Genomic DNA, 72089 nt, shown 5'->3' with positions numbered 1-72089 from the left:
GCTCGAACCCACAAACTGCAAGATCAGGACCTGAGCTGAAGTCGGATGCTTAACTGACTGAGCAACCCAGGAGCCCCCCGCATACATCAATAGTGTTGCCTCACACCTTTCCCCTTCTCATAGGGAAATGATCTCGTTTTTGTGCTCTCTCCAGAGAGTTAATGGCCCACTCTCACTCCATTTCATTTTGAAAACAGAGAAAAATTCAGATCTTGATTCCATAATATACGACTCTAATTCAGGGGTGCCTGGCTGGTTCAGTTGGAAAAGTATACAACTTGATCTCAGCGTCATGAGTTAAAGCCCCACATTGGGTGTAGAGATTACTTAAAAATAAATAAACTTTAAAAAATTTACTCAAATTCAGAAAATGAAGCCTCATCCATCTCAGAACACATACTACTTCTATACAGAAAATTCCAGCCACCAAATACAGAAACAAAACACAATTTGTCAGACTAATTTCTTATATGATTTCTTCTAGAAAATTATCTTTTCCCTTTTTGTATCTAAAAAATATCACTCAGGAAATATTTTAAAATATTTTTTGTTGTTGCAGTGCCTAGGTGGCTCAGTTGCTTAAGCATCTGACTCTTGATTTCAGTTTGGTCATGATCTCAGGATTCCTGAGTTTGAGCGTCAAGTTGGGCTCTGTGCTGAATGTGGAACCTGCTTGGGGTTCTCTGTCTCTTTCGCTCTCTACCCCTCCCCCACTCACTCTCTCAAATATAAATAAACATTGAAAAAATATATTTTTTGTTGTTATTTCTGTGAAGTGACAAGAAAAGTATTTTAAGTTAAAAAATACTCTACTTTGAAAAAAATAAAAATTAAATAAAAATTGAAAGAAAGAAAGAAAAAATACTCTACTTTGATTAGTATATTGCTAGATGTTAACAAGAAATTGTTAATTTATTTCTAACATGCTTAATTATAATCACAATTTAATAAAGAATGATAATTTACTTAATGTAATATTAGCATAATGTCACTTTATATTCCTAAATGGTATACTGTTTTTGGTTTGGGAACCAAAAGTTTATATAAATTAAAATTGAAATATTTTTAAATGTTATAGCATCAAAAATAGACAACAATTTATATTTTTTGAGTTCTTACACTTTGTATTTAAAGAAAGGACTGCTTTATTTTTATAATTTTGTTGTTCTTTTTCTAAGTCACAACTTAAGAAACAAAGTTTTATTCACCAGCTTTTCTCTCCCACATAATTTACTCTGCATGTGGTCTTCATTCTCATAAAAAGAAAAATTAAAAGTAGACATAATTAATATTCTATATCTTCCTTATAGCATTAGTCTGTCTTTCAAAAAACTTTTAGTATACTGAACAAGAATATGATCAGATGAGGGCAATTTATCAATTTAGTAAAAAAGCATCTTAAGATACATGCATTATTATTATTTTTCATTCTCTTTACTGACATGTTAAATTTTTAACATCTGTGTTTTTGATGCTTCCTGCCTTAAATTAACATTTTATGTGTATAAATTTCTATAAATACATGAATAAGAACAGAAGCAAAATTGTAAAATGATTATAACCACCTTGGAAATTTGTAGTATTTGAACTGAATGATTGCCAACACAAAAACTAGGACTTGAGCATGCCCATCTGATTATTTCTTATCACCAGACATGTTCTTTGAGTGTATGCTAAAATATATTAATTGATTATTCTTTCAGTTAAGTTTTCCTTAGAAAACCTCATAGTTGAAAATGCATGCTTACTGATATGAAAGAAAGAAATGAGAAATGGGCTGAAGCCAAACAAGATTATAAGGATAATTTACAATGTAAGAGCTTAAAGGGAGGCTAAGCAAGATGTGGCCATGATACACTATTACTAATTTTCAGCAAATAAGAATGGAATCTCTTTCAAAATGATCCAACTGGGAGGATGTAGTTTGTTCCAATGATGACATTCATAATGCTATTTTAGGAGCACTGGGGTGGCTCACTCGGTTAAGTGTCAGACTCTTGGTTTCAGCTTAGGTCATGATCTTGAAGTTTCTGACTTCAAGCCCTGCATTAGGCTCTGTGCTGATAGCATAGAGCTTACTTGGGATTCTCTATCTCCCTCTCTCTGTCCCTCCCCCACTTGCTCTCTGTGTCTCTCTCAAAATAAATCACTAAGTAAACATTTTTTAAATGCTGTTTTAAAAATATGCTTAGTAAAGAGACTTCAGCCCCATTTTTTTTTTTTACAAATAGTTTATTGTCAAATTAGTTTCCACATAACACCCAGTGCTCATCCGCACAAGTGCCCTCCTCCATGCCCATCCCCCCTCCCCCCCCATCCATCAGTCCTCAGTTTTTGTCAGCATTCAAGAGTCTCTCATGGTTTGCCTCTCTCCCTTTCCCCCACCATTTCCCCCCTTCTTCTCCCCCTCGTTCCTCCGTTAAGTTCCTCCTAATCCTCCTATACGTGCAAACATATGATATTTGTCCTTCTCTGCCTGACTTATTTCGCTCAGCATTAACACCCTCAAGGTCCATCCATGTTGCTACACATGGCCAGATTTCATTGTTTCTCAATGCCATGTAGTATTCCATGGTATAGATAAACCACATCTTCTTGATCCATTCGTCCGTTGATGGACACTTAGGCTCTTTCCATGTTTTAGCTATTGTTGAGAGTCAGCACCAGTTTTAAGCACAAAAGAAAAGTATATTGTGTTGACTCACAAGTGGCATTTATTAAGTTTAATCAGACATATTAGTCATTTAGAGTTTGAGTTTAGACGGCTTTTATTTATGTCTAATATTTAAATATATCCTTAAAGAATAAAGCTTTGTCACAAAGGAGATTTTAAACGTTGAGTCACAGTGTTAGAAGGCAATTCCTAAGGCTGAGTGTGTGCAATATTGAGAACTCTGAGAGCCTCATTATAACAAGATTTAGTAATGCAAGGGATTCATGTAAATGACAATACCATTCAATTGGTTATACCAACTTTAGTATTTTTAATTAAATCAAACTAATCACTTATGGTCATATATCATACAAGGTAGGGCCATCACTTTTATGTTGCCTCATCCTGTTAGATTCTTTTTTTTTCTTTAAATTTTTTTTTTTTTGAGAGAGAGACAGAGACAGAGTATGAGTGGGGGAGGGTCAGAGAGGGAGGGAGACACAGAATCCAAAGCAGGCTCTAGCCTCTGAGCTGTCAGCACAGAGCCTGATAGGGGGCTCAAACCCAGGAACTGTGAGATCATGACCTGAGCTGAAGTTGGGTGCTCAACCAACTGAGCCACCCAGGTGCCCCTCATCCTGTTAGGTTCTAGGCATCTAGTTCTTGTGGCTAGAAAAGGAACTCAAGCCTTCCTAAATTTGGAAATCACCTTCACACTTGCTGTAATGAAGGCACTATAATTTTTCTAGTTAAGACTGACTCTCTAAAAAATTGTATGGAATCAAAATGTGCCTTCTTTCTTATCTCCCTTTCAGTGCTACTCCCTGTTATACCCAGGTTGTAAAATAATTGGAGTCTCCCTTCTGTCCTGGTTTTCCAAGGAGGTGTGTTGCCCAGATCTGCCGCCAACCCCGGCATAAGTTACGCAGGAGAAAAACTAAAGGATCAAGTTTCAAGTCTTTGCCAACTACATAAAACATTTTCTCTTGCAGCTGGAAAGGAAACCATCTTCAGGCTTCATGGAACATAGACTGATCTATACAGGCTTAGCTCTCTGCATAGTACTGGTTTCAGATCACAAGCTAGCAAGCAAGTAGATATAACGCAAGAAAAATCTCAGATTGCCCAGTTGTTAAAAATGTACCTCATACAGACTATGAATAAAAAGAGTATAGACTACTTTTCAAAGAAGCTATCTAAAGGTCAGAGTGGTACCAGGATGAAGACTGGCCTTTGCAACTAGGTTATCACATTGTTCCTTATATATAAAAACCTGATACAGCATTTGACATGTAGTAAGCAATTAATACATGGTAGCTAATAATTGATAAACTACCTAACTTGCACAAAGATGGATTCCTAAATTGACTAATCATCTACAGTAATAAGTCATCATCTTCTTTCTCTCCCTAATGTTCTCTTCTTTTCTATACACATAAATACACACAGAACAGCAAAGAAAAGGGAGAAAAGGGTAGAGCTCAAGAGATCAGGAATACATAAATATAGGTATGAATGCATGTAAATGGTATAATTTATCCATCCTATCTAACCATAAATTCAGTTTTGAACTTAACAACTCACCTCACAAGGGATTCTCATGATATTTAAAAAGACCAGTCTCTAATATGGCTTTGGTTTCTGTCTTAGCAATAGGTAAAATATAATGAAGATGAGAGGAAATAAATGTAATAAACAAAAAATCAAAGTAGCAAGAACTTTAAAAATGAAAGCATGATGTGTAGGAAGAGCACAGAACTAGATTCCGGAGACATAGGGTATAGTCCAATCGCTGCCATTCACTAGTTATACAACTTTGCATAAGTCATTGAACCTTTCTCTGAGCCCATATTTAAACAAAGAAAAAACTAGTCTTTGTCAAACATACTTCTCTGGATTATGCCGAGGATCAAATGAGATAAGGAATAGGAAAGTGTTTGACCAAATATAAAGCTGTGAAATGAAGGTGATTAATACAATGATGCTTTTTAAAGAGTCCCATAAACATTGTTGACTAACTCTTCATTGATAAGGACATAAAAGGTGAGGAGCAGAAGTTGATGGCTCATGAAATATGACATATATAGTAACATCACGGAGGGGAAATAAGGCTTCATTAACCAGCTTGACTGTAACTACCAACACTACCAAATATATATTTTTTAATCAGTGTTCATGATCCTCTCAGAAACCTCAAAATTTCAGGAGCTTGCAGCTTAGGAACTCAATTCAGTTAATGTTGTATTGGTACACAGCATCTCTGAATTCTCTTCCATGTTCAAGAACTATAACATGCATTAAAAAAAATCTCTATCACCTGTTACTTCAGTAAATATAAAATTCTACTATACCTTTATAGGAGCTGTCGTTTACCTAGCATTGCTTATCTTTGATAAATTAGAACCTGTCCTTAGAAGAGATAGGTTTTTAGTCACAACCTATGTAATGAAAAAAAAAAATTGAGACATACCACAAGACACTGATTGTGTCATGGAAGGGTCACTATTTCTCCCAAGGGTCACAATGAGCTGAGGCATAGCTGTAAAATGCTTGAGAGACCCTGGCTGATCCCATCAGTCAGATGGTAGTTTGTCCCTCAGTTTGTGGTCTCTTGTTTTCTTATGTTTTAACGTGGTGCTTTGTTGATACCATATTGCCACTTTCTTCCCTTTCAGTTCCTTTCACCAATTTCATATGCCATTATCCTCTTTCATGAGAAAGTCCTTTTCTGAGAAGCTGGCCTATAATCACCTCACCATTTCCATCCCTTCTTTCTGACATGTGAAATGCCTACTAATAATTCACCTTCATTCATTTCTGTAGTTTCTCCTTTTTTTGCCTTAGCTGCTTTTTTTTTCTATACCAACTCCCATTCTCATTTATATGAGATTTCCCATTCCCTTTCACTAAATGTTGCCATCACTCATGCCAGTAACCTCAGGAAGCCTTGGTCTTGACACTCATATAACTGTAAGCTCTTTATTTCTTTTTTAATATAAATAATTTTGAAAGCTTAACAGGGGCCCTTTTTTCTTCAGGTTAACTCCTTTAACAGAGGCTGAAGTTTAAAGAGCTCAATATTGCCTGTGTGTTTTGAAAATGGTCATCCCAAATGACACAGGAAAAGGTCCTAGTTCAAAATTAGTTGGATAATGCAAGCTTGAGAAAAAGAAGGAAAAGAGAATTGTTATCACCTTTGGATTCAATACAAAACATACTGACTTTCTAAAGAAATATTGAATATTTTCCAGTTATCCATAATTATAATTTTAGCCATAATATTATTAAATACACTTGGATTTGAGGATGTATTATTTCAAAATGGGTCCTCCAACTGAAGAGGAAGTTAATAATAGCACTATTCACAGCTATAACACAAAACCTTTACTACTTAAATATTTTGTGATTTTACTTCCACTTTTCTGATAATTTTATGTGCTGTTTTCCAAATATCTATATCTCATTTTGATCATACAAAATAAATTTTAGCCACTGGCCCCCTTGGTAAATGTTACATGCTAAATGAAGACCTAAGGGTTACTTTTAAAGAATATTTGTATCATTTACTAAAATGTCTAATAAACTATTGGGCCCCACAAAAATATCCATTGAAGATGATCATCTTCTATTCACAATTTGACCCTCACAGACAGACTGTACTAATACCTTGTGACAGAATTGCTTTTGTTCATATAATGGTTGTTTGAAAAATCATTTCTTACCTCAAAATTAATATATTTTCATGACAAGTACATCTAAATCACATGATAGCATAACTCAGACAAATCCCAACTGATGGATATTTTACAGAATACCTTGCCAGTACTCCTCAAAATTGTCAAGGTCATGAAAGAAAGGAAAGTGTGAGAAACTGTCATAGCCAAGAATAATATAAAGAGACATGACAAGTAAATGTAATATGGTACCCTAAATAAGGTGCTGAAACAGAGAAAGGAAATTAGATAGAAACAAAGAAAGTAGGAATAACGTATGGACATTAGTTAATAATAAAGTATTGATATTGATTCATTAATTGTGATAGATGTGTCATATTAAAAAATGTTAACAATAGGAAATAGTAGATATGGGGTATAGAGGAATTCTCTGTTATCTTTGTAATTTCTCCATAAAGTTAAAAACTATTCTAAAATTTTCAAAAAGTGTTTAATAAAAAATACAATGTCCAGAAAACCATCAAAGATAACTAGACACAAAAGAGACATCACAGCATGAAAGAAAAACAGCACAAACAACAGATAGAAGAGGAAATCTACAAAACTTATATAACATAAGATTTAAGAGGGGGAGTTAAAAGGTAAAGTTTTTTAATTCAATTGAAGTTGTTATTAGCTCAATTGTATGTATAAAATTTTTATGTTTGTAAGCCTCATGGTAACCTGTAATGGATACAAAAAAGATTAAAAGAAGGGAACAAAAGAATCTTCTATGGAAAATCATCAATTCACAAAGAAAGCAAGCAATAAAGTGACAAAAGAACTACAAAATAGCAGAAAACAACTAATAACATGGCATAAGTAAGTCCTTACATATCAATCATTACTTTAAATGTAAACAGAATAAATTCTCCAGTCAGAAAGCATGGCTGAATGGGTTAAGGAAAAACAAACAAACAAAGATCCAACTAAGTGCTGTCTATGAGTGACACACATCAACCTTAAGGACACACATAGACTCCAAATGAAAGGACAGAAAAGATATTCCATGCAAATGGAAACCAAAAGAGAACAAGGATAGCCATTCTTATGAGACAAAAAGACTCTAAGAGAAAAAGGTCATTATATAATGATAAAGATGTCAGTTAATGAAGAGAATATAACAACTGAAAATCTAAATGCACTCATATTGGAGCACCTAAAGATACTAAGAAAATTATTACAGAAATAGACAACAATACAATAATAGTATGGGACTTCAATACCTCATGTACAACACTAGATAGATTATCTAGAAAGACAATCAATTAAACAATATTGGACTAGAAATATACTTTAGACAAAATGAGAATAACAGAACATTCCATAAAACAGCAATAGAATACATATACTTCTCGACTGCACATTGAACATTCTCCAAGATAGAACATATGTTAGTTCACATAACAAGTTTCAGCAAATTTAAGAATCCTGAAATCATACCAAGTATCTCTTCTGTCCACAAGGGTGTGAAACTGGAAATCAGTAACAGGAAGAAAACTGGAAAATTCACAAATAGGTGGAAATTAAACAATGCAGAACTAAACAAGAAATGCGTAAAAGAAGAAATCCAAACAGAAATCAGAAAATATCATGAAATAAACAAAAATGGAAACACAACATACCACAACCTATTGGATGCAGCAAAAAATTCTAAGAGGGAATTTTATTAAGATAAACACCTACATTAAGAAATAAAGAAAGATCTCAAATAAATAACCTAAATACACAATACATGACTAGAAAAGGACAAACTATCCCCAAAATTAGCAGAAGGAGGGAAATAACAAAGATTAGAGTGGAAACAAATAAAATAGAAACCAGAAAAATAATTTAAAAAATTAATGGAACAAAGACCTTGTATTTTTAAAAGATAAAATTAACAAACTTTTAGCTAGACTAATAAACAAAAAGAAAATTCATTAAATAAAATTATTTTTAAAAAGGGAGACATTTCAAGGAAAAGGAAAAGGAAAGGAATGGAAGAAGAAACAAACAGATAGACAAGAAACAAGGGTTGGCAAGGATGTGGAGAAATTAAAAATCTTGCACTCTTGGGGTGCGTGAGGGGCTCAGTTTTTTAAGCATCCGACTTTGGCTCAGGTCATGATCTCATGGTTCATCGGTTCAAGCCCCACAGTGGGCTTTGTGCTGAGAGCTCAGAGGCTGGAGCCTGCTTTGGATTCTGTGTCTCCCGCTCTACCCCTCCCCTGCTTGCATTCTACTCCCCCCCCAAATATAAATGGATATTTAAAAAAACCAAACTCTTGGACTCTTTTGCTGGGAATGCAAAATTGTCCAGCCACTATGGATTAGGGAATTTTCTCAAAATTCTAAAAACAGAACTATAGTATGGTCTGGCAATCCCACATCGGGGTATTTAATTAAGATTAAACTTTATAAAATGTGACCATGTGGATGAACCTTGATATTTATGCTAAATAAAATAATGCAGTCACAAAAAGGTAACCACTGCATGATTCCACTTATATGAAGTGTCTAAAATAGTCAAATTTAGAGAACCGAAGAGTATAATGGTTGCCAGTGAAAGAAGGCAGGGATAAATGGGAAGTTACTAGCCAATGGACATAAAATTTTAGCCAAGCAAGATGAATAATCTCTAGAAATATGCTGTACAAAATTATACTTATAGTCAATATTGATGTATTATACACTTAAATTTCTATGAGGATAAATCTCAAATTAGTTATTCTTACTACAGTAAACTAAGTCAAGGTTGAATGTTATAATTTCTTTTTAAATTTTTTTTATTTTTTTATTTTTTTAATGTTTATTTAGTTTTGAGAGAGAGAGTGTGTGTGAGTGGGAAAGGTGTAGAGAGGGAGGGAGAATCCAAAGCAGGCTCCAGGTTATGAGCTGTCAGCACAGAACCCGATGTGGGGCTTGAACTCACAAGCTGTGAGATCATGACCTGGACCAAAGTAAGATGCTTAACCGACTATGCCACCCAGGTGCCCCTGAATGTTATAATTTCTAGGTTAATAACAAAAGAATATATAAATACCAGCGGGAAAAATAGAATAAAAATCAACCCTAAATATGTTTAAAAATGAAAAGAAAACTGAAAATCGAACAGGAAAAGTAAAACGTACATGGTAAGATAATAGATTTAAATCCCAATATCTCAGTTTTTACATTGATTTGTCAATGAATTCAACATATCAATTAAAAGAAAAAGACTCATAGACTGTATTAATATATATATATACATATGTATATATATGCTATGTATAAGAGCTATATCCAAAACATAAGGATATAGAACTATTCAAAGTAAAATGATTAGAAAATATATAATATTCAAACAATAACTGATAGAGAGTAGATGTAGTTTTATTATCAGCAGACACAATAGATGTTGACCTAAAGAGTACCATTACATAGAGGAACAATAATAAGTAATATAACAAGTCTAAATGTATCACCTAATAATACAGTATTTTTTAAGTTTATTTCTTTTGAGAGAGAGAGAGCACTACTAGCACGGGAGGGGCAGAGAAAGAGAATCCCAAGCAGGCTCCATGCTGTTAGCACAGAGCCCCATGTGGGGCTCAATCTCATCAATGGTGAGATAATGACCAGAGCGAGAATCAAGAGTCAGACACTCAGTCTTTTTTTTTTTAAATGTTTTATTTATTTCTGAGAGAGAGAGAGAGAGAGAGAGAGAGAGAGCGTGAGCAGGAGAGGGTCAGAGGGAGAGGGAGATACAGAATCTGAAACAGGCTCCAGGCTCTGAGCTAGCTGTCAGCACAGAGCCCGACAGGGGGCTCGAGCCCACAAACCGTGAGATCATGGCCTGAGCTGAAGTGGGACACTTAATCGACTGAGTCACCCAGGCGCCCAATACAAAGTAGAAGTGACAGAACTCGAGTAAATCTCACATATGCACAAACACAGAAAAAATCCAAATCACCAATAAATGCTTGAAAAAGTACTCAATTTAAATTGTAATCGGGGCGCCTGGGTGGCTTAGTCGGTTAAGCGTCCGACTTTCGCTTAGGTCATGACCTCGCAGTTCGTGGGTTCGAGCCCCGCATCGGGCTCTGTGCTGACTGCCAGCTCAGAGCCTGGAGCCTGTTTCGGTCTGTGACTCCCTCTCTCTCTGACCCTCCCCTGCTCATGCTGTCTCTCTCTCTCTCTCTCCTAGAAATAAATAAATAAAAAAAAATAAATTGTAATCAAGGAAATTAAAATTAAAATGAAATACTGCCACACACCCACCAGAAGAGCTAATTTTAACAAGCCTGAAAGAAACAAATATTGATGAAGAGGCGAAGCAACAGAAAATATCACATTTATTGGTAATATGTGTAAATTGATACAACTATGTTGAAAAACCATTTGGCATTATCTTAAATTTGAACCTTCAAAATATATCCCATGGTTATGATGTTATAGTTCATCATTCAAACAAAGATATACTGAGAGTGAAATGGGATACTATAATAATAGGACAAGAGTGGATTTTTATCATCATGGCCCTTTTATTGTTGAAATTAAAAAATAAAAGGTTCTTAAATACAGATGAACATACAAAGCAAAACAGAATCATAAAATTTAATGTTGAATTAAGCAGTGGGCTGAATGTGTGAGTCTCCAAATTGACTTGAACCCAAAACTGCTTAAAAATGAGTATGTTCAGGGGCACCTGGGTGGCTCAGTCAGTTAAGTGTCTGACTTCAGCTGAAGCCATGATGTCAGGGTTCACGAGTTCAAGCTCTATGTCCAGCTCTGTGCTGACAGCTCAGAGCCTGGAGCCTGCTTCGGACTCTGTGTCTCCCTCTCCCTCTTCCTCTGCCACTCTCCCACTCACTTCTCTCACTTCTCTCTCTCTCTCTCTCTCTAAAAAATAAACATCAAAAAAAATTTACTGAGTATGTTCACAGTTAATGGCAATTGACTTACAGGTGAGAGAATGGTCAAAGTTATTCCAGTTGAACTTCCAAAGAAATTCTCTACTCACGAATGAATATCCTTTAATTGTTGGTTTCCTTACCAATTGATGCCTGAATAACTTTCCTATCTTTCCCAACAGACCTAGGAATAGAAGTCTGTGATGCGAGAATGGCAGTTAAGACACCTGTCTTAGGTATTAACCAGAATTGAATTAAGCAAACCAGAATATAGTCACCCTACTCATGACCCCACAATTTTCACTCTTAAGTATATGTACAACAGAAATGCATGTACTTATACAACAGAAGCATTATTTATAATAGTTAAAAACAGATGCCCAATTATCTATTTACTGGAGGAAAGTATGGTATGTTCACCAAAAAACAACAAAAAAGAACAAACTATACCAACATACAACATGGATGAACCTCTAAAATATAATATTGAGGGGGTGCCTGGGTGGCTCAGTCGGTCAAGCGTCCCACGTCGGCTCAGGTCATGATCTCACGGTTTGTGGGTTCGAGCCCCGCGTTGGGCTCTGTGCTGACAGCTAGCTCAGAGCCTGGAGCCTGTTTCAGATTCTGTGTCTCCCTCTCTCACAGACCCTCCCCTGCTCATGCTGTCTCTCTCTCAGAAATAAATAAAACCTTAAAAAAATATAACATTGTGAAAAAGTCAGACACTAAAGAATATATAATGTATAATTCCAATTATATAGAGTTCCAAGAAATAGGCAATACTAGAGACGTTAGGAATATAAACTTAGATGGTAAAACTATAAACAAATTAAGGAAGCAATGATCATAAATATTAGGATAATGGTTACCTGTAAGGAGGAAAGAGTACTTGGAAAGGGTATAAAGTGACTTCTGGAGGGTATGATGATCTTCAATCTCTTGGTCTCAACTATGTGGTAGTTCCAAATGAGTGTTTGTGAAAACCCGTGAGCTCTGTATTCTGGGCACTCCTCTGTATGTCTTATATTTTACAACAAAAAGGTTTTTTAAAAAAAATAAAAGGAAGAAAATACCAGGTACTGAGCAAAGAGCTACCAAGTAGTACTATATAGAGGGAGTCACGGATTGATACTGAAATATATAGTCTTCAGTCTCAAGGCAACAAAGAAGGCTTCTTGAACAACAGCAGTATCTTAGCTCTATTTTGCTTTAAAAAGCAATTCTAAAACAAATAGCATTTTTAAGATAAGAGCCCCCACTAGAAAGCTGTACTTTATGAAGCTAATTCAATATTACACTGGAGCGCTCTGAACACCCCTCCAAGGTGTTTGGATAACCCAACAAATATATCAAAGGAAGGAACTTGTTTATAGTATAATCTGGCCCTTCATAATGGACCCCAATAGCCATGCCAGAAATAAGAGAAAGATGTTCTTTGCCCGTTTCTCTGAATAAACAGTTGTAGACTAAATCTTCAATTGGAATATGGCCAAACAAGATAAACCAAAGATATATAAAAAAGGGGTCCTTTCTCTTACACATCCCACATCCATCAGTTAGACTCAGGCAAACCTCTGAAAGTGTTCTAATAAATGTTACTGCCTTACATTTGCTAGGTAAACAAAACAGATTTGATCTCAGTCTTGATTTTATGAGTTTTGTCTGTTTCCAGAAGGTGTAAGATGTGCCAAATTCTTACTTCATTTTCACTCTAAGGTTTAAATATGAATAACCATTCATCTAAGTGTTGGACCACACTGTACAGAACCACTTAAAGCCCAGGAACATGTCACTTGTGCTAATGGCTTCCGCTAGTCTATGAGGAAATGTTACTTGCATCTTGCTGACCACTTTGGATTGATGAAGACAAAGAAAAAAAATATTTCAAAAGAAATTCACCCCTGTCCTTAAAATGCATGCAGTCATCATGGTGAGGAGTTTAGAAACATGTTTCACCAGGGAATCTTAAAAACCTACTAGGGATAAGTTTTCCATTAAAAAATACTTGGGACAAGTTCCCTGTTAAAAACTAAATTTGTACTCTCAAGGAGCCAACCAAGAAATGTTTTCGCTTCAAAGGACATTAATAAGACAACTGGCAACATTTGAATAAAGATTATAGATTAAATAATACTGTATCGCTATTTGCTTTTTTTATTTTGATAACTATACTGTGGTTATAGTAGAGATTGTCCTTGATTTTAATAAACACAAACTGAAGTTTTAGGGGTAAATGGACATCATGTTTGCAACTTAAACAGTTTGGGAAAAAAATCTATATGTATCTGTACAGGAAGAGAGAAAGATTTACAGAAAAAATGCAGGAAAATGTCAACATTTGGGAAATCTGAGTAAAGAGTATTATGGAAATTATTGTACTATTTTTTCAACTTTTCTATAAATCTGAATTTATTTCAAAATAACAAAGATAAAAATAAATGAGCTCATATTCCAAGATCAAGGGATAAGAATTATTATGTGACTCTGATAAAATTAAAATGTACAGGCTCAGGCCAATAACAAACTATATGATTATGGACTTGATTTCCTTGTGTCTCAGTTATAGCACATTTAGTAAAAATGAGCTGATTAGATGGTGTTTGAATTCCATTCCAATTCTAAAATGTCATGGTTCAATATCCTCTTAACTTGCCCTCCATAAACTCCTCCTTTCAAAGTGACTGATTACCTCATGCAAAGAAATAAATAAATAATGTCAAGAACTAACATTTATTAAGAATTCTGTGTCAGGAACCTTTCTAAAATTTTTAACATAAATTCATTTACTCTTCACAACAACCATATATGTAGGTATTATTATCATGCTCATTTTGTAGAGAAAGAAATTGAAGCACAGAAAATGATAAAATATACCTTACATGATGGAATTGTTAAGTGGACAGAGCTGAGACCAGAGGCCATGCTCACATCCCTCAAACCAAGGGTCAGCAAACTTTTTCTGCATGTGGCCAGATGGTAAATATTTTGGCTTTGTGTAGATATAGGCCTCTACCACATATTCTTCTTATTTTGTTTATATAACCCTTGAAGAATATTTTTTAAAAATACTCTTTGATTGTAGGCAGTACAAAAACACATTTAGGGCCAGATTTAGCCCACAAATTGACTGATGTCTTATACCACCCTACATCTTAGAAAGGGACTAAATAGTCATCATATGACACAACTGGAAAGAGACTCAAGAAATCACCTCATCTAATTCCTTCATTTTACAGATGAGGTACTAAGATATCAACTCATTTACCTAAGGCCATCAGATTAAAACCTGGTTGTTTTGGCTTCTCATCTAGTTTAAAGTTTAGATGCATCCTGGGGAAACCCAAAGTATGTTATTAAATTAATAATAACATAACATAACATAACATTCTATATAAATATATTAAATATAAATTATATTTGCATTTATGGCCACTGGTAACCAATAATCAACTTTATTTTTTTTTACTTAGTTTATTGTCAAGTTGGTTTCCATATAACACCCAGTGCTCATCCCAACAAGCCTCTCCTCCATGTCTGTCACCCCCCTTTCCCTCCCCCCCACACCCTTACAGCCTTCAGTTTGTATCAACCTAGAAATCAAGACTTACACAAAAGTTTTCAATAATAACAAATGCTACATAAGAATGTACTTAGCTATTTAAATTACTTCAAATCATTCAATACTTTTGCATCTAGCATTAGAGAACAAAAAGAAGTGGGCTCTGCCTTCAGAAGAAATTCTTGTGGAGAAACTTAAAATGTGAGCAAATGACAAGAAATGAAGATGGGGAGGGATCAATGAGAGTTGTAGCTATCCCAGTAGTTTCCAAGAGAACTAGAACTGTAGACAGAGCTAGAATGAATGAGGTAGGCCCTCTGGGGAAGCCTTCTGCATTGCACTCAATGGACTTCAACGCAACAAATCTCAAACAAGGACAAGTGAAAGCACGTGCTATGGGACACAGTATTCAGAAGGTATTGTCCTTGCCTTCAGGGACTTTATTTATATTTTTAATATTTTCTTCTTTAATGTTTTTTAAAATTTATTTCTGAGAGAGAGAGTGTGAGCAGGTGAGGATCAGAGAAAGGAGATACAGAATCTGAAACAGGCTCCAGGCTCTGAGCTAGCTGTCAGCACAGAGTCCCAGGTTGGGCTTGAACCCACGAACCACAAGATCATGACCTGAGCCGAAGTTGGACGCTTAACCCACTGAGCCACCCAGGCGCCCAAAGGGACTTTCAAATCTCGTGAAGACTGCATTATTTCACTTGGGACATCTCTAGAGATTTAAATATATGCCTCAGAGTAGTTCTCCCAAAAGCTATTAACTTGACATGTAACACAGAAGAAACAGAGAGTTAAAATAGGAATGAAATTTGGTTACATGGAAAATGCTGAGTTCAGATGAGGCTGATAAACTATGCTTTTTTAAAAAAAATTATTCATTTATTTATTTATTTTTACAAATAGTTTATTGCCAAGTTGGTTTCCATATAACACCCAGTGTTCATCCCCACAAGTGCCCTCCTCCATGCCCATCATCCCCCTTCCCCTCTCCCCCATACCCATCAGTCCTGTTTGTTCTCAACATTCAAGAGTCTCTCATGGTTTGCCTTCCTCCCTTTCCCCCCATATTTCCTCCCTTCTTCTCCCCCATGGTCCTCTGTTAAGTGCCTCCTAATCGTCCTATATGTGCAACCCATGCATCAGCACTCCTGTATCCCTTGGGTCAATTCCTAGCAGTGCTATTGCTGGGTCCTAGGGGAGTTCTGTTGTTCATGTTTTGAGGAACCTCCACACTGTTTTCCAGAGGGGCTGCACCAGTTTACATTCCCACCAACAGTGTAGGAGGGAGCCCATTTCTTCACATCCTTGCCAGCATCTAGAGTCCTCGGATTTGCTCATTTTAGCCACTCTGATGGGCATGAGGTGGTATCTCAGTGTGGTTTTCATTTGTATTTCCCTGATGAGGAGGGATGCTGAGCATCGTTTCATGTGTCTGTTGGCCATCTGGATGTCCTCTTTGGAGAAGTGTTGAAATGGACGTTACTGGTCCTTTATTCTGGGAATTAGCAAACTTTGTGAAGAGCCAGATAGCAAATATTTCAGGCTTTAAAGACCACCTTTCTCAAATACTTGTCTTTTTTTTAAATAGCCCTTTAAAAGCCATTCTAATCTTGCAGGTTGTACGAAAAGACAAAAGTTGAACTATGAAACATATTTACAAACTCCTGGTCTAGTCTAACACTCATTTGACAGATGAAGAGATTAAGGTCTAGAGACATCAAATGATTTGTGTATACTCACAAAACTAATAACAGAGTTGGGACTGGTTGTCAGGAAATCCCAGTATAGTGCTCTTTTCTGCCTTTCTAAAATATGACTTACCTTAGACTTTAAAGGCCCTTTAACATAGAATTTGTTAGGTCTTTTCTATACTCATCTCCCTTTTGACACATATCTTCATGACATATGACCTCATGATACTTTCTCACTACCTAAGGCCCCCATATAGTACCATATCCAAACCTTACCTTTTCAAGACAATACCTTTTGAATAAGACTTGTATTACTTATCTCTTACAGTCTATCTAAATTTACTCACGCAGCATATCTTTCCCTCAAGTTCGTATTTTCTACAATAGGATAAATTTAATCTTACCTTTATGGAAATGTGGGTTACTGAAAAAAGTTGTTCCATTTCAGTTGGATCTATCTCTATAGTAATACTGGCAATTTTAACATACTGAACTTTTATCACCACACACCTCAGAATACCTCATATAATACCCGACAAAACCATATTATGTACATACTATTATTATTCTCACTTCACAGCTTAGAAAATAATTTTCGTCAATTGCCTAAAGTTATACAGGTAGTAAATGGTAAAACAATGATTTGAAACTAAGGCTGATTCTGAGATCCTTAAGCAATCAGGTTTGTAGCTTCAGAGCAATTTAGTGACAGAAGGGCAATGCAGTATATGTCACAAAGGATAGGTTCTCCAGAATCCCCAAAGTACATCAGAAGTAGTTCCAGTTTATTTTCCTCAAGAAAACATTAATCATGGGTCTGAAACTTAGGCGTGACCATTTGCCTTGTCACCCATGCTTTCGGTCTGGATTTCTCAATCAATATGGCAGTTCGAACAACACTAAATATCTCTAGTCTAACCCTAAACAGTGATGAATAGTGATAGCCTTTGGAAATGGAGTGCACTAGGTGCCAAGTTAGAATATGCATTTATTAAAACAGGGATTGTAGCCAATACAGCATTTGGTAATTAAAGAAAACCACTGAACAGGTGGTGAGAGGTACTTGATCACTCCCATCTAATGTCTAAATTTAATCATCTCCCCAGCTGGGCCACCCACAGTGGACACAATATAGAAGGTCTTCTTTTTTTGCAAAGAAACACATTGCCCTGTGGTACTGCTTTTCATCAAAGTAGTCAATGCCAGACATTTGTTACCCCCAAAGCCTTCAGGAGTTTGTCCTGAACATCTGTTAGTAAGGAATTCATTTGAATGAATTATTTTTATGTTTAAATAAGCATGTAATACCTAAAGATGCAAGTACTTTTCTCACTTTCATACTATAGTGGAAAATACATTGAGATAGTAGTCAGAAAGCCTCAGTTTTGTCCATAGCTATGCTGTAACCTGGCTGGGTAACCCTTGAGCAAGTTATTTCTCCTCCCTACATCTCAGTTTCTTCTTCCAAAGAAAAAAGGAGGTGGGGTGTTAGGTATAATGTCATCCAAGCTCCATGAGTAGGATTACCCATTATTTCACAAATGCACATCCTTCTCTACTCTAGAATCTTGCTCTCTATGGTTAAAATGCAAACCTGATATCCAAGCTTTTCTGTGATTCAAGATAATCTTATCTGTCCTACTCCATCACCCAGCCTTTCTTAAAAACATATTGTCTGTTTTTACTAAGCAGGCTGTGAGGTGGCCGAGCACCCTCCCTCTGTGCATTGGTGCTACAGCCCACCCTACTTCACACCCAGGCTGGCCAAACACCAAGCCCCCATGCATCACAGCCATGGCCCACTCCACCACAACCAGCAGGCACAAGCAGCCCACTTGTACAGGGGACATCGCTTGAGCACCTGGCTCTGGTGGTCTGAAAGGACTGGGTTTCTAGGTCTCACAGAGCTGAAACAGAGAGAAAAGTCCTCATCAGGTCACAGCCCCCAGGGCACTATAGAAACAGTAGACTGAAAAACACCCACAGTATTCATTTGAAAAAGGCCTATTTGATTATTCTGAGGCTTCAACCTGATGGGAAGACTTCAGGTTTACCATCAATCAGGAGGTTTCAGAGATACCCACAGAGGACAAAGGAAGGAAAACACTATATGAGTGCCTTCCCTTGGCCTTGCAACAACTCATGAATACTCCCTAATAAAAAAGTTTATGCACACATCTGAAGTTACAATTTTTGCAACTGTTGCATAAGAGATACCTCTAGATCTCCTGATCTGGAAGTCAGCAGGATATATGATTGCAATCCCACAACACTATATATATTTACATACCTTGAAAGCTGCTGCCTGAAGATCTGAATTATAATTACCCTAAAACTAGGCACTGACTGAGAACCCTCCCTGTGGAATATTGACAAGTCTTGACACACCCTCAAAAACTGGGACCTATCAAAAATAAATCAGGCTACTTAGACAATCATAAAGGTTTGAGTAGCAACCATAGGCTAAGGAAAGGTTGAATGAAAAAGTTTATGTCCTACACAAGGACACTCCTTAAAGACTAGCAGAGATAGCCCTTTAGCCTATGACATAGAAACAAACACAGAGTCAAGCAAAATGAGGAGACAGAGTAATATGTCTCAAATGAAAGAATAAGATAAAACCTCACAAAAAGACCTTAATGAAACAAAAGTAAATAATCTAACATAAAGAGCTCAAAGTAATGGTCATAAAGAAGTTCACTAAACTTAGGAGAAGAATAGATGAACACAGTAAGCACTTCAACATGAGAAAGAAGGCATAAAAAGGTAGCAATCATAAGTCATAGAGCTGAAAAATATAAGGTAAACAGAAAAATGCACTACAGAGTTTCACCAGTAGACCAGATGATGTAGAACAGATCAATGACCTGAATGACAGAACAGTGGAAACCATACAAAGTAGCAAAAAGAAAAAAAAACCCACCTAAATGAAGATAGCTTAAGAGACCTATCTGACAATATCAAGGAGAATAAAATTGCATCAAAGGGGCACCAGAAGAAGAGAAAGTAGAAAATAAGTAGAAAACTTATTTGAAGAAATAATGGCTGAAAATTTCCCTAACCTTGAAAAAGAAACAGTCATCCAGTTCCAGAAAGCATAGAATAGTCTCAAATAAGTTGAAACCAAAGAGATCTACACCAAGAAACATTACAATTAAAATGCCACACATTAATATAAAAAGAATACTAAACGCAGCAAGAGAAAAATAACTTGTTACATATAAAGGAACTCCCATAAGACTATCAGCTGATTTTTCAGCAGAAACTTTGCAGGCCAAAAGGGAGTAGCATAATATATTCAAAGCACTAAATGGAAAAACTTGCAACCAAGAATACTCCACCTGGTAAGATTATCATTCAGAATAGAAGGAGAGATAAAGAATTTACCACACATGCAAAAACTGAAGTTTACCACCACTAAATCAGCCTTACAAGAAATGTTAAAGGAACTTATTGAAGCTGAAAAGAAAAGGTACTAACTAGTAATAAGGAAACATATGAAAATAAAAACCTCACTTGTAGATGCAAATATATAGGAAAGGTAGTAGATTAACCATTTAGAGAACTAATATGAAAGCTAAAAGACAAAAGAAGTAAAATTAACTCTAACTATAATAAAGAGTTAAAGGATATACAAAATAAAAAGATGTAAAATAGGACATCAAAAACAGAACACATGTTGGGAAGTTAGTAAAAATGTAGGATTTTTAGAATTCACCCAAACTTAAGATTCTATCAACTTCAAATAGACTGTTGTATATATAGGATGTTATATCTGAACCTCATGGGAACCACAAAGCAAAAATCTATGGTAAATACACAAAAGAAAATGAGAAAGAAGTCTAAACATAACAGTAAAATCACCAAACCACAAGGGAATAGAGCAAGAGAAGAGAAAAGAACCACAAAACAGCCAGAACACAATCAACAAAATAGCAATAAGTATATACCTATCAATAGTTACTTTATATGTGAGATGGTGATGTAGGAAGACCTTGAACTCACCCTCTGCACAGAACACACCAAATTGCACTTACTTATAAAACAATACATAGAAATGGGGACTGACTAAACAGATTCTAAACATAAAGATAGAGAAAAGGCACAAGAGAACAGCAGGAGAAACAGAAATGGTAACAAAGAAAACCTCCACTCACGATACTGGGGAAGAATAATACTAAGGGATGGAAGAAATTCCTCTATCCTTGGGTACAGAAAAAAGTCATGATTTCAAAGAGCAACTAGCAGATTAAAAGGCAGCTCTAGAACTCTGCCAAATGTAAAAGGAGCTACAGGAACACTCTCCTGAACAGTAGAACTAAAGACTAACAGGTTTATGTTCTCCCTCCAGCTTAAAAGCTCAGACAAGAGGAGGGTCCAGTTACCACAGCCAGCTTGCCACCTCAGTGAGCCTCTGGCCCACAAGCCCATTGTAGCCCTTATCATGCTGGGCCACAGAAGAAATGCTGCAACTTAAAAGAGAAACTAACATATAAAAGAGCCAACCCTAGAACTCTGCCTTTTGGGGGAGATACTGGAACACTCCAGGTGGAAGGGCTAATGGATCCAATCTATGGTCTCCACCTAACTTGAAAGCATGTATCAGTGAATAGTCCAGTTGCCCTAACAGCCTGCCACTTCAGTGAGCCCTGGGGCCTTAGCCCACACCAGCCCGAGGCATTACCATCAAGGCAGTCACAGGGAAGTGCACACTGGAACACCCTGCTTAGAGCTCACTACACCACCCTTCATGCCAAAATGACACAGGAGCAAAGCACCTTGGAACACTCCAGGCCCCTACCAGTTTGGCTTCAGATGGCTTGCTAGGCCATCCTTGATATACAGTACTGGAACCTCCTGGCTTATGTCTGCTTCAGGTCGAGCAGCCCACCAGAGTGCCCCACCAGGAACTCCCAGCCCATGACTACATCAGTTTCAGTCACCCCAGGATGCCCTAAATAGAATGCCCTGGAACACTCTTACCCACACTGGCCTCAGCTCTACTCACCCTAGAAGTGCACCCCCTGTGCTGAGCACACCTTCAGACACTCTGGCTTGCATCCAACTCAGCTTCAGCTATTCTGTCAGGCCATACTCATTGAGGGGAACTCCGGAAAACCCCAACTTCCAACCACTTCAGCTTTAGCTGCCCTGCCAGGACACCTTTTGCATAAAGAACTCTGGGACAACAACAGCATGTAACTACTTTAAATTTAGCTGTCCTACCAGGTCACCACCGGCACAAAGTACCCCGTGACCTCTCCGCCTGTACCCGATCTTGGCTCCACTGGTTCCTTCAGGGAAACCTCTTTGTAGAGAATCCCATAACACCCCTATTTACATCCACTTTAGCTCCAGCTATCCTACAGAGGTGCCCTCTGTGTGTACAACCACACAGCTTGCACTAACTTCAGTTTCAGAAATCTTGCCAGGGCACCTTCTGAGCAGAGAGCACAGGGACCTCTGACCTACACACTGCCTCAGCTCCATCCACCCCATCAGGGGACCCTCTAATACAAATCGACCCAAAATACCCTATTTTCACTGATTTTAGCTTCACCTGTCCTGCCAGGATGCCCTCAGCATATAGAACACCAAAACACCCTAGCCTGCATTCACTTCAGCTTTAGCTATACTGACAGTGTGCCTGCTATGCAGAGAGCCACAGAATCCCCTGGATTGCACTCACTTCAGCCTTAGCTGTCCCGCCAGGGTGCTCTATGCATTAGGAGCCCAAGGACCTCCTAGCCTGCATATCACCTCAGCTCCAGCAGCCCTGCCAGGGTAGCCAAACCCAGAGCACCCCAGGATCCCCCAACCTTTACTCATTTCAACTTCAGTTGTCCTTCTGGGTTACCCTCAGTGCTTAGAACGTCAGGATCCCCTGACACGAACTTACTTCAGGTTTAACAGTCCTGCCAGGGTGTCCACTGTGTGGAAAATCCCTGGACCTCCCAGCTCATATACCACCTCAGTGTCAACTACCCTGCCAGGGCACCGTCTGTGTGACGAGCCCCAGGACACCCTCAATAAAACCCAGTTAAACTTGAGCTATCCTGACAAAGGGTCTTCTGCATATAGACCCTTGAGATACTTCAGCTTGCACTCACTTTAGCCTTAGCTGTCCTGTCAGGGCACCTGCGTGTGGGTGACCAGGAACCATACCAATATGTGCCCATTTCAGCTTTAGCTGTCCTACCAGGCTTCCCACTGTGTGGAGAGATCCAGGACCCCCAAACAATGACAGTCATAGGTCTAGTCAGCCAGAAATGTCACCAGGTGCATAATCCACATAGGGGATGACCATACACAACACTTCCTTCAAGTTTAGAAGCAGCTTTTCCACCTAATCCATAGAAACAAACACAGAGAGCCCAAAAAAAAGGAAGACAGAGGAATATGCTCCAAAAGAAAGAACAAGTCAAAACCTCAAGAAAGAAACTAAATATAATGGAGATAACCAATATGCCTGATAAAAAAATCTAAAGTAATAATCATAAATATGCTCACTGGGCTAGTGAAAAAAAGTAGAATTCAGTGAGACCTTCAATAAAGAGACAGATAATATAAAAAGAACAGAAACTACTAAAAAAAAAAAAAAACCACTAGAGGGAATCAACAGATTAGCAGATGCTAAAGAATATATCTGATATCTGGATGACAGAGTAATGGAAAGCACCAAAGATGAATGGGGGAAAAAAAACAATTTTAATTAATATACGGTAGGAGATTTCTTGGACAACAATGAGTGAACAAATATTTGCATCATAAAAGGTACAAGAAGAAGAAGAAGAAAAAAAGGGGAAAAGCTTATTTGAAGAAATAATAGCTGAAAGCTTCCCTAACCTACGAAAAGAAATAGACATCCAAGTTTAAGAACTACAGAGAATTTCAAATAAGATGAATCGAAGGAGGACTACAACATGACACATAATTATTAAAATGTCAAATATTAAAGATAAAGAGAAAAATTTAAAAACCACAAGAGAGAGGCAAAATGTTACCTACAAGGGAAACCTAAAAAGCCACCAGCTGATTTTTTAGTAGAAACTTTGCAGACCAAAAAGGGAGTGACATGTTATACTAAAAATGCTGAAAAGAAAGAACCTTCTATCAAGCAAAGTTATCATTCAGAGTTGGAAGAGAGATAAAGAGTTTCCAACATAAAAGATGAAGAAGTTCATTACCACCAAACCAGCCTTACAACAAATGTCAAAGGGACTTCAAGTGGAAAATAAATGGCCATAATTAGACATACAAAATTAGGAATAAAAATATATAAAATATGACAGCATATACATAAAAGATGGTGGAGAAAGAAAAAGAAAGAAAAGCTTTTCTTTTAGAATGTGTTTGAACTTAAATGACCATCAACTTAATATAGACTGCTATGTACTCATGATATTATATATAAAGCTCATGGTAATCATGAACCTGAAATTTATAATAGATATACAAAAAATAAAAGAAAGCTAAACATAACATTAAAGAAACTTATCAATCACAAAGAGAACAAGATATTAAGAAAGGAAAAGAGAACTACAAAAACAACCAGACAACAAACAACAAAATGGCAATAAGTATATACCTACCCATAATTACTTGAAATGTAAATGGCCTAAATGCTCCAATCAAAAGACATAGCATAGTAGAATGAATTAAAAAAAAAAAAGACCCATCTATATGCTGCCTACAGGAGACTCACCTCAGACCCAAAGACACATACTGAAAGCCAAGGGATGGAAACACATTTACCATGCAAATGGAAGTGGGAGAAAAAAAACAGGGTAGGAATACTTACAGCAGACAAAATAGATTTTATTAAAAAGTTTATTTATTTATTTATTTATTTATTTATTTATTTACTTATTTATTTATTTAGAGAGAGCACACATGCAAAGCAAGGGAGGGGCAGAGGAAGAGAGAAAAATCCCAAGCAGGCTCCATGCTGGCAGTGCAAAGCCTGACAAAGGGCTCGATCCCAAGAACTGTGAGATCATGACCTGAGTCAAAACCAAGAGTCTGACACATAACCAACTGAGCCACCCAGGTGTTCCAACAGAAGATTTTTAAGCAAACACTATAACAAGAGACAAAGAAGGGCATTGCATAATGATAAAGGTATGAAACAAACAAGTATATGAAACAAACAAGTGGATATAATACTTTTAAATATTTATGCACCCAACACTGTAACACCTAAATACATAAAGGAAATATTAACAGGCATAAAGAAGGAAATTGATGGTAATACAATAATAGTACGGGATGTGAACACCCCACTTACATCAGTGGAAGATCATCCAAGCAGAAAATCAATTAAGAATATAGTGTCTTTGAATGACATATAAGACCAGATGGACATAACAAACATATATAGAATATATCATCTAAGAAACAACAAAATACACATTCATTTCTTTTTTTTTTTTAATGTTTTATTTATTTCTAGGAGAGAGAGAGACAGCGTGAGCAGGGGAGGGTCAGAGAGAGAGGGAGTCACAGACTGAAACAGGCTCCAGGCTCTGAGCTGGCAGTCAGCACAGAGCCCGACGCAGGGCACGAACCCACGAACCGCGAGATCATGACCTGAGCGAAAGTCGGACGCTTAACCGACTAAGCCACCCAGGCGCCCCAAAATACACATTCATTTCAAGTGCACATGAAACATTCTCCACAAGAGATCACACATTAGGCCACCAAAAAAAGCCTCAAGGTATTTAAGAAGATTGAAATCAACCTATGCATCCTTTCTGAACACAATGGCATAGAACTAAAAATAAATCACAGGAAGAAAACTAAAAAAAAAAATCTCAAACATATGGAGGCTAAACAACAGGACACTAAACAATCAGTCAATGAAGCAATAAAAAAATGAAATAAAAACAATACATAGACAATGCAAGTGAGAAAACAATAGTTCACAATCTTAGGTAGTTCTATGAGGAAAATATAGAGCAATACAGGCCCACCTCAGAAAATAAGAAAAAACTCAAATAAATATCTTACACCAAAAGAAACTAGAACAAGAAGAATAAACAAAGCCAACAATGAGTTTAAAAAGGAAATAATAAGAATGAAAGCAGAAATAAATGACACAGACATTAAAGAAGCAATAGAAAAAAATCAGTGAATCCAAGAGCTGGTTCTTTGAAAGGATAAACAAAATTGATAAACCCTTACCAGACTTATCAAGAGAAAGGAGCCAGATAAATAAAATCAGAAATTAGAGAGAAGTAGCAACTGACACCATAGAAATATAAAGATGAAAAGAGAACAGTATGAAACATTATATACTAACAAATTGGACAACCTACAAGAAATGGATAATTCCAAGAAATATGCAATCTTCTAAAACTGAATTAGGAAGAAACAGAAAATCTGAACATACCAATTACTAGTAATGAAATTGAATCAGTAATCATAAAACTTCTATGAAATAAAAGTCCACAACCAGATGGATTCACAGATGAATTCTACCAAACATTCAAAAAAGAATACTTATTCTTCTCAAACTATTACAAAAAGTAGAGGATGAAGGAAAGCTTTCAAATACATTCTACAAGCCAGCATTACCCTGATACCAAAACTAGACAATGACACAAAAAAAAAAAAAAAAAAAAAAAAAAAAAAAAAAAAAAAAAAAGAAAGAAAGAAAGAAAAGAAAAGAAAAGAAAAGAAAAGAAAAGAAAAGAAAAGAAAAGAAAAGAAAAGAAAAGAAAAGAAAGCTAGAGGCCAATATTCCTGATGAACACAGACACAAAAATGTTCAACAAAATATAAACAACTGGTATTCAACAATACATTAAAATGATCATTCACCATTGATCATGTGGTATTTATTCCAGAGATGCAAGGGCAATTAAATATTCACAAATCAATGTGATACAGCAGATCAACAAAATGAGAGATAAGAATCATATGATCATCTCAACAAATGTAGAAAAAACATTTGACAAAATTCAACACCACTCATGATAGAAAATCTCAACATATTGAGTTTAGAGGGAACATACCTCAACATAATAAAGACCATATATCAAAAACCCACAGGGAACATACTTAATAGTAAAAAACTGAGAGCTTTTCTTCTAAGATCAGGAACAAGACAAGGATGTCCACTCTCACCAGTTTTATTCAACATAGTGCTGGAAGTGTTAGGCACAACAATCACACAAGAAAAATGAATAAGAAGCATCTGTATTGATAAAGAAGAAAACTGTTACTATTTGTAGATATCATGATACTATGCATAGATTATCCTAGACTCTACCAATAAACTATTAGAAGTAACAAATGAATTCAGTAAAGTTGAAAGATACAAAATGAATAACCAGAAAATAGTAGCATTTCTATTCACTAATAATGAAGCAGCAAAAAGAGAAAGTAAGAAAAAACTCCGTTTACAACTGTACCACAAAGAATAAAATACCTATGAATAAACTTAAAGAGGTGAAAGACCTATACTCTGAAAACTATAAAACACTGATGAAAGAAACTGAAAATAATACAAACAACTGGAAAGATATTCAATGTTCATGGATTAAAAGAATTAATATTGTTAAAATGTCCATGCTACCCAAAGGAATCTACAGATTCAATGCAATCTCTATCAAAACACCATAGCATTTTTCACAAAACTGTAACAAATAATACTGAAATTTGTATGGCGCCACAGAAAACCCTAGAGCCAAAGCAATCTGGAGAAAGAAAAACAAATCCAGAGCTATCACAGTTCTAAATTTAGAGTTATACTAAAAGGCTGTAGTAATCAAAACAGTATGGTACTGGCACAATAATGGGGACATCAATCAATAGAACAGAATAGAGAGCCTAGAAATAAACTCACACTTAGATGGTCGATTAATCTATGACAAATGAGGCAAGAATATAAAATGGGCGAAAAAACAGTGTCTTCAATAAACGGTACTGGGAAAACTGGACAGCTATATGGAAAAGAATGAAACTGGACCACTCTACCATCACACACAAAAATAAACTCAAAATGGATTAAGGACCTAAATGTGAGACCGACAACCATAAAAATCCTTAAAGAGAACACAGACAGTAATTTCTCTGAAACTGGCTATGGCAACATTTTTCTCGATATGTCTCCTAAGGCAAGGGAAACAAAAGCAAAAATAAACTATTGGCATTACATCAAAATAAAAACCTCTTGTACAGTGAAGGAAATAATCAACAAAACAAAAAAGCAACCTACAGAATGGGAGAAGATATTTTCAAATGACAGATCCCATAAGGGGTTGATCCAAAATGCATAAAGAACTCATACAAGTCAAGACCAAAACCACAAACAATCCAATAAAATATGGGCAGAGGAACTGAAGTGAAGTTTTGCCAAATAAGACCTACAGAGAATTTTAATATCCCCAGTTACATCATTGGATAGATCATCCAGATTAAAAAAATCAGTAAGGAAACACTGACCTTAAAAGACATACCAGATGTACACACACACACACACACACACACAAACAGTCCATCCAAAAGCAGCAGAATACATATCCTTCTCAAGTACACATGGAACGTTCTCAGGGATAGGTCATATGTTAGGCCACAAAACAAATCTCAATTAATAAAAAAAATGAAATCATATCAAACATCTTTTCTAACCACAATGGTATGAAACTAGAAATCAACTACAAGAAGAAAACTGGAAAATTCACAAATCAGTGGAGATTAAATATACTGCTGAAAGACCAGCAGGTTAATAAAGAAACCAAAAAAAAAAAAAAATTAAAAAGAATACCCACAGACAAATGAAAATGGAAATACAATAGTCCAAAATTTATGGGATGTAGCAAAAGCAGCTTTAACAGGGTAGTGTATAGCTGTGCAGGCTTATACCAAGAAACAAGAAAAATCTCAAACAATCTAACTCTCCACCTAAATGAACTATGAATAAAAGAAGCCCAAAATTAGTAAAGAAAGGAAATAATAAGGCCAGAGTAAAATTAATGAAACAGAGACAGAAAAAATAGAAAAGATTAATGAAATTAAGAGCTGGTACTTCATTTTGAAAAGATAAAATTAATAAATATTTCACTAGACTCACCAAGAAAAAAGAGAGAGAGGGCTCAAATAAACAAAATCAGACATAAAAGAAGTTACAACTGATACCAGAGAAATACAAAGAATTGTAAGGTGCTACTACACACAATTATCTCCCAACAAATCAGACAACTAGGAGAAATGGATAAATTTCTAGAAACATATAAGCTTCTAAGACTGAATCATAAAGAAATAGAAATTTTGAATAGACTGAGTATTAACACAGAGATTAAATCAGTCATCAAAAACCTTCCAGCAAATAAAAGTACAGGACCAGACAGATTCACTGGTGAATTTTACCAAATATTCAAAGAACATTTAATACCTATCTTCAAATTTCTTCAAAAATTGAACAAGTAATACTTTCAGATTCGTTTTACTAGGCCAGCATTATGCTGATACCAAATACAGATAAAGATACCCACCCCCCACGCACACACACATCAGGCCATGATGGAGCTAGAGAGTATAATGCTAAGTGAAATAAGTCAGTGAAAGACAAATACCATATTGTTTCACTCATATCTGGCATTTAAGAAACAAATCAATCAAAGGCAAAAGAGAGAGCTATACCAAAAAATAGACTCTTAACTATAGAGAATGAACTGATAGTTACCAGAGGGGAGACCTGGGTAGAGGGATGAGTGAAATAGGTGATGGAAATTAAGGAGTGAACTTGTGATGAGCACTGAGTGATGTATGGAATTATTGAATCACTATATTGTACACTTGAAACTAATACTATACCTTATGTTAAGTAACTGGAACTTAAATAAAAACTTTCAAAAAATTACAGGCCAGGGGTGCCTGGGTGGCTCAGTCGGTTAAGCGTCCGACTTAGGCTCAGGTCATGATCTCACGGTTCACACAAGCCCCTCATCGGGCTCTGTGCTGACAGCCAGCTCAGAGTCTGGAGCCTGTTTCCGATTCTGTGTCTCCCTCTCTCTCTGACCCTCCCCTGCTCATGCTGTCTCTCTCTCTCTCTCTCAGAAATAGATGAAACATTAAAATTATAATTGATTAATTAATTAAAAATTACAGGCCAACATCCTTAAGGAATATAAATGCAAATATCCTCAACAAAGTATTAGCAAACCAAATTCAGCAATATGTTAAAAGGATCATATACGATGATCAAGTGGGATTTATTCCAGGGATGTGAGCATAGCTCATTATCCACACAGCAATCAAAATAAAATACCACATTAACAAGGTGAAAGATAAGAAATCATATGATCATCTCAATAGATGCAGAAAAAACACTGGACAAAATTCAGCAGCCATTTATGATAAAACCCCTCAGCAAAGTGGGCACAGAAGGAATGTATTTCAATGTAATAAATGCCATATATGACAAACTCACAACTAGCATGATACTCAATGCTGACTTATTGTGGTATACACAAATATTACAATGTTATACACCTGAAATTTATATAATGTTATATACCAATTTTTCCTCAAAAAAAAATTTTGTTAAGACATCCAAACCTTAAAAAAAAAAAATCCAGCTGGTCTGCTTCTTTGACATACATCCTATGTTCTTTCCCATGTCTATGCCTTAATTCAGGCTCTTCCCCCCTCCTAAAATATCTGCCATGATCCAAAGCCTGTCCCCCTTTCAAGGACAAGCTCATTCTCATGCTCTCAAGAGGCCTTTCCTTCAGGAAAGAGGAAAGCTCTACTAAAGAGTTTATTCAAAATATTATAGCCCCATATTGTGATAGCCATAATTCAACTTTGAGAGCCCAAAGTTACCAAAAGTAAACAAATCCTAACTGTGGACACATTCTACTGTGTCTAGTATATCAGTGGTGATACCCTGATTTCACAAATGCTTTCCACAGACAAAATGGCATACCTTTTAAAATATGAAATAACTAACCTTGAAATCCCTTTGAATTTCATAAATCTATAAGAATACTAGATTGCATATATTTAGTATTCTTAAATCTCAGACATCATAAAATATCTGAGTTCAAAGCATTCCTAGAGGTCATTATGTTAACATTCCCACCTAATGGAGGATCTCCTTGATAAATGATCATCATACCTCTACTTGACCTCTACTTAAAAACCTACAGGGATGGGAAACTCATTACTTTACATGATAGCCCATAAACACCTGTAAATTATTAGATTTCCATCCTACTTGTAAGGAAATAAAGAACTTGTAAGTAAATAAATACATAAATAGGATAATCCCAGACTGAAATATGCACATAAGTAAAAAATGGATTATGACATAAATAATAATTAATGAAAAGTAGGAGATATATGGGTTAATATTAAATTGGTTGGTCAGGAAAGACCTTCCTTAAGAGATGACATTTGAGATAAGACTTGAATACAAGGAGCTAACTACACAACTATTTCAAGGAAGAGTGCTCCATAGAAGAAGAGGGAATAGTAAGTAAAAAGGCCCTGAGGTAAGATTGTGCCTGGTGTGCACAAGGAATACCAATGAGACCAGTGTGGCTGCACTGCAGTGAACAAGGGGGGATCATAAGCAATGAGGCAAGAGAAATAGGCATGTAGGGCCTTGTAGGTCAAAGAACTTGGTATTTATTCTAAAGGCAATGGGCTGTTTTACCTTCCAAGACAACATACATCAATGTTATTCCTCTTCTATACAAAAGCACTTTACATATTTGAAGACAGTGCTTATATCCCTGCTATGTCCTCTCCTGCAAGCCAAAACTCACTAAATTTCTTCAACCATTTCTCCCAGGTTGTTTTTAGATTTCTCACTATTTTCATTGCCCTCTTATGGTTATGCTCTAGTTTGCTAATGTCCTTCCTAAACTATATAATGGCACATACTAGGTGAGAAATAAATGTTATCTGAAGGAATGAACAAATGACATACCATGTTCAATGCAAAGTACAATAGGAGAATTTCTTTCAATTGTACTGGACATTACAGTTCTATGATAGCCCAAGTAGCATTCATTTCTAAAATAACATACTTCATTTCTCAGTGTATCAGCAGTCGGTTTCATGTGTATCAAAGATACACTGATATACAGACCAACAACTACATTCATGAACCATCATTAATTTTGCTGCCACCTATCAGTGGATCCAGACACTTTCCTATGGGACTTTGCAGTATTTGCACACTCTGGGTGTGTGCCCATCCCTTCATTTTGGGCTTGGGCATGTAAATTCCTTCTCATAATGAATGATAGATAATATGACACAAGCAGAATCTTTGCATGTTATGCTTTCTCAGACTCCTCCCATCATCATACAAACATGCCATAATATCCTGCTAGAAAGATACAAGATAATGTGAAGAGCCAAGTCATCCAAGCTGAGACCATCCTAAACAAGCCAGCTCCTAGGTTCCTCACAGATGATTGCAAATTGACAAGTGAGACCAGACAAGACCGAAAACCTATTCCACTAACTCACTGACTCAAAACCATTAATACATGATTGTTGTTTAAAGCCACAAATTTGGAAAGTGGGAGTTTTTAGTCTATAGTGTTCAGTCATAAATTGTCCTCCTCCAACACATGTATGCATATACATACATGTTCCAGCAGAAGAGTTCAAACTATGGTGCATTGGTTATAGAAGGGTTTGGACTTTGGATCTAAGACATCACAAGTATAATGGTGTTTTGTGTCTGTGTAATATACACCATATTCCTTTATCCACCTAAATATCACCACTTAATTTGGACTCAACTGAACCCTCACTCTGCATAGCACAGTGCCTTGCATAGTATGAAAAATGCTAAATCAATCAAACCCAAAACAAATGTCACATACACAAGGCCTACACCTGCTTAAAATGTTTTATTTTACTCTATTTTCCCTCAGATCTATATAAAATTATAGACCAACTGCAGAGCAAAAATGATTTCTTGGAACAGCCGGGTTTCCTAGTGTGTCTAATGTAATAGAAAGGATATTACTGTTCTGCTAAATCTTCTTGCAGTTGACTTCCTGTGAATTGCTACAGTAAAAGAAAATCATTATTAGAGTTTAAAACATAAGTTGTTTTAAATAAAGTTTACATTAATTTGCAGACATGCCAAACCAAAAAACTCATTTACAATTCCCAATAATTGGTCAGGGCTTGTTAGATGTTTGTATTTTTTTTATTTATACAGTTTAATTTTTTTTTCTTTTCATTGGTTATTTCATTGGAAAAGAAATTTAAGACAAATTCAATCTTTCTGCCAGTGATGTGTCTGTACTGCAAAAATGGACTTTTTAAAAACTACATGTTACAAGAAAACAAAATAAAATAGCTCCATCTTGAATATGCTTTCTGGCTATAAAAACGTAGACTCTGCCATAGACAAGTAAGAACATGTGTTCTCAAACTTTGTTGGTAAAAAGTACATATATTTTATTCTCTAGATCCTTAGGATCACATAGAAGGTCAAAAGTATGATGCTGAGAGAGGCGCTTGAAAAGGAGTTAAAAGTAGAGAAATCGTTGCTTAAAGACATGGAATGTGTAAAAGAATACCTAGGCTCATTCTACTGCTCTCCTACCTCAGATTGGTGAATCCTAGGAAAACTTCAGACAAGAGGATGCAGTAAAATGGGGACACAATTCTACCAGACATGATTATCCTGGTTTCCTAGGCCATGCTCTACTACTCCTGTAACTCAGTTCTGGGACCCAAGTTATTCCTAATCAAGAAGAATTTATAAATTCTAGTCTAGTATTCAAGCAGCCCACCATTGAACCACCTTACTACTAGTCATGTTCTGATCATATGTCCCCATTCTAGTAACTAAATTTATTAAAATTCTCTGTGATTCAGCTTTTCTCATCAAAAAATGAATGATGTGAGATTTAAGCAAGATAATGCATTTACCAGGCACATAGTAGGAATTCAATGAATTTGACACCATACCTGATATGGAGCAACTAATGTGAAGCCACTGATTGTGTACTTATACAGAGAAGTACACACAGTCAGCTCCCATGAGATAGTATGAGCCAGCCCCACTACACCAATGCATGACCAAGACTCTATCTTACAACCCACTTCAAGTAATCACCTCTATTATTTCCCACTATATCTTAACCCTGATAATCCTAAAATTTGGCCCTATCTTGTTATCAAACTACAGTCCCATTCCTATACCCCAATAGTGATCTCAGCACATGTTATCTACTAGTGCTCTCTCAGAAGACAATCTTCCTGATCTGGGTCTTTGGCATACCTCTTGCTCCCAGGGTTTCTTTCATCATGTCACAATGCCTGTCAAGTCGTTCTGTCCCTGAGGAACCTCTCTAATTATATTCATCTGCATGAACTCCCACTGTCTCCTAGTTATGGCTGTGGTTAGAGCTCTGTCTAGGGCCAAGGAGAGCCTACTGAAATAGGAATAGGAGTGCAGTTTATGACTAGGAACCAAAGAGTTCACTCATCCACAGAAATAAAATATATTCTCTTCTCCTAATTAGCATTTTATTTTCATTATCTGTATACCAAGCAGTACTTCTAGATACTAGTAGTCTAGTAAGCCACCATAAACATACCAGGAGTTTGGAGGTGCTATAGGCACAGCCCATTTATAAACAGAAAAGAAGGAACACCCATTTAATGAATAACTCACAACATATAATTACACCCCAACTATGAACTCTGAAGGTGGTCCATCATATACAGTAAATCAATGCCAATAATTTATTCAGACTCTAATATGACTATTGGGTACATTACTTGGTAGCTAGCAAAACTGCAGTCATATTGATGCAATTATCTGTGCAGGTGAGTAAGCAATCCAATTGTGTATATAATTATGGCACAGCATTAATGCTGATAATGATGGGAAAGGTGATCCTATAATGACTAATCCAGAAAGAGAAAAAGGGTAATTTGATTTGGTAAACAGGAAGCCACTGAGAGCATCTGTAGGCAACTGATAGCTCTTAGATATTCACATGACAGGGGTCACAGTGCAGAGGAAAGGACTTATCCATTGAAATTTATATTTCAGCAAATAGAAAGGGAAGTAGCACCTTACATAGATTAAAAAATGACAAATATTTAGGACACATTGAAATTTATGCAGCAGAGAATCTGAATCTGATTATACACAATCTTGTTTTAACATATCAAAAGATCTCAGCATCATCATACACCTATGAGTTTCCCTTGAACTATAACTGTGCAGAAATGCTGAGTGATTAAAGGGTTCCTGGATTTCTATTCCTCATGGTAATATCTGCATTTCACTAGCCTGGGCCATCTCTTAAGACCCTATACTCAGTGAGATGAAGCTCACTGAAGTCTGCGTAAAAAGAAGACTTCTACAGAAACACAACAGCTAAGTCTCACCCAAAAAATATCCAGCTCCTCCTATTTATACTACAATTTACTGTTTCCACAATGGCCAATCTCCCTCTTCATTTATCTGACTATCCATCTTAGCCCTGAGGCTGGATCACTTGCTTGCTTGCTGATTCCTACATCTATGTTATTGCTTAAGAAATAATCATTATTGAACACATACTATGTGGTAGACACTAACATGTCTGAGATTAATTACATACATACACACTTACACACCAAGGTCTATGTCCTCCAAACACACACAAATCTAGTGCAAGAGACAGACTGCTAAACAGCCAACCACAAAAGAATGTGAGGAGTTTGATCTTTGTGTTATCATGGGGCAAAAGGGTGGCCCAAAATAAAAACATTAATCAAGACTAGGAAAGTCAGAAAAGATTTTCTGAAAGAAACAACATCTGAGACAAAGGACAAGTAAGTAGGAAGTAGCTACACAGCAATAGAGCAGTGGACAAAGCAAAAACTTACCTCCATGGATTTTCCAAATGGGGAAAGACAAATAATAAAAATCATATGTATACATCAGTGTGTAGTGTGAAGAGAAATAGAGCAGAATCTAAAGACAGGATTATAGGGGCGCCTGGGTGGCTTAGTCGGTTAAGCATCCGACTTTCGCTTAGGTCATGATCTCACGGTTCGTGGGTTCGAGCCCCGCGTCGGGCTCTGTGCTGACTGCCGGCTCAGAGCCTGGAGCCTGTTTCAGAGTCTGTGACTCCCTCTCTCTCTGACCCTCCCCTGCTCATGCTGTCTCTCTCTCTCCTAGAAATAAGTAAAACATTAAAAAAAAATTTAAAAAAAAAAAATAAATAAAGACAGGATTATAGGGGTGCACTTCAGACAGATGTTCAAAGAAGGCCTTGCTGAGATACTTGAGTAGACTTGAATGACATGAGGGAGCAAGACAAGTGGTTATCTAAGGGAGAAGTGTTCTAGGCCCTGAGGCAACAGCATGTTTAAAAAGTTCAAGGACCAAGAGAAAAAGTAATGTAGCTGAAGCTGAATACACAAGGATAAGAGAGATAGGAAATTAAATCAGAAGGGAAGCCAAAAGCCAGATCACATATGATTTTGTGATAAATCACACAGGATTTATTGTTCTGGATTTTTCTTGAACCTCAGGTGTACAGAACTGAATTAATCATAATTCTTGGTTCGGGTTATACTATTATTGCTTCATGAATTATTCTTTTCATTTATCTTAGTGTCCTAATAAACATCCATGAACCCACTGCCCAACCCCCAAACTAGAATATTACTCATATTTCTCTACTGACTCCCCATGCCTTCTTGAAAGTAACCACTATCCCGAATTTTATGTTTATTATCCCCTTCCCTTTTGTTTTTAACTTTATCAAGTATATCTGTATTCCATAAGAAATGTTTTGTTACTTGTTTATTCACTTTACAAAAAGAGTGTCATATTCTATGCTGGTTTTTTTCACTCATATCATATTAGTAAGGTTTACTCATGTTTACAGCTATAGTTCATTCATTTTCACTAAGATCCCATTATGTGAACATTCCACAAATTATTTATTCATTTTCCTATTCATGGCCATTTGGGTGATTACCCAAATTTTCTATTACAAACAATGTCACCACAAACGATCTCCTTGGGTACATATGGGCTAAAATTTCTCTTGGAATATAGTATTGATGGTAGGTCATAGGTTGTAGCAAATGTTCAACTCTACAAAATAATGCCAAATTGTTTTCCAAAGCAGTTGTATCACATTATATTCCCACCAGCAATGTAAAAGAGAGCTCACACACACATCCTCTCCAACACTTGGTATTTTCAGGTTACCTAAATTTCATCAATCAAATGGATGTAAAATCGTACCCCATTGTGGGCCGATTCTATACTTCCCTCAGCATAACTGAAGTTGTATATCTCTTTATATTTATTGGCCATATATATTTATTTTTATGAAATGCCTAGTCCTATATTTTTCCCTATATCTTTCTATTGGGACATTAGTCCCTGCCCTATTTGTAGGATTTCTTTATATAATCTCGGTACTAACACTTTTTTCATTATATGTATTATAAATACGTAATTTTCTTCCAAGTGTGTAACTTGTCTTTCAATGTTGTCTGTAGTATTTATTGATGATCAAAAGATATTTAATTTATCAATCCTTTATTTTATGGATTAGGCACTTCATGTTTTATTTTCTTACTCCAAGTTCAGAAAATTAATCACTTCTTTTTAAGTCTTAAAATTTTTGTTTTGGCAGTCAAGTTCTTGATCTTCCTAATGTTGATTTTTTTAATACGGTATAAGGTAGGAATAAAATTTCATTTTTCCCATATGTACAGATTTTTTCAGTTTCATTTGTTGAATAATTCCTCTTTTTCCTTCTAATTTGCCACATCACCTCTGCTATATGTCAAAGTTCATTACATACATAGATCTATCACTGAAATCTCTCTTCTATTCCACTGTCAACATGTCTGTCCCTGTCCTGATTCCATACTGTCTTCCTAACTCTCATTTGAGATCATTCCTTCTTGTCCAACAATCACTCAAATCAGCTACTATTAGCAATCTTTTGTTTGGCAAGTCCTAGAACCTACCTCTATTTATATACTTCCTTATAAAGTGAATACTTTATATACCTCACTAGCAGTACCTGGATAAGTCATGGCAAGACTCCAATGACAAGTTCATATAGCACATGTGTAATGGTAGAAACATATGTGATTTTCCCATGCTCTGTAACTGAAATCTTGGTAAATTCCCCTTTGTCTTTCCCTTCCCTGTCTGTCTTTAGCAAGACATCCTGAACAAAGATAGAGACAAACTACAGGTAGAGTTATATATTCTGTGTTCTTGAAGAATTTTATTTAAGTCAAAGTTTGGCAAATCAAACCTTTTTTGAAATACACTCAGAGAGCTCTCTACCTAAGGGAATCCTATTGTGAACGCTTTTACAAGGATCAATCTTTCATGTACCACTTGCCTCAGTGACTCCCTTTGTTATCTGAATTTTCATATAACATAGTGTTTTTTTATAGTGAACTACCCTGTAGGAAAAACAACAGTTGCTCTCATTTTGAATAAATTATTTACTTTGTTTGGTTTGCTTTGGTGAGGCTCAGGGAGGGAATATGGGGAGCAAGGGAGGTTTAGTCAGACCTAATTTTAGTCTTCCAAAGCTATACACAGCTTTGGTGATTACCAAGGCAAACATCATATATCACTCTGAACTCTTGGAATAGGAGATAAATAATATGTAAAGAATCATCATTTCAGAAGGATTATCCCAAGGAAAGGTAATCTCAAAATGACTAAACCTTAGAAGACATTCACAATCAAGTCATGGAGAAAATAAACCTTTCCAAGTGCTACCTATTTTGAATCTGAAAATTGCCTACTCCTGAATTTCCCATGTACTGACAAGTCCTACCTTATCACCTGTGGCTAGAACTTCTGATACCAATTGTTCACCTGAATGCTAGAGTATTACCTGTCATTATACTTTCCAGATACCATACTTGCCACACATCTGACAATTCTGTCCTCTGGATACTTGCCACACACCAATGGCATATTCCATTTTCTAGACCATCTGTTCTCCCCCATTTGCTGTTGACCCTTATGTACCCTACAGTACCACATCAATAAGATCCTTTTTTGAAATTTTATTACATTTGCCTCTTTTACTTTTTTTCAGACAAAATAATCCTGCTTATTCTATATGGGAAGAAAAATCTATCTGCCATAAAATGATTAACCATTTATTTACTTTAGGGAGCAAATGTGAATACACTGTCCTTTGTTATATTCAAGAGCACCACATACAGTTACGTCATGAACAACATATCCATCTATAGAGGCTTTGAATCACCTACCAATACACTTGTGTGTTAATGTCCAATGGAACCAGCAAACCTCAGAGAGATCATTGTGAAGATAGTTAGCTCTAATTAGGCAAGCAATTCCAAGGGACCACAAGCCATGAAAATTCAAGATGACTGTGGCCCCCTGGTGCTTCAGTGAATGACATGTTTAAATATAAAGTATCAAAATGGTTGGTCACAGTAGGAAATTCCCTAAGTCTAATTAATTATATTTTGATAAGATTCTTTTTTTAAAACTTATTTCTGAGAGAGAGAGAGAGAGAGAGTGAGAGCGAGAGCGCGAGAGCGAGAGCAAGCATGAGCAGGGGAGGGTCAGAGAGAGAGGGAGACACAGAATCTGAAACAGGCTCCAGGTTTTGAGCTGGCTGTCAGCACAGAGCCCGATGTGGGGCTTGAACCCACAAACCATGAGATCATGACCTGGGCCGAAGTCGGATGCTCAACTGACTGAGCCACCCAGGCGCCCCAATTTTGATAAGATTCTTAAAGGAATTACTTAACTCTAAGAGGACCCCAAAATACAACCAAATTGCAATTCCATTTGTTAACTATGTGTGTGTGGGACCCAGATGGTTTAGGACATAAGTGATATGAAATTTTGAAAGCACAATTTATGCAATACCCTTAAGAACCTCTTATCAAAATCTCTCTCCAGAAGGTGATCAAAAGGAACAAACTTCTAGTTCTAAGAAAAATAAATCCAAGGGATCTAATGTATAACATGATAACTACAGTTAACACTGTTGTATGATATATAGGAAAGTTATTAAGAATAAATTCTATGAGTTTAATTTTTATTTTATCTATGTGAAATGATGAATTTTAGCTGAATCCATTGTGGTAATTGCTTCACAATATATGTAAATCAAACCATCATGCTGTATACCTTAAACTTATACAGTGATGGATGTCAATTATTTTTCAATAAAACTGGAACAAAATCCCCTCCAAAAGTGTCTTTCTTCCACCCTCCCTCATAGCTCACATGGCTTTTACTTTCCCCTAATCCTATCTCTCTCCAAGTCCTTTATCATATAGCTTGGTTTAACCTCACTTGATAATGTATTCCCTTCCTCCTCTGGACTTTCTCATATCACTCTTTCTTCTCTGCCCACTCTGTGATTGTACCTCATAAAGGTTTAGAAATAATTCTACCAAAAAGAATCTCCAGGAGGGTAGGGGGATAAGAGAAAGTATATAACTTGTTTCTTCATCACACCTGAAGTAAATTTAATGCATTTCTTAGAGAATAACTTGTGCACTGTGTCTTCAAGTACCTGCTGGACAAGCCTGGACCTAATTAGGTTAGTTTTGGTGGCATCAGTTAAAATAACCATCCCTTGAACCAAAGACAGTCTAAGATTTTATGTATTTCAAGTTTGTTTGCTCCACAATAACTTTTAAAGAAGTTCAATGATTTTGAATAAATTTTTGCACAATTAAAAACAATTTAGTTATAAAATAAGGAGGTATTATTACCTCCTTATTGGTATTAAACACAACCAAATGTTTGAGGGGAAAATGTTGGAAATTAAACATACTTCCAGATTCACTACTATGAGAAGTTAGGATGACTTTTTATCTGGATAAATAATTCCAAGTTTTCCATATAACACCCAGTGCTCATCCCCACAAGTGCCCTCCTCCATGCACTGGGTTTTATATGGAAACAAACTTGACAATAAACTATTTTTAAAAAAATAAATAAAAACAAATTATATGAAAGAAAAAAAATTCAAGTTTTGATTTTTTTCATTACAGACCATGAACTTTGCCATCCTTAGTCCTATGGCAGAGACTAATAGTTCCCCAATATCCATTTCTCCTTCTTCATTTAATACCTTTATGGTTTTGTTGGGTACATGGTGATCCAGAATTAAAATTACATTCTTCAGACTCCCTTCCTGTCAAATATGGTCATGCAACTGCATTCTGGCCAAAGCATCTAAGTAAAAGTAATATAAAACTTTCAATAAGTGCTCTTAAAGGAAGAATATTTCTTTCTTTCCCTGTTGTCTACTTCCTGTAGCCTAGAACAAGAATGTGTTTTCTAGAACTAAGGCAGCCACCCATAAATATGGAATGGCCTTGGGAAAAATACTGCACACAATACTGTAAGTTAGAAGAATACTGGGTTTTGAGATTGTGAAGCATCCTAATAGCTCTGTAATATCTATCTATAATGTCTTACATGAGTGAGAAATGAGCTGTCTTTTTCAAGTCCCGTAGTTTGTATTTTCTGCCACTAACAGCCAGACCTAATCCTAAATAAAGCAACTTCTATTAACTAAAACTTATGCACCTTACTTCAATCATGAATACAAAATCTCTGCAATACAGGCACTTGCTAGATAGCTCAAGCTTAAATCAATAGCTATCCAGTTCCTGCCAAAAGCCAAGTTAAAGCAACTAATAGTCAATAACTGAATAAAAGTCACGCTATTCATTGATTCTTCAAGGTTTTCTAGGCTATCTACATTCACTTAAGTCAACAGAAAGCAGAACAATTTAGCTGCAACTTCAGTTCTCTTACAAAATGTTTTAACTGAAGTATGAGTTAATGATATGGACTCATCTGGAGGAGCAGGGATAAAAAAGAACTGTGTATAAAGCCTCATTACAAAGCAGGAGAGTTAGTGGAGTTCCCTGTAGATTTTTTTTCTATGTTGGCTGGATCAGGATTACCTATAGAGCTGACATGTAGGGTAAACACAATGGATTTTCCAAATCAGGACATTTTTAGGGGTGAAAAGTTACTATTAATACATACATCAAAGAGCACCTAGGAGACTCAGTCGAACATCAGAGTTTTGATTTCTTCTCAGGTCATGATCCCAGGGTTGTGGGATCAAGCCCCCTGTTGGGCTCCATCCTAAGCACAGAGCCTGCTTTAGATTCTCTTTCTTTTTCCCTGTGCCCTTCTCCACAACTCACACACTTTCTCTACAACAAAAATTAAGGAGGAGGGGCCATGATGACAGAGCAGCATGGAAGTTTTCTGCTTCTCTCATCTCTGAAAAGCAACTAGATCAACACCAAACCATCTTGCACACCTAGAAAATTGATCTGAGGAATAACACAACAATCTGCATAACTTGAGCCATAGCACTCAGCAGGTATGCAGTGCAGAGTGGTGAACTGGAGGAGAGAGAAGCTGTGGAGGATCGGAGCTGTTTTTGCTTGTGGAGAGATGAAGGAGGCAGTGGGGAGAGTACAGGAAAAGCACTCCCCTCAAAAGCAACTGGAGAAAAAGAGAAAGAGTGGAAACACCCATAAGGGACTAAACAAGACAGGGAGAAAGGAGAAAGGAAAGAGTTTCAATAACATTGGGACTCTATAAACAGGGGAGCACAGAGTCTGAATCTCTGCAGTTCAAGACCTACAGAGCTCTGGTGGGAAGGACAAATCCCCACAGCAGATAGCAAGGTTCGAGGGGTCCTCAGGACACAGAGGGAGAGGTAGTTCCCCTGCTGGGAGGACATTTGGTAAAGGCTGTGTGGTCTCCTCACAGGCAAAGGTCCCAGTGGACCTTAGAGAACAACCATGTTCACTGGTGTAACAACAAGGACGTTAAGGGTGAAGTCTGGAACCAGATGTGTGTTGTGATTTACCATAATCCCTGAAACACTGCTGATACATGATCACACAAACTTTTTCTGGGGTGGGCTGGCAACTGGCCATAGTTTCTGGGTATCTGCAGTAGCGTGGTCGCACGAACATTCTTGGGCATGGGCTGGCACCTGGCCATTGCTTGGGGGAAATCCTGCCACTGAGGCTTGGAGCAGGTCAAAGCCTCAGGGCCCTCAGAAGTGAGGGGTTTGGAAATAGACCTCCATCGTAGATAAAATTTGGGAGGGAGGTGCCACCTGGCATGCTGACAGCTTGGTCATGGACACCATAAAAGCAGGGAGTGGATGGAAGATGGAGACAAAGGAGGGGTACTTGACTGCCCTTTGGCAAGAGCACAGAGTTCTGATCCTAGAGACTGGGTAGCTGGGTGATGACATTTTCACTTCTACCGAGCATGGACATACACATGTACACATGCCACAACAATCCTCCCCAGTAAGCTAAACAGCTCCTTCTAGTGGAGAATGGACCACTACACCAAGACCCGTCCAACTGCACCAACCATGCTATAGAGGAACACCCCAAGTCTTGCCACCTGCTTAGTTACAAACTATAAAGTGATTCATAGTATGACTTCTAGAGGAAACTGGATGTAATTTCAATCGTATTTCATTCTTTTCGCTGGTCCACCTGGTCAATGTTTTTCTTTATTCTTGAATACAGAGAGAGAAAAAACATTTATTTTACGTTTTTATAAAAAAGCATTTTCTTTAATTTTTCTACTATATTTTTATTTTTTTTAATTTTTTCATTCTACTTTACTTTCAACATTCCATTTTATTCTATTCTATTGTATTCATTTTTTAAATTTTCAAACGTTTTCCTACATTTTTTCTTTTTTCTTCTTTTCATGTTTTTCCCTTTCTTCTCTATTCTTCCAAGCTTCTTTCAGCAACCAGACAAAAATACACCTAGAATCAAACACCCCTTATTGTATTTTATGTGTGTTGTTGTTAACTTTTTAATTTTTATTTTATTGATTATTTTTCTTCCTCCAAAATGACCAAGTGGACAAATTCACCTCAAAAGAAACAACAGGAAGAAATGACAGCCAGGGATATATTCAACACAGATAAAAGATGTTTGAACCAGAATTTAGAATCACGATAATAATAATACTAGCTGGGGTCAAAAATAGTTTAGAATTCTTTTCTGCAGAGATAAAAGAAGTAACAGCTTGGCAGGATGAAATTAAAAAATGATATACTGAGCTACAATCTCGAATAGATGCCACGGCAGGAAGGATGGATGAGACAGATCAGTAAGTCAGTGATACAGAGAACAAACTTATGGAGAATAATGAAGCAGAAAAAAAGAAGGAGACTAAGGCAAAAGAGTATAATTTAAGAATTAGAGAAATCAGTGACTCACTAAAAAGAAATAACATCAGAATCATAGGGGTCCTAGAAGATGAAGAGAGAGAAAAAAGGGTAGAAGGATTTGTAAGCAAATCATGGAAGAAAACTTTCCTAATGTGGGGAAAGAGACAGACATCAAAATTGAGGAAACAGAGGACTCCCATTAGATTCAACAAAAACCGACCATGAACAAGGCATTTCACAGTTAAAATCACAAAACACTCAGGCAAAGAAAGAATCATGAAAGGAGCAAGGGAAAAAGTCCTTAACCTACAAGGGAAGACAGATCAGGGTTGCAGCAGACTTATCCACAGAAACTTGGAGGAGCAGAAAAGAGTGGCAGGATATATTCAATGTGCTGAATCGGAAGAATAAGCAGCCAAGAATTCTTTATCCAGCAAGGCTTTCATTCAAAATAGAAAGAGAGATAAAAAGATTCCCAGACAAGCAAAAATGAAAGGAGTTTGAGACCACTAAACCAGCCCTGCAAGGGATACTCTCTGAGGCATGAAAGGAAAAACAAAACAAAACAAAAAAACAACAAAAGCAACAAGAACTAGAAAGGACCAGAGACCACCACCAGAAACTCCACTTCTACAGGCAACACATTGTCAATAAATTCATATCTTTCAGTACTCACTCTAAATGTCAATGGACTAAATGCTCCAATCAAAATATAGGATAACAGAATGGATAAGAAAAAAAGATCCATCTATATGCTGTTTACAAGAGACCCATTTTATTTTATTTTATTTTATTTTAATAGTTTATTGTCAAGTTGGTTTCCATATAACACCCAGTGCTCATCCCCACAAGTACCCTCCTCCATGCCCATCACCCCCCTTCCCCTCTCCACCACCCCCATTTTAGACATAAAGACACCTTCAGATTTAAAGTAAAGGGATGGAGAACCCTCCATCATGTTAACGTCGCCAAAAGAAAGCCAAAGTAGCCATACTTATGTCAGACAATCTATATTTTAAAATAAAGACTGAGATGAAGAAGTGTATTATATCATAATTAAGGGGGCTATCCACCAAGAAGACCTAAGAATTATAAATATTTATGCCCCCTACATGGATGACCCAAATATATAAATCAATTAATCACAAACATAAAGAACCTCATTGACAATAATACCATAACAGTAGGGGACTTCAACACCTCACTTAAAACAATGGACAGATCATCTAAGCAGAAAATCAACAAAGAAACAATTCAGAACATTTCATCCTAAAGCAGCAGAGTTCACATTCTTCTTGAGTCCACATGGAACATTCTCAAAACTAGATCACATACAGGGACACAAATAAGCCCTCAACAAGTACAAAAAGATCAGCATCATACCGTGCAAATTTTTCAGACCACAATGCTATGAAACCTGAAGTCAACCACAAGAAAGAAACTGGAAAGACAACAAATACTGGGAGACTAAAGAATATCCTACTAAAGAATGAATGGGTTAACCAAGAAGTTAACGAAGAAATTAAAAAGTACATGCAAGCCAATGAAAATGATAACACCAAAACCTCTGGGACACAACAAAGGTGGTCATAAGAAGGGAGTATATCGCAATCCGGGCCTTCCGAAAGAACAAAGAAAGGTATCAAACATGCAGCCTAATCTTATACCTTAAAGAGTTAGAAAAAGAACAGCAAATAAAACCCAAAACCAGCAGAAGATGAGAAATAATAAAGATTGGAGCAGAAATCAATGTTATAAAAAAAAAAAGTAAAACAAACAGCAGAAGAGATCAATGAAACCAGGAGGTGGTTCTTTGAAAGAATTAACAAAATTGATAAACCAACCCCTAGCCAGTTTGATCAAAAAAAAAAAAAAAAAAAGGAAAGGACCCAAATAAATAAAATCACAAATGAAAGAGGAGAGATTACAACCAACAGAGCAGAAATAAAGTCAATAATAAGAGAATATTATGAGCAATTGTATGCCAATACATTGAGCAATCTGGGAGAAATCAAAAATTCCTAAAAACATATAAACTACCAAAACTGAAACAAGATGAAGTAGAAAATTTGAACAGACCCATAACCAGTAAAGAATTGGAATTAGTAACAAAAAATCTCCCCAAAACCTAGAGTCCAGGACCAGATGGCTTTCCAGGGGAATGTTACCAACAGTTTAAAGAAGAGTTGATACCTATTCTTTTGAAGCTGTTCCAAAAAATAGAAATGGAAGGAAAACTTCCAAAATCTTACCATGAAGCCAGCCTTACCTTGATTCTAAAACCAGACAAAGACCCCACTAAAAAGGAGAACTATATCATTTCCCTAATGAACATGGATGCAAAACTCCTCAACAAGATACTAGGCAACCAGATTCAACAATACACTAAAAGAATTATTCAGCACGACCAAATGGGATTTCTTTCTGGGATGCAGGGCTAGTTCAATATCCACAAAACTATCAAAGTGATACATCACATAAATAAAAGAAAGGACAAAAACCACAAGATCCTCTCAATAGATGCAGAGAAAGCATTTGACAAAATACAGCATCCTTTCTTGATACAAACGATACAAACCATCAAGAAAGTAGGGATAGAAGGATCATACCTCAAGATCATAAAAGCCACATATGAAAGACCCAACGCTAATATCCTCAATGGGGAAGAAATGAGAGCTTTCCCCCTAAGGTCGGGAACAAGACAGGGATGGCCACTCTCGCCACTGTTATTCAACATAGTATTGGAAATCTTAGCCTCAGCAATCAGACAACACAAAGAAATAAAAGGCATCCAACTCGGCCAGGAGGAGGTCAAACTTTTCACTCTTCACAGATGCCATGATACTCTATATGGAAAACCCAAAAGATTATATGAAAAATCTGCTAGAACTGATTCAGGAATTGAGAAAAGTGGCAAAATATAAAATCAATGCACAGAAATTGATTCCATACCTATACACCAACAATGAGGCAACAGACAGAGAAATAAAGGAATCGATCCCATTTACAATTGCACCAAAACCCATAAAATACCTAGGAATAAATCTAATCAAAGAGGTGAAAAATCTATACACTGATAACTATAGAATGTTTATGAAAGAATTTGAAGACAGCTCTTGGCAGCTACACATGTTTATGAAACAGTCATTTCTCCCTTCCTCTTCCCCTTTTTCATTCTGCTCTTTTTTCTTCCTCCTTTTTCATTCTGCAGACATGTCCAGTTTCAACTTTTTAAAAATGTTATCTAGTATTAATCTGGTTATGACCACTTACTACCTCTGTTTTCACAGAATAAATACAGGCTTATCAAATATGCTAGATGGGTAATCTGACTTTGGATTTATGCCCCAGTCGGCTGGTGTCCAACACTATTTTCCTCTTATCCTCCAGTAGAAGCTCACTGATAGACACTGATGTGCATCTTTCTTCTGATGAACCCATCAACAAGAGTAGTTTTGTTGATTCTCATTCCCTATTATCAGCAACCTTTTTTTCTGACCCATACATCTTGGTAACCATACTCTCTAACATACACATACACATACCTCCTAAGTGTTCTGTGTGCACAATGTTTTTAATTAATTGACTCTATATTTAAAATGGTCTTTACATAGCGGCCTAAAAAACATACTAAGGTGAAATCACAATTCAAAGCACCAGTAGTGTATTTCGGCAATACTGATCCTAAGTACTTACCCATTTGAAAGCTTATAATTCATTATTTGGAAATAGAGGCCTTTAAAGAGCTCAGATTCCAGGCCTTCAGCAAAAGAATTTAATGGGAAGTGTTTTCTAATGCTTTAACTTTAAAATGTTCTCCCTTCAACCCTAGCCTGTCAAGCTGTTAATGATCATAAACAAATGCTTGAATGCACTCAAAAGATTGCTATTTAAAGCGAAATTACAGTCAATCTTCTGGTAGAGCAAAAATTTTCCTTGAAATGGTAATAATCATCCCCTAATTCATATGTTTTGAAAAAGTTTTATACATACAGTTTCTCAAATTTTCACCCTTCCTTCAATTCAGGTCACTGCATATTTACAGTACTTAGAAAAATCATTCCTGCCTTTCTCATGTAACTGGGCAAAGGAAATTTATCCACCTTAGGTCAGGGGCCAATCCCTCAATCAATCCCCTATGTCCAAGAAGTGGGATCACACTGTACTAATGTGGTGATGCCTGTGGAAACTGTGTAGATATGAGAAGGGCAAGGAGACGAACAGAACTTGGAAAAGGGGGGAGGGATCTGGGCATAAAATGATAGGTGTCCACTACAGCATAACATATAAAAGAAGCTGAAAGCACAATGCTTACCTTTAAGAAGCTTACAATTTCCTTTTCCCATTCCAAATATTTCACAATTTAAAAATCAACATAAAGTCAGGAATCTTGACCAAGGAGAACCAAGTTTAGGCCCTTCTACTACTGAACAAGGTGGCTACTTTCTCAGGGCTTCAGTTCCTCCTCTATTGAAGCAAGGAAGTTAGACTACATTCTTAAAAATCTGTCATATTTCCTACCTATGGAAATTCACTCCCATCTACCCAATTCCTCACCCAGAAATTAGGAGTCACTCTAAATTCTTCCTTTGTTCTCACCCTCCAAATCTAATAGACTTCTCCACCGAAACTACTGCTCCTATTCTCCCACATCTCAATATATAGCAATTCTAGTTCCTTCCAGCTGTTCAGACTGTAGAATCATCTGTGACTCCTTTCTTTGTCTTACAACTCAATGTAATTAATCAATATATTCTATCAACCTTACCTTCAAAATGAATACAGAACCCATCTACTTCACAATACCTTCACTAGTGCGACCTAAATCCAAGCCATCATCTCTAGCCTAGATTACTGAAATATCCTCCTAAATAATCTCTATGTACCATTATTTGACTCTTTTGCTCAAAATCCTCCAAGGGCTTCCCATCTTACAATTTTAAAAACCAAGTTTTTTACAATGGCCCAACATGACCTTTCTACAACCATTCTAATATCATTTTTGTAACACTCTCCCCCTCACACATTCTACTCTAGACACACTATATTCTCCACTGTTCCTTAAACTCCCAAGTGAATTCTTGATTTCTGATATTGTATTTACCCAGAATACTTTCCTCGATAATCACATAGGTTGCTCTCTTATTTTCTTCAAGTATCTGTTCAAATGTGACCTTTATAGAGAGCTTTTTTCTAACCATTCCTTATAAAACAAGAACCCCAAACTCATCCCAGTATTCCTTTTATGGCTTGTCCTGCTTTAGTTCAGTCCATTACTTTTATCACCATCAGGCATATTATATATTACTTGTTTATTTATTGTATGTATCTTCTCATTAGACTAGAGGCCCCATGAAGGCAGAAACTATATTTGGTCACTGTTCTAACCTCAGTACATACAAAAATGCTTGCCACAGAGAAAGTACTCAAATATTTGTTGGATGAATGCCAAATTCAGTTGATCAACAATTATTGTCAATTCTCCATCTCTAAAATATATGCCCAATTGGTTTCTTTCCCTCCATCCCACTATTACTACCTAAGCTTAAGCTCATATCATTCTCATCTGGACCTATTTAGTAGTCCTCTACCTGATCTTCCTACCTCCATTCTCAGCTCCACTCCCTACATTTTTCAGAGTAATCTTCTAACAATGTATGTCAGGTCACATTCTCTCATACATAAAACTCTCCAATGGCCTACCATTGTTTACAGGATCAACTTCAAACTCCAAAGTTTGAAGATTTGATCTAGTTTCTTCCAAACTTTCCAAATTCATTCGATATCATCTTTTCAACATTTAAATGTTTCCATTCCTAGAAATAGCTATCTCAATCCTTTGCATGTACTGTTTGTTCTTCCAGGATATCTTCTCTTTTGACCTCTCTTCTTTCAGTTTGTCATCTCCTCATGAAGTATCTTCATTTCCTACATAAGTAAGACTCTTCATCATTGTCTCACAAAAAATCTTCCTCTTCTTCTCAGAATGTATTAAAGTTCGTAATAATATTGGTATTTTTACTTAATGCCGGCCTCCCCAGCTTCTATAAGCTCTGGGAGGTCTTTGTTTGGACCTTATTTGTTTTGTTCTCTACTACATATCTAATGTTTAGCAAAGTGTTTAGAATTTATTGAAAAAAATAAGCATGAAATGGTTTTGTCTAAACCATTGAAATTTAAGTCTATGTTATTTGCTAACATACATAACTAAGTTTCTCATTAAGTTTCCAGTTTGGAGGGGTACCTGAGTGGCTCAGTTGGTTAAGCATCCAACTTTGGCTCAGGTCATGATCTAATGGATTGTGGGTTCGAGCCTCATGTAAGGCTCTATGCTGACAGATCAGAACCTGAAGCCTGATTTGGATCCCAAGTCTCCCTCTCTCTCTGCCTCTCCTGCACTTGTGTTCTCATTCTCTCTCTCTCTCTCTCTCTGTCAAAAATAAATATTTTAAAAAATGTTTCCAGTTTTGAGGTTAAACTCCAAATAATATCTTATAATTCTAAAGGAACTATAACTTTCCTATTCAACCCTGCTCTTTTCAGGTAAAGGCACGTCTGGGAAATAAAGAGCAGTATTGGGGATAACAAGCAAACTCTTAACTCTTCAGACAGGGCCACTCTCGAGGTGGGAAAAAGTAGGAGAAAGTCCTTATGGGCCGCCTGTCTACATAAACGTTTGGTTTACAAATGGATTATAAACTATTGGGACTTCATAAAAGTTAAAAGCTTCTGTACAGCAAAGGAAACAATCAAGAAAACTAAAAGGAAATCTATGGAATGGGAAAAGATAGTTGTAAATGACATATCTGATAAAAGCTTAGTATCCAAAATATATAAAGAACTTACAAAACTCAACACCAAAAAAAAAAGGAATAATCCAGTTAAACAATGGGCAAAAGACACAAATAGATAGTTTTCCAAAGAAGAGGAACAGATGGCCAACAGACACGTGAAAAAATGCTCAGCATCACTTACCATCAGGGAAATACAAATCAAAACTACAATGAGATATCACTTCACATCTGGCATAATGGCTAAATTTAACAACACAGGATACAATAGGTGTTGGCAAGGATATGGAGAAAGGGGAAACTTCTTGGAATGTTGGTGGGAATGCAAACTGGTGCAGACACTCTGGAAAACAGTATAGAGGAGCCTCAAAATGTTAAAAATAGAACTACCTTATGATCTAGTGTTGCACTACCAGGTATTTACCCAAAGGATACAAAAATACTGATTTGAATGGATACATGCACCCTAATGTTAATAGCAGCATTATCAACAATAGCCAAATTATAGAAAATGCCCAAATGTCCATCAACTGATGAAGGGACAAAAAAAAAAAATGAAGTATATGGGGCGCCCGGGTGGCGTAGTCGGTTAAGCGTCCGACTTTCGCTCGGGTCATGATCTCGCGGTTCGTGGGTTCGAGCCCCGCGTCGGGCTCTGTGCTGACTGCCAGCTCAGAGCCTGGAGCCTGTTTCAGTCTGTGACTCCCTCTCTCTCTGACCCTCCCCTGCTCACGCTGTCTCTCTCTCTCTCTCCTAGAAATAAATAAAAAAAAAACATTAAAAAAAATGAAGTATATATATACAATGGAATATTACTCAACATCAAAAGAATGAAATTCTTCCATTTGCAACCACATGAATATCATACTAAACAAAATTAAGTCAGTCATAGAAAGACAAAGACAATATGATTTCACTCATATGTGGAATTTAAGAAACTAAACAAATGAGCAAAGGAGGAGGGAAGAGAAGAAAACCAAGAAACAGACTCTTAACTATATAGAACAAACTGATGGTTGCTAGAGGGGGAAGTAGTGGAGGGTTGGTCGGTGGGTGAGTTAAACAGATGATAGGTATTAAGGAGGGCACCTGTGATAAGCAGTGGATTTTGTATGTAAGTGATAAATCACTAAATTTTATTCCTGAAACTAATATTACACTGTATGTCAACTAACTGGAATTAAAATAAAAACCTGAAAAAAAGGATTATAAAATTAATAGGCCCATGTACAATATAAGGACTTATCGATAAAGATTTCGAATGATATGTAGAAAATATGTACTTGTATATTTATTTCTTGTCTAATTTATGCACATGAAGATTATTTTTAGTGTTTGGGCTGCATTTCTTCATGTACTTTATTGTCCAATATGCCATTCTTGGCTAACTTCATTTTGGCTACCATTAGAAAAACATAGCAATACTGTTATTATTCACAGTGCCATGGCTCTTCGGAATTTCCTAGTATAGAAATGATGTAGATCTTCTTGCCTCTGTAGTTCCTTAACACCATCTAGTAAATGGTCATTACATCACTGTTCATGGTGTGGCTTCATCCATGGCCCACTTCCCATTACTCTTTCAGGAACTGTTATAGTATTTTATTCATAAAGACCACAAATGGAAACTTTTCCCAGGGTATAGAGTAATATGTGAATGATGATTTATTTCCTGGTTATGTTAAAATGTTACCATTTGAGATTAGGGGCAAGATGGTGGAGAAGTAGGGAGCTCCATACATTTCATTTACCCCCAACTCGCAAAAGGAGAAGGCCTGAAGCCATAGGAACCCTTACAGAATCCAGGAGTTTCGGAGGAAAAGGAGACAGAGTCTACTTAGAAAACCTTATAGCGTGAGTGTGATCTGGGGAAGATAATAACGGGCCTGGACCAGAGACACAGAGGGAGGGGAGGGATCCCCCTTTGCGGAGAAATGTGGTGAGTCTAGGGAAAAAAAGAGAGTGGTCAAAACTGCTCAAGACACTGTCTCTGTCACTGGAGAAGAGAAAAACCTCGGCTCAGAACACAGCGGGATCCGGTTTCATGCTATCCAGCTGACCCCAGGCTGGATGCACTCATCCCAGGTGACCCTAGGAGAAACTGCCCTTCACTCACCAGCTCGAACTGGAGGGGAAGCTGAGGCACCTGAAGCCCCGCCTTTGTGCTTCAGGCTTGGCTCAATCCCCATGGGGGAGGCGAGAGGCTTGAAACTGCTCTGAGGGATTCTGGAAATAACAATTGGGCCCGTGGACTAAGATCTGGAAACAAGGCCAGGGTTGGGTTATAGATATAAAGCATGACCCACCTTGGCTAGACCCACGGCCCAAGGAAATGAGACACAAAAGAGTGAGTTGCAAGGCTTGGTTCGAGAAGGGACTGAGGTGCCACCACTTTTCTCCCCACAATCACCAAGGCAGGACCCCCACAGGACACACTGGAGACTAAAACCTACCTACACCAAACCACACCCATCCCCACTAGAGAGATGCCTTTTTTTTTTTTTTTTTTTTTTTAACCTGAGTCCTGGGCAAGACCAACATGGATGCACTGCCCTGATTAACTCTGGTCACTGCCTTGCTGAAACACTCACATTTAATCCATTCTCTAGATATATATTCTACACGTCCACCACTACCTTTTCATCTCTCTCTCTCTGTAGTAATCGGACTATAGGGTTTCTCTGACTACCATTAACGTCATTTCTTTCACCTTGCCTCTAACCATATTCCCCTCTTTTTCTCTCTGAATTAAGCCTCTTAGACTCTTGAATGCTGAGAACAAAGTGAGGACTCATGGGTGTGTGTCGGGGGGTGAGATCGGCATGGAGGAGGGCACTTGTGGGGATGAGCACCGGGTGTTATATGGAAACCAACTTGACAATAAACTATTTATAAATAAATAAATAAATAATATAAATTTAAAAAAATGAATTAAGCCTCTTAGTGTTTCTGCTGGCCCATTTCATTTCCAATTTCACTTCTTCCCCACCCTGACATTTCTCTCTTTCTATATGCTCTTCCATCAGCACTGTATACACCCAGCTATTTGTAGCTGGGAATTCTGGTTCTATGCTTTAGACTGTCCTTTGTCTATTGGGTTTTTTCTTTGTTCTTTGCTTTTTTCTTTTTTATGTATTGTTATTTTTATTATTCGTCTTCCCTCCTTCCTCTTTGTGTCTGTGTGTGTGTGCGTGCGTGTGTCCCTTCCATTTTTTTCTTTTTCTTTTTCTCTTCCGGATTGCATGTTTCTTGGCTTTATCTGTGCATTTGTGTGCCTTTGTTCCCTGTGTGTTTGTCTCTCTGTTTTCTCTTCCAGGGCTACCGCAAGAAACAAGACAAAGTACACATGGTGGAGAGACCCAAACACCACTACAAGTAGGGAAATAAAATAACCAAGGTCTCAACAAGAGAGACAAGATACACCATTCTAAGAACACTTTCTGAAGAGACAGGCCCTGGACGGTCAATTAGTCTTCTTTGGTACAACAGCACACGCAGGTGCAGAGTGCATAACAAGCTGTTAAAACTAACAAGAGATAGAAAGCTAACCAAAATGACAAAACAGAAGAACTCTCCTCCAAAGAAATTCCAGGAAGAAATGACAGCTAAAGAACTGCTCAAAAAAGATATAAGCAATGAAGAGGCAGAAAGGAGAATAAGTGATTTAAAAGACACAATTATAGAAAAAGAGGAAGCTGAGGAAAAGAGAGATAAACTGATCCAGGAACATGAAAGGAGAGTTCCAGAATTGAGTGATACAATCAAATGGAACAATATCCCTATCAGAGGAAATGCAGAAGAAGGAGAGAAAGAAAGCTGCTGAAGGAATCCATGCACAAATTATAGCAGGGAACTTCCCCACTCTGGGGAAGGAAACACACATAGAAATCCAAGAGGCACAGAGAAGTCCCTTCAGACACAACTTGAATCGATCTTCTGCATGACATATCATAGTGAAACTGGCAAAATATAAGGACAAAGAGAGAATTCTGAAAGCAGCTAGGGAGAAAAGGACCCTAACATACGAAGGGAAACCTGTCAGAGCGGTGAAAGACTTATTTACTGAAATTTGGCAGGCCAGAAAGAAATGGCAGGACATCTTCAATGTGATGAAAGGAAAAATATGCAGCCAAGAATCCTCTATCCAGCAAGCCTGTCATTCAGAATAGAAGGAGAGATAAAAATCTTCCCAAATAAACAAAAATTGAATTTGTCACCACTAAACCAGCACTACAAGAAATCATGAGGGGGACTCTCTGAGGGAAATGTTGCAAGGAACGCAAGATACCAGAGACACCACCACAAGCGTGAGTCCCACAAAGTACACGATGACACTAAAACCATATTTTTCAGTAATAGCACTGAATGTAAATGGGCTGAATTCTCCAATCAAAAGACATAGGGTAGCAGAATGGATAAAACAACAAAATCCAACTATTTGCTGTCTACAAGAAATGCATTTTAGAACTGAGGACACCTTCAGATTGAAAGTAAGGTGATGGAGAAATATCTATCATGCTACTGGACATCAAAAGAAGGCTGGAGTAGCTATACTTATATCAGACAAGCTGGACTCTAAAGTAATGGTAGTAACAAGAGATGAAGAAGGGCATTATATAATCATTACAAGGTCTATCCCTCAGGAAGAACTAACAATTATAAATGTCTACACACCAAATATGGGAGCACCTAAATATTTAAAACAATTAATCGCAAATAGAAACAATCTTATAGATAAGAATGTGCTAATAGTAGGGGACTTTAATACTCCACTTACAGCAATGGATAGATCAACCAGACAAAATCACTAAAGAAATAATGAACTTCAATGACACCTTGGACCAGATGGATTTGACAGATATATTTAGAACTCTACATCATGAGGCCATGGAATTCACTTTCTTCTCAAGTGTGCATGGCACATTCTCCAAGAAAGATCACATACTGAGACATAAATTAGCCCTTAATAAATATAAAAGAATTGAGATCATACCATGCACACTTTCAGATCACAATGCTATGAAACTTGAACTCAATCACATGAAGAAGTCTGGAATACCTCCAAAAACATGGAGGTTAAAGAACACCCTACTAAAGAATGAATGGGCCATTCAGGCAATTAGAGAAGAAATTTGAAAACATATGGAAACAAATGAAAATGAGAATACAACATTCCAAACTCTATGGGATGTGGCGAAAGCAGTCCTAAGAGGAAAGTACATTGCACTCCAGGCCTATTTCAAGAAATTAGAAAAAGCGCAAGTGCAAAATCTAACAGCACACCTAAAGGAAAAGCAACAAAAGCATCCCAAACCCAGTAGGAGAAGAGAAATAATAAAAATCAGGGCAGAAATAAACAATATAGAAACCAAAGAAACATTTGAACAGATCAATGAAACCAAGAGTTGGTTTTTTGAAAAAATAAACAAAATTGACAAACCTCTAGCCAGGCTTCTCAAAAAGGAAAGACAGAGCACTCAAATAGACAAAATCATGAATGGAAATGGACTTATTACATCCAACCCCTCAGAAATACAACCAATTATCAGGGAATACTATGAAAAATTATATGCCAACAAATAGGATAACTTAGAAGAAATGGACAAATTCCTAAACATACACACACTACCAAAGTTCACATCAGAAGAGATAGAAAACCTGAATAGACCCATAACTAGTGAGAAAATGAAATAAGTTCTCAAAAATCTCCCAACAAATTAGAGCCCTAGGACAGATGGCTTCCCTGGGAATTCTACCAGACATTTAAAACAGAATCAATATCCATTTTTCTTAAACTATTACAAAAAATGGAAATTGAAGGAAAACTTTGGGACTCATTTTTATGATGCCAGCATCACTTTGATTGCCAAGCAAGACAGAGACCCAGCAAAAAAGAAAGAAAGAAAGAAAGAAAGAAAGAAAGAAAGAAAGAAAGAAAGAAAGAAAGAAAGAACGAACGAACGAACTACTGGCTAATATCCTTGATGAATACATATTCAAAAATCCTCAACAAGATACTTGAAAATCGAATCTAACAGCACATAAAAAGAATTAACCACCATGATCAAGTGGGATTCATTCCTGGGTTAGAGGACTGTCTCAATATTCACAAATTAAACAATGTGATACATCACATTAACAAAAGAAAAGATAAAAACCATATGATCCTGTCAATAGATACAGAAAACTCATTTGACAAAATACAGCATCCCTTCTTAATAAAGACCCTTGAGAAAGTCGGGATAGAAGGAACTTAGTTAAACATCAGAAAAGCCATCTATTGAGAAGCCCTCAGCTAACATCATCCTCAAAGGGGAAAAACTGAGAGTTTTCCCACTGAGATCAGGAACACGACAGGGCTGTCCACTCTCACCACAGTTGTTTAACATAGTGCTGGAAGTCCTAGCATCAGCAGTCAGACAACAAAAGGAAATAAAAGGCATCAGAATTGGCAAAGAAGTCAAACTCTTACTTTTCGCAGACGACATGATCCTCCACATAGAAAACCCGACAGACTCTACCAGCAGCCTACTAGAACTGATCCATGAATTCAGCAAAGTTGCAGGGTACAAAGTCAACCCACAGAAATTGGTTGCATTTTTATACACTAACAATGAAGCAACAGAAAGAGAAATCAAGAATCTGATCCCATTCACAACTGCACAAAAAACATGAAATACCTAGGAAAAAAATCTAACCAAAGATATAAGAGATCTGTATGATGGAAACTATAGAAAACTTATGAAGGAAATTGAGGAAGACACAAAGAAATGGAAAAACAATCCAGGCTCATGGATTGGAAAAATAAATATAGTTAAGATGTCATTACGACCCAAAACAATCTACACATTCAATGCAATTCCAATCAAAATTGCACCAGCATTCTTCTCAAAAATAGAACAAACTATCCTAAAATTTGTATGGAACCACAAAAGACTCCGAATAGCCAAAGTAATATTGAAGAAGAAAACCAAAACGGGAGGCATCACCATCCCAGACTTTAGCCTCTATAACAAAGCTGTCATCATCAAGACAGTATGGTATTGGCACAAAAACAGACCCATAGACCAATGGAATAGAATTGAGAACTCAGAATTGGACCCACAAATATATGGCCAACTAATCTTTCACAAAGCGGGAAAGAGTATCCAATGGAAAAAAAACAGCCTCTTTGACAGATGGTGCTGGGAGAACAAGACAGCAACATGCAGAAAAATGAAACTAGATTATTTTCTCACACTATACACAAAAATAAACTCAAAATGGATAAAGGACCTGAATGTAAGACAGGAAACCATCAAAACTCTAGAGGAGACAGCAGGAAACAACCTCCTTGACCTCAACCACAGCAATTTCTTACTTAACACATCCCCAAAAGCAAGGGAATCAAGAGCAAAAATGAACTATTGGGACCTCATCAAGATTAAAAGCTTCTGCATGGCAAAGAAGCAATCCATAAAACTAATAGGCAACCGACAGAATGGGAAAGATAGTTGTAAATGACATATCAGATAAAGCGCTAATATCCAAAATGTATAATGAACTCACCAAACTTCACACCCGAAAAACAAACAATCCAGTGAAGAAATGGGCAGAGAAATGAATAGACACTTCTCCAAAGAGGACATCCAGATGGCCAACAGACACGTGAAATGATGCTCAGCATCCATCCTCATCAGGGAAATACAAATCAAAACCACACTGAGATACCACCTCACACTGGTAAGAGTGGCTAAAATGAGCAAATCAGCAGACTCTAGATGCTGGCGAGGATGTGGAGAAATGGGCACCCTCCTACACTGTTGGTGGGAATGTAAACTTGTACAGCCACTCTGGAAAACTGTGTGGAGGTTCCTCAAAAAGTTAACAATAGAACTCTCCTAGGACACAGCAATAGCACTGCTGGGAATTTACACAAGAGATACAGGAGTGCTGATGCATAGGGGCACATGTACCCCAATGTTCATAATAGCATTTTCAACAATAGCGAAAACATGCAAAAAGCCTTAGTGTCCTTTAACTGATGAATGGATTCAGAAGATGTGGTTTATCTATACAATGGAATACTACATAGCAATGAGAAAGAATGATCTGGCCATGTGTAGCAACATGGATGGAACTTGAGGGTGTTATCCTGAGCTAAATAAGTCAGGGAGAGGACAGATATCATATGTTTGCACGTATAGGTGGATTAGGAGGAACTTAACAGAGGACAATGGGGGAGGAAAAGGGGAAAAATAGTTGGGGAGAAGGAGGGAGGCAAACCATGAGAGACTCTTGAATGCTGAGAAGAAATAGAGGGCTGATGGGGGTTGGGGTGGAGGGGAAGGGGGGTCATGTGCATGGAGGAAGACATGTGGGGAGGAGCACTGGGTGTTATATGGAAACCAACTTGACTAACTATTTTAAAAATGTTACCATTTGAGGTTTTATAGCACAAATATAGAACAACATATCTTCCAACCATATCTTCTTTTGAATACCTTAGGGTACCATTGGATTAACAGAATATGATTGCTCTCATATTTAATGCACCCCTGATTTTCATGTACCTCCACCAGCTGAGAGGATAAGCACAGGACCAATAGGAAGAGTGAGAAGAGTGGTTCCATTCATACAAGGAATGTCTGCTGCTCTTTTGACATAGCTTAAGATCAGCCTCAGAATACATGACATCACCATATCAATCAGAGCCAAGAGAAGACCCCATTAGGAAGAACTTTTTGCAGTGCACAGCAATGGTCTCAGAAGTCTTGAGAGCAAATAGGTGTGACCATCTACAGAGGACTGTGTAACACATGACACAGAGCATGTGGAAAGAGATTGGGTGACTCTCTTGGGTACCAGCAGTGATGAAAGGGGTCAAAAGATTCCTGCAGATACTCTCACTGCCCTTTGGTAATATAGGCAGAAAGCTGATTCATGGTTAAAATGTAGATGATAGAGAACCAATGCTTATATCATTGGTGCTCTAAATTCATCCTATAGTCAATGTATGTGAGAGCTGCCTCAAATCAACATCGCACAACAGGTATGGCAGCCCAATCTTGCACAATCCTGTGAAAGAAATACTTCACCAGGTAGAGGGAGCTATTCACTTCCAGGCCTTGGGGCATGTGGTTTACCCTATGCCCCAGAACAGGAGTAGATAATCCCCTAAAGTAGAGAAATGGGAACTGAGATCCACACAGGTACCAACCCACCCTTGGGAAACCTTTTCTGGACAGCACTAGAAGAGCCATAAAAGATGTTAAGGAAGGGACTCAAAGCACAGGATTCCCCAAAATGTAGGCCACAATAAAGGCCTACTTGCCTAGGTCTAAGGGGATACCATGTTCAACACATACACATGCATGTAATAGCTTTATTTTCTCTATTCTTTGCTTCTGCCTATTTCCCAAGGGCAGGGTAGCCAATTTCTTTTAGGTAGTCCTTTGACTAGCGTCCTGAAGCAAAACTCAAACATTTTCACTGTCCCAGTTAATCAGTAAATAACAGCAACTTCCTGACTTTGTATGCCTTATGTACTATGCCCAAGAGACACTAACTAGTTTAGGGTTATTATACATACATATTACAGACTTTTTATATTGTCTTTTAGAAAACATGCCAAAGGTGTTCATGAACTAACTGGCAATTACCAATATTTTCTTCATTTCTAATTTCCATGGCTTCTTTTCAGCTCTCAATAGTTGGACTAGCAAAGCAGACTCTGCTCAAAAAGGGCTTAAGGACATGGGGATGGTTTGGTGAAAGACATCTACTCCAATTGAAAAAAAGTACAAAAATAAAGCAAACAAATTGAAAATCTTGGGTATCCCAATTAGATTGCTTTCTATCAAAGATCATCGCCTTCATGGTAAACTTATTTTTATAAAATGTTAAGATTAGCAGAAAATCAAGCTGTCCCTTTGAGTGCATTTCCCCCTCTTGTCTAAAGCCTGTGAATTAAAGCCACTATTTTTGGTAGATTTGAAAATAGGATGTGGGTATTAGAAACGATGCCATGGTTTTTCTTCTTGAACCATTTGAAAGGAAGTGCTGAGGAAGGCATCATTTTTAGTGTGCTCTTTAAGCGACTTGGGAAGAATTCGAATGCTTTACTGCTTGTGAACACATAGGCCCCAGGGCCCTATATTCTTAGGGTAAAATGAGCTTAGGGACATGAAGAGCCTCCAAAGAGGCCTCTTTTATTGCTTACAAACTTCCTCTGTGATTAAGATCCATCCCAGACGTCAGCAGTTAGGTAGCACAGACCCCCACATCTACATTTCTGCTGGCCAATTTCCTCTCTGCTTAGGGGTTCTGAGACAAGTGCTAGAATTGGATGGTTTTATTCCTTTCAGAAATGAATCTTAAGGCTGGCATCCAGAATCTATTTTAATAAACACCTTAGGTCTGCTACACAGTGGTCCTTTGCAAAGTGGTTTCTCTTTTAGGCAAAGGCAGTTGTGGCTTTAGAAAATTTTTTCCCCTTCTGTATATATTCTTTAATATACTATGAGGAGAGAAGAAAACTAGAAATCTTTCAATACAAATGAAGGAAGGGTAGCAGGGTAGTGGGGAAGTAAGATGGAGTCTATACTCTTATACAAGCATCTGGATGCTGTGAAAATCGTACATGGTCAAGCAAAGAAGGGAATTTTGCATTCCACATGAGTTTCTATGCCTCACATGTGAGACAAAGATAATAAGAGGTAACTTAGCTTTCCTTGGGAAGGCAAATATAGCAGCAAATTTCTATAAAGGACTACTCAGAGATGAAAATGCTAACTGCATTTCATTAAAGGAAAGAATTCACTTATCCATGATAAAACTTTAACAAGGATTACATAAGGGTTTCTGATTTGATTGAATAATAAATTGAAAAGATCAACTCTCCTCCCTCAAACTCATTTTTTTCTAAAAAGTGTCTACACAGCTACTGCATCACTATTTGTAAGAGTCATCAAAATAAGCCACAGACCTTATCACTGACTGTGATTCATTTGCACTATAAAAGCAGTAGAGCATTTAGTTGTATATGTATACAAGACCCAAGTCTTATTCCTTCCTCCAAACTAATGGTAATCTCATCCTGTTTGCCTACTATAGAGCAGGATGCATAGAAATGTCAAGGCTACTTCTTAATCCAAGCAATGTGGCTTTTGTCCTTACCTCTCCAATAAAACAGCTCTGGTAAAGGTTCTCAGTGTCCTAATTTCCAACTCAGCTGGACGTCTCAAGTGCATTTGAGATGATTTCCTACTACTTCCCCCTCAAAACTCTCATTCCTTAGCTCTGGTAACACCCACCTCTAGTTTTTTTACTTCATGCCTTTGACTATTCTTATCAAGTTTTCTTACTTGTTTCTCTTCCTCTGCCTGCCCTTTAAATATGTCGGTGTCCTCCAAACTCTATTCTCAGTCCTTTTTCTTATAGTTTCACATGTTCTTTTTAGCTAACCTCATCTAATACTATTTCATCCACTATATTTTCATCAACCACCACCTATTTCCATCTGCTTCCTAAATCAATGTCTAAATAGAGATAGAGATATATCATAAAAACATACAAACTTGACTAAACTTGCCAAACCAGACTCAGCACCCCCACACATACCACCACCACCACCACCACCACCACCACCACCACCACCACCACACACTCTGGTAATCCACATTTCAGTTAAAGATATCATCATTCCCTCTAACTACTCAGAATCATCTATGATTCCATTTTTTACCATAATTGTCTGTTCCAAACCCCTGTGAATCAAGAAATAAGAAGACAATCCTCCAAATTCCACTAAACTCCATTCCCTCCAACCTTCCGCATTTCCTTGTTACAGCAAAGATGATTCTGATACTTATCAATATAGTAAGGGAGACTTTATTCAAAACTACTGCAACAGGCATATTATAATAGGAGAGAAAGATAGGTTTCAACTCTAAATACGGTAATGGCAGCTGGGAGGGTTATATGTATGATCAGAGTGAGGGTGTCAATTGATGAAAATTACTAAGAAGAGACATCAAGGGTGGGGGAAATTCTTGCTCAAGGCAGGCCAGGTCAACCAAATATCAAAGGTGAGGGAGTCTCTAAACTGACTTAGCAGAATTCCTGCTAAAACCATATTCAGCAAGGATAGACATGGAAGCCCAAGGCTCAAAGCCTACTCAAGAATAGGGCTCAGAGGAATCTAACTAACGTTTGGTCAAGGAGATAGTTTTTGTCACTCTGCTCCAATTTTACCCAGGCTCTTGTGATCTCTTTCCTTGTTGCACCTGTCTCCTGACTATGCACCCTTCTCTAGTGTCTAACCCCTAAAATCTCTACTCCTCTCTCTAGTCAGAGTTTTATTTGTAAAATACATATCTGATCAAGTCACTCTCCTTGTTAAGAATACAAGTTCAACAGGTCCCCACTGCCAATATATACACTTCAATTTCCTTTACATGAGAGCAATAGTTACAACTTATTGAGCCTTACTATGTCTCAGGTCTTGGACCAAGCACTGGACAATCATACTTAAAATTAATCCTTGCTATAATCTCATAAAGTTGATACAATTATTATTCCTATTTTACAGGTGAGGAACCCAAGATAGAGATTAAATAACTTGCCCAAGGTCACATAGGTAGTAAGTGGCAGAGCCCAAATTTGAACCTGTTCTATATGATCCAGAATGACATGGCTATACAGCTGCTATCCTTCACCACCTCCCCTAATGTGTCTTTCCAACCTCATTGTCATGATGTTCTCCTACATATTCTCAGCACTTCCAGAAACCCAAACTGTTCACCATTTTTCAAGGACATAATATATCCATCTTTCATGTTTCTCTGTCTTTACACCTGATTTTTTTTTTTTCATTTCATGGACTTGATGAATTTCTACTCATCCTCTCAGATCTAGCTCTAAAGCCATAACCACTGTATAGCCCTGTTTGACCTTCCTAGTTAAGTCATTCACTCCTATGTTAGAACATACTGCCTTGTATATATAAGAAAATGTAAGTTCAGTGAGGACAGAAACTGCCTCCTTTATTCACTGCTATTTCTCTGGTATCTAGCACAGTGCCTGACATATGGTAGGCAGTCAATAACTGTTGAATGAACTAATTAAAAGTACCTTTCCCATAACACTTATAGTACATTAAAATTAATTTACATACCCATCTCTCATACTGCACTATAAGCTTCTAGAGGAGCCACATTTTATTATTGTCACATGCATTTATTTCTAATTCAGTGTCTGGCTCATAGTAGACATGTATTAAATATTTATTAAAAGAATGAATGTCTAAAATTCATACCATAAAGAGTCAATCCTTTGAATACAGTTATGTGCTTTCAAAAAAAATTTCCTTTTCAAATGCAAAATGCCTAAGAGAAAGGACAAAAGCCATACTTTGGCAATTAGCAGGTATTAGAACTTCAGCAGAAATTAATTTGCTAGATTGAGTTCCAACATGACAGCTACCAGCATATGGGTACTTGGATAGGACAGAATACCATGCAGTACAACAGATCCATAACAAGGGACATAGTAGTGGTCCCTGAGCTGTGTAAGGGTTGCCTAAAGGCACTCAGTGTCTTAAAGAAGAAGAAAGGCCAGTGTGCTTGTAAATGACTCTAGAATAAGGTGCCTGAAAGTGGAGAGTGAAGCAGATGGTCAAATTAGTTGCTGGTTGGATGAGAAAAAAAAGTTACTCTGGGAAATTCATAGATGGAAAAATTTTTCCTAAGATTTTATCATTCTGAACAGCCAAGTCCTACATAGAAACACATAGACAGCACACACTGAATAACAGATATTAAGTAGATATTCTAGATAGACAGCAAAGTATCTCCAATTTGCTTATCTGGCTCTGGAGAGGGCTTTGGGCCATTTTAGGCTCTGCAGATGGTGAGTACTCAGGCCTGTGATTTTTGGCAAGGGCCCCAGACACTGCCTGAAGCCAACAGGACCATTGACACATTCCCTACTCCCTAGAAAGTGAAAATTAAGAAAGTCTACACTGACATTTACATTTCTTAGTGAGCACCTGAAGTTCTTTGGCTGGAGGAAAGAAACTGGATGAAAAACTCAGGTTTCAACCTGTGCAAGAATTAGATTTATCTGATTATACAGTTTTTCATGCAGAGTTAAAACCACTTAATGGGTCTATTTTCAAAGTTTCTTTTCATTGATTTTAGGGAGAAGTCCCTTTCTAAAGCTTTTTGCAAGACTTAGCTTATTTATGCCTCAAGCGGGCTAGAGTATATAATGTTTCTAAGGAAGAGAAAAAATAACCACACAATTCACAGAGGCCTAAATAGATGGTCCAGAGAGTAAAAATTGAAGTTTCAAGTTGGTGTACCAAGAAATTTTGGGTGCCTTATTTCTAGGCCACGGAGAATAGGGCTGATTCCAAGTACTCTGGAAAACAGAATCAAGCCCGCACCTCAGTGAAACCAGCAGCAATTGTATGACATTTGAAATCCAAAAAGCCTTTCCTTACCTTCCTTCCTTCCTCTACTCTAGAGCTTCCAACCCCAACATTATAGTCAGTTTTTGTTTTTGTTCCTTTGGAGTAATTGAAATGGAAAAATCCCTGGGAGCATGAAGTCGTTAACTTATTAGATTTAACTACCTTAGCATGATTCACTTAATAGCTACTAGGGGAACACCCTGGGAAGAAGTAAGGCCTTGAAGGCAAAGAATCAGTGCTGGAATATAAAGAAAGGGAAAAGTTTAGAGCAGAGCCTGGCCAGAGTTTGAATCAGAGCTGGTTACTATAATCTGCCTTTATTAAACAGGAAGTGGTGCAAGGGCCCTAAGCATCTTGTGGTCAGGCAGCAATGAGGCCACCTAGAGGTACCACAGGGAAATAGCAAGTACTGTGAACAATACCCCAATGTTACCATTTTCCAAGGCTGGCTCAGGGAAACCTGACAAAATGAACTTGGCTCCTTCGCATCACTCCTATAACCCCCAGTACTTCTAAAAATACTCTTTTTATTTATGTTTAGACAAAGGCACTGGGAGGCACTGCCAATCCACAGGAATAGGGAATCCATCACTAGAAATTGTATTGGGAGGACACTTTGCTCTTCTCCTTGAACAAAGGTCTTTGATGTAGAATGTCACAACTTAAAAAGTTCCACTGTCATCATTAGTCAGGAGCCAAGCTTAGCAGATCAATGTAGTTCTAAACTCCAGCATAGCCCTCAGTCTCTCCAAGATCTCATGGGACTTCTAGCTAGCTCCTGTCAATCACACCAGTTTCTTTTCTCCTTGGGCAGGAACTGTCTACCCCTCAACTGTGTCCCAGTTTGAAGCTTTGGTGATTTGTGTCTTTCATTGCCATTACCATCAGTCTTGCTCACAGAATAAAACTGTCAAACCTAGTTTTGCTTACTTTATTTCTAGCTATCTCCAACCTAGTCCATCCCCTTTTGTGTCACATTTCTGTGCTTTCTACAGTTCCTCTAGTCTTTCACTGTACCCTCTGGAGCTTTTTCTACTATCAATAGCATTTATTATTTTTCAACTTTCTCCCCAGGGCATTCCCTCTGCCCTGTGGTTTACCTACTGCCTGCTGGCTTCCTCCTGAGATCTCCATTTCTCTAGTGACCATTCCAAGAGGATATCCCTCTTCCTTGTCTTCTCAGGGCCAAGACTGCAGTTCTGCCTTCTCCTTGCTCATCTCAGCTGCCTGCCTTGCATTGTTCCATCACCTTCCTTCATCTGCCATTTTTTGAAGCTCATGCTGTATTCCAAGTACACCTTCAACTCCTCATCTTCCACATTAAAATCGCCCACCCCAGGTCCCTCCTCCACTCTGTGTTTCTAATATTTCCTTTCACACAGACTTCTGTCCAGGGTGGCATTCTCAATTTCTGTACACAGTCACACCCTGGCCTAACAACCCCTTAATTCATTCCACTCTGAAGACATTCATTTCCACTTTTTTCAAACCTCACTCTCTTTTGACCAAAATTTGTAATAGCATCAACTGAAATTCAAACTAAGAACCCAAACTCTCTCTTCTAGGCACAATCTACTTTGCTCCCTCACTCCTGCTAAGTCAATCCTTACCCTGATCATGACCCCCACTTTCAACTTATCCTCATTTTTCCAGTCTGTGAGGGCCCTTCTGCTTTCATTTTTCTCCCTTACCAATCTTATCCTTTAACCTTCCTGCTCCCAGATAGCACAAATCAATGAAACATCGTAAGGCAAATCCATGTTAACCTTCCTCAGGGGGGCCCTCAATGCTTCTGGTAATATTACTGTATTTCTTTTACTGACTATCCCAACCCTCCCAGCTCATGTCCTACACTTCTCAGGCTCCTAGTTTCATCTCTTCATCACACTTACAAACAAAATACCAATTTGTTAAGAAACCTTATTTGGACACTGCATTCTTCTCAACTAATTCCCCATTTCTCATTCCTGTTATTGACAAAAACTGATGAGTAGATTTTGTTTTCTCCATCTCTTCCCCACATACTCCCTTGTTAACTCGTACTACTATACTCAAATTGTTCACCTGTAACTAATTATCTCCTAATTGTCAAAATCATCAGCCTCTTCTGTTTCATCCTACTGAATCAATAGCATTTGATAGTTTATCACACCCTATTTGTTAAAAAAGAAAAAACAACTCTTCATATTGCCTCCTATTCTTCACTTCTCTTCCCTCTTTCCCACTAGAAAAATCCTTTGACATCATTAAGACAACAAGGACTTCAGTTTCTCCTACCACTCCCAGTTATTCTGCCCTTCTTTTGCAGGCCACACCCCTTCATCAACTACATCAACATAACACCCACTAGATCTTCAATTATTTTACCTCCTCTGCTTCTGTGTTTGCCTTGCCAAAATCCAAGCTTGGACAAAAAAACTCTCCATTTTCTTTGTTATTTGTAGCTTCAGGCTACAAAGCATCGCTGGTAGAAGGCATGCCATAGCACTAAAAACCTCCATTACACATGTGTTTTATAAAACAGCACTTAGGTTCTGAATGTATTCCCCCAACTCTTTGATTTATCTCAAGTCAACCCTCTATATCAGCATTCCCCAAAGGATATTCCATGGACCACTAAGGATGTGGAATAATGATAGTTGCTATATGAAGAACTGACTATATATATAAGTTAGAAAATGAAAGACAGGGGAGCCTGGCTGGCTCAGTCGGTAGAGCATATGACTCTAGATCTTGGAGTCATGCATTCAAGCCCCACATTGGGCACAGACCACACTCAAAAATGCAGGACAGATAAAGGCAAGTAATGTCTCTACTGTAAAATTTCTTAATTGTCCTCAATATTCTAATATATAATGTGAAAGATCTCCTATGGTTAATTTCCCCAATATGTTTGCCTTAGAAACACTTTTCTCATTGTCTCTTAGAATGATGTTCTGAGGCATATCATTTACTGAAACACTTTAATTTCACATTCAGCCATTTCCATTTTCTCTTCTCAAATTCTCTCATTCAACCCATTCTCAAAATGCCAAAGGCATTCTGGGGTCCCTGGCTCTTAGCTAATGATTTTTGTCTCCTACTTCACTAAAACAAATATATCCAATGTACGTGAAATTTCTAAGTTTTGAATTTATAATTCTCTTCTCTCCAAGATAAATGTAGTCCTCCACTGCTGTAATGGTAAATCTTGCTTTGCACTTCTAGCTCTCTCATCATCGCCATAAGCTTGCTCTTCCCACCATTACCACCTTCTTCATTCCCTTAAAACCTATACCCTCTGACCCAGACCAGTGCTAAATCAAGTCCTAAAATAAATAAGCCTACAGCCACTGCAAGCATCTGTCATTTATTTTTTTTCATTCCCTTCCTGCCAACTTCTTGAAAGAGTAGTCTAAGATCGTTGCCTCCTTCTCATTATGTGCTCAATTTTTAAACCCCACAGTCAGGCTCTGCCTCACTATAACCAGTGTGCTCCTAAAGGTAAGGGCATTTTCTTTTTTTAAAATTTTTTTAACATTTATTCATTTTTGAGAGAGACAGATAAAGTGCAAGTGGGAGAGGGACAGAGAGAGAGGAAGACACAGAATCTGAAGCAGGCTCCAGGCTCCAAGCTGTCAGCACATAGCCTGTCATGGGGCTCAAACCCACAGTGGTGAGCTCATGACCTGAGCCAAAGTTGGATGCTTAACCGAACAGAACCACCCAGGTGCTCCAAGCAGCATTTTCATAACACTGAATCTCATGGTCTCCTCTCAATATTCATCCAAATGACCACTGGAGAGTATCTGACAAATGTTCATCATCTACTTCTCCTAAGACTTATAAAGTTCTGTCTTCTTTTAGTTCTCCCCTTAAATCCTTATCCACTTCCTTTCAGTCTCCTTCACTGACTCCTCTTTTTCTGCCCACTCCCTAAACAGAGTGGTTTCTCAAAGTTCTTTACTTGGTTTTTTTATATTTTTATTCTATCCTCATCTAAGTGACCTCATTCCTTCTTATGCTGCTAGGCTTGATCCCTCCTTTGAGCTTCAGACATGATTTCCAAATACCTACTAGTGATCTCAGTTAATTTGACTATAATTTTCCTAATCATAAGTGCTAACAATGTCCAACACTCGCCAAACATGTGCCTGCCCAAGTGAAATCCAAAAAGTCACTAAATTCTACTCATTCTATCTCCAAAACGTCATTTGTATCTGGCTCTGAATTCCAAACCTATTTCCACTGCCCTAGTTGAAGCTTCCATCATCTCTTGCATTATGTGAAACCATCCCAATTCAGTTCCTAGCAATATGCCATGCACATAATATAGCTTAATTTAAATGTACTGCATAACATGATGAAACCACCCTGTAAAGAACAGCCCATCTAGTTAAAAAAATAGGATTTGGAGTCAAACCTGCCTATATTCATATTTTGGCTGCGTATAAAGTGATAAGTTACTCACTTTTATTTTGTTCAACTGAACTACTTCTTTGTATATAAGTTTCCTCATCTGTAAAATGAAGTTAATAGTGGTATTTACCTCATAAGCTTCTATGGATTAAGTAACTTAATACATGAAAAGTGCTATAAAAAGTACATGGTAACCAACCCAGAAATGGCAATGACTGTTGTCATAATTACCTCTTTACACATTCATTGTGATACAGGCTAAATCATAAAACATTTCCATAGACTTTCCAGTTCCTAATTCCCTAACAAAGGCTGGTATCTTCTATTACAGAAAAGGCGTTCTATACACCAAGCTAATCAAAGATACCATCTCTGTCAACAAGTCACTTGAAATTATAACAATATTGATTTGAAAGCAAGATTTGGCCCAGATAGTTTCTAATCCATTCAAACTACCTCTAAAGAATTCAGTGTTGAGTATCATTAGGGATCTAATTATTCTTTGTGTGACGTTGTTTGTTATCAAAGACCAGATTAGGAGTTGGCAATAAAGGTCCATAAACCAGTGTTAAGGCATGGAGGATGAAAATTAAGATTAAGAACCCCAGTGATAAAGTGCTATGGTTGTCCAAGACCAGAGGAAGAATCTGAGGGCAGAAATACAAGTCTAGAAGTAGGAATGTTTAAATTTCATTAAGTCTCTATAAACAGAGGGAGCAGAGTCTGAAACTCTGCACCTCAATACCTGGCAATGTTCTGGTGGAAAGGACGAATCCCCAGGAAGAGAATAAGACCTGGGGATCCTCGAGCTACATAGGGAGAGGTGGTTCCCTTGCTGAGAGGACATGTGGTACAGGCGGTGCAGCCAACTAGTCCCAGAAGATGCCAGAAAACAGCCACATTTACTGGTGCTGGATCAAGGTCATTAAGGGTGAAGCCTGGTGCCAGATGTGTGTTATGATTCTCCATAATCCCTGAAACGCTGCTACTACACAAAAGCGTGAACTTTGTCTGGAACAGGCTAGACCTAGCCGCAGTCTCCTGGTCATCAGCAGCAGCACAATCCCACGAACATTCTTCGGTACAGGCTGCACCCAGCCATTGCTCAGTGACACCCTCCCCAAGAAGGTCTGAACAGTTCAAAACATCAGACCCTCAAAAGTGAGGGGTCGGGAAACACAGCCGCATCTGAGATAAAACTCAGAAGGGAGGTTCTGCCTGACAACGTGACAGCTTGGTCACAGTGTAAAAGCAGGGAGTGGACGGAAGCCAGAGACAAAGGATAGATACACAAATGCTGATCAGGGAGAACAGAGTTCCGATATTAGAGACTGGGTACCTGGGTGATCCCATTTTCACCCTCTGGCACATGTGCAATCACACCTATAAGGCGCCACAACAATCCATCCCAATAAGCTAAGCAGGACCATCTAGTGGAAAATGGAACAGTTACACTAAGCCCCGCCCAAAGGGGTCAACCTCGCTCTTCAGGAATACTATAAGTCTCTCCCCCTACTCAGTTTATGGACTATAAAGTGCATCATAGTTTGACTTCTAGGAGAAATCGATGTCTTTTCAATCGTATTTCAGTCGGTTCGCTGGTCCATCTATTCAATTCTCTTTTTATATTTTTGTTTCTATTCTTTTTCTTGAATATAGAATGAGAAAATTTTATTTTTATTTTCAATTTTTACTAAAACCGTTTTCTTTCTTTCTACCATATTTTTTTTACAATTTTGGAAAATTTTTCAAATTCTATTGTACTTCTATCATTTCATTTTATTCTATTTCATTCCATTCATTTATAAAAATTTATAACATTTTCCATTTATTCCCCCTTTCCCCCTAGTTTATCAGGCTCCTTTAAACACTGAGACCAAACCACAACTAGGATCTAACATCGATTATTAGATTTGTGTGTGTGCCTGTGTCTGTGTGTTGTTTTTAATTTTTTAATTTTAAATTTTTTAACTTATTGAGTCCTGATCTTCCTTCAAAATGAAAAATAAAAGGGGGGGGGATTCATCTCAATAGAAAAGGCAGGAAGAAATGACAGCCAAAGACTTAATCAACACAGATACAAACAAGATGTCTAAGCCAGAATTTAGAATCACGATAATAAGAACAGTATCTGGGGACAAAAATAGGATATAATCCCTTTCTGCAGAGATAAAAAAATAACACCTTGGCAGGATGAAATAAAGAAAATATAATAAATGAGCTGCAATCTCCAATAGATGTCACAGTGGCAAGCATGGATGAGGCAGAGCAGCAAATCAGCGATATAGAGGACAAACTTATGGAGAATAATGAAGCAGAAAAAAAGAGGGAGACTATGGCAAAAGAGCACGAATTACAAATTAGAGAAATCAGTGACTCACTAAAAAGGAACACCATCCAAATCATAGGGTTCCCAGAAGATGAAGACAGAGAAAAAGGGGTTATGTGAAATCATAAACAGGAATCTTCTCAAATCATAGAAGAAAACTTTCCTAACGTGGGGAAAGACAGAAACATCAAAATCCAGGTAGAACAGAGGACTCCCACAAAATTCAACAAAAACCGACCATCAACAAGGCATATCATAGTCAGCTTGACAAAATACCCAGACAAGGAAAGACTCATGAAAGCAGCAAGGGAAACAAGGTCCTCACCTACAAGGGAAGACAGATCAGGTTTGCAGCAGACCTATCCACAGAAACTTGGCAGGCCAGGAAGGAGTGAC

The sequence above is a fragment of the Hyaena hyaena genome, unplaced genomic scaffold (assembly GCF_003009895.1).
Source record: "Hyaena hyaena isolate Hyena2069 unplaced genomic scaffold, ASM300989v1 scaffold_610, whole genome shotgun sequence".
NCBI lineage: Eukaryota > Metazoa > Chordata > Mammalia > Carnivora > Hyaenidae > Hyaena > Hyaena hyaena.
Note: the sequence above shows the minus strand (reverse complement) of the source record.